The sequence below is a fragment of the Podarcis melisellensis genome (assembly GCF_964234715.1).
Source record: "Podarcis melisellensis genome assembly, chromosome: 14".
Taxonomy (NCBI): Eukaryota; Metazoa; Chordata; class Lepidosauria; order Squamata; family Lacertidae; genus Podarcis; species Podarcis melisellensis.
In genome coordinates this window covers 28,971,345-29,042,478 of record NC_138546.1, presented here as the reverse complement: position 1 = coordinate 29,042,478, position 71,134 = coordinate 28,971,345, and the positions used below count along the sequence as shown (strand labels likewise).

Below are 71,134 nucleotides of genomic sequence, written 5' to 3'. Positions count from 1 at the left end.
TTTGTTTTTTCCCTGGGGAATGGCAGTAAGGAAAAGTCACTTCCTTTTTTTGTTTTTAAAATAATCTTTATTCTTGTTATACATTAATTTACATTAAACTATACACATACCAAACCACATATTACATACATACAAACATTACACACCCAATACATACCCAACATGCCTACAATCTGACGTTTACACCACACAAAGTAGACTTCTGACTTATTCTCCTTGAGCTTTGTTACCAATCATATCTCTATACACATGTCATGTTTGTTCTTCTGCTTTTTCTTAACAATTATCTAAACGAGTGTTACTAAACCTTCTCTTTATTTACAAGGTTTAATCTATGTCTGCCAGGAGGCTTGCGTTGTCAGTATAATTTTTGAGATATTCTTTGAATATTGACCATTCTTCATTGACTTTTTGAACAGTATAGGAAAAGTCACTTCCAATGCAGAGATAAGGAGTCCTGTGACAGCCTCACCTGGACAGTCTCCCGCTGTTTGCACACTTCTAGTGGTAAACTGGACCAAGTGCTGCGCTATGTGGGACTTTGGCCTGATTCCACAAGTCTTTTCTTAGCTTCTCATGCTGAAGCAGACCATTGGTCCATCTAGCTCAATATTGGCTACACTGATTGGCAGCAAGGACTTTCTAGGGCAAAGTTTCCCAAACTTGAATCTCTAGCTGGTTTTGGACTGCAATTCCCACCATCCCTGACTAGCTCAGGATGATGTGATTTGTATTCCAAAAACAACTGGAAAGCCAGTTTTAGGGTTTCAGACAAGGGTGTTTCTCAGGCCCTACCAGAAAGATGCTGGGGATTTAACCTGGGATGTTTTGCCACTGAGCTAAGGCCTTCCTTGCAGTCTCTCTTCTGCTGGTACAGAGGACTAGGGATATCAGAAACTGTGGTAAAAGGATCAGACCATTTGCCTTTGGCTCAGTATTGGAGGTGACTCCCTAGAGTTCTTTCCCACTAACAGCTACCTGGTCCTTCTTAAATGGGAACGATTGGGAATTATATGTATGGTTGTCTGCATTCAAAACATGTCGCCTTCCACACCAAACTATGTTCCCCTGATGCCACATCAGGCTTGCTTGTCTTTGTGGATGTTTTTCTCTCTGCAGGATGCATCTGTGACCAAAGGTTACACTGCTTGCAAATATTTCTGAAAGCCGGTCATGTGTCTTTCCTGAAAAGAGGATTCTGCCTCTCCCAACAGGAATTCCTCTTGCTGGAGGAAAACAATAGTTGGAACTGCCTTTAGTGCTTTGGAGGCAAAAACGAGCAGCAGTTTTTTAAGTACGCAGAGTTAAAACGCCCCTGGCCTGCCAGTGATCGTTGTGTTCCTGGGAACCTGTCTTTCTGGTATGAGTCATTCTCCTGTCATGTTGTCAAAAAGGAGAAGGCGCTGCAGGTGCAGTTGTCATGGAGGGAAAGAGGAAGCTGGGCTCTGAAGGTTACACTTCTGCACACACACACACACACACACACACACACACACACACCCCGGCCCATTGCTAAATGTTTGAAGCTTGTATGATGTTGGTGTCAAAGGCCATAGCTCAGTAGCAGAATAACTGCTTTGCCTGCATAAGATCCCAAGTTCAATCCTTGGTGTCTCCAGGTGGGGCTACGGAAGATCCTGTGCCTAAATCACTCAGAGTAAACACTACTAAGCTAAATGGGTGAATGGTCTGACGTTAAGTGTTTTCAGCTTTGTAAGTGATGGCAGGACCTTTAGGTTGACAATGATTTGTTATATGAGTGCCTTTTTGCAGCATTTGAAATTCGCCAGGCACATTTTGCACCTGGCTATTGGGGACGCGGGTGGCGCTGTGGGTTAAATCACAGAGCCTAGGACTTGCCGATCAGAAGGTTGGCGGTTTGAATCCCCACGACGGGGTGAACTCCCTTTGCTTGGTCCCTGCTCCTGCCAACCTAGCAGTTCAAAAGCACGTCAAAGTACAAGTAGATAAATAGGTACCACTCTGGCAGGAAGGTAAACGGCATTTCCCTGCGCTGCTCTGGTTCACCAGAAGCGGCTTAGTCATGCTGGCCACATGACCCGGAAGCTGTACGCCGGCTCCCTCAGCCAATAAAGCGAGATGAGTGCCGCATCCCCAGAGTCGGTCATGACTGGACCTAATGGTCAGGGGTCCCTTTGGGTGCAAGGATGGTGCCTGACGTCTTCACCATTTGGAAGTGCGTGACATTGGATCTTGCCTGTTTTCACACACTAACAACACATCTTGTAGAATTCTATCCATGATATTTTATCTGCACAATCAGGACAAATTTCAGGAACCAAAATGTCATACTGAAAAATACGGCTTTTGAACTGTCTGGCCCTAAAATGACAGCTAGACATTCAGTTTTGGTGACTGTAACCCTGGTTTAAAGAGCCATTTGGTGGCTAGCTTATATATCTGAGTTTCTAATGCTGCATCTGTGTTAATTTTTTAAACAGTGTATTTTACATTGGATTGTTAACATTTCTAAGTGGCTGCAAGAGTTTTGCTGGAAGCAACTCAGGAATTGAACTAAGAATAACAGCAACAATATAGGAAGCTGTCTTCTTCCAGGACAGATGTAGCTCAGGGTTGTTTGCATGGAATGGCAGTGATTCAGCTTTCCAAAATCTACCTGGAGATATTTGGGGCCAAATTCTGCATGGAAAGCCAGTGCTGTATCATGGAGCTGTGGCCGAGAGATGACTGGTCTGTTAATTTGACTCCTCTAAAGGAAGCCTGCAAATAGCCACTTGCCTGCTCACCTGTGGCACATACGGATTTTCTCCAGGTGATCAAGCAAGGAAGCTTCACCCACAACACACCCATTGTTGCATTGATATATGTGATTGGAACTAGCAGCCTAGTAGAAACTAGGCTAGTGCTCATTTTGTGAAACTGATTGGCAAGGCTAACTTAGGTTGATATAGTATAATGCAGACTTAAACCAGTTTAGCAACCGTTCATTCACCAGGAAACTCTGGAAATAGTTGTTTCATGGAGGGTGCTGAAAGCATGAATGGTACCACTTGAGGTTGTCAGGTGGACAGTCTTGTGACTTACGTCACTGAGACACTTGGAGCTTGCACTTGAGCAAACTGAGCCAAAAGTGTTCGTGTTTTTCTAGCCCTGCTCAGGGATATTCTGCATGCCTAAAGGCTACATGTGATTGTGCAATAATATTGTGCATGACCAGAACTGGATGCAGTATCAAAAGGGTGGATGTGTTGCCCAACCTGTAATGGCCCCGCAGAAATCTTCTGATCGGCCTCAGGCTCTTTGTGACTTGTCAACAGGAATATACTGGGTATGTGGAACATGGAAAGGTAAATTGCTCCCTCCACGATGGGATGGGATCTGTACACTAACTAGCTGATGGCTTTCCAGCAGGGTTACACAAATTAACCCCACTTCAGCACCAGCTGAAGTGAAAGGGCTTAGCGATGTCACAGAAAGAGAACAGTTTTGTAAAAAGCAGTAAAATGTATTGGCAGGGTTCTTCCCCTTGACGTTGCACTCTCAAATTTTGCCCTGCTCAAAAAGTGCCTGGTGTGTTGCCTTTCCTTGGAGTTTGGGTAGGCGAATCATCCTTTCTCCCTGCTCTGTTGACTTTGCCAAGAGGTATGTCGAAGGCATCCCAGTAGTGCTGTATGGAAGTGAGAGCTGGACCATAAAGAAGGCTGAAGAATTGTTGCTTTTGAATTCTGGTGCTGGAGGAGACTCTTGAGAGTCCCATGGACTGCAAGAAGATCAAACCTCTCCATTCTTAAGGAAATCAGCCCTGAGTGCTCACTGGAAGGACAGATCGTGAAGCTGAGGCTCCAATACTTTGGCCACCTCATGAGAAGAGAAGACTCCCTGGAAAAGACCCTGATGTTGGGAAAGATGGAGGGCACAAGGAGAAGGGGATGACAGAGGACAAGATGGTTGGACAGTGTTCTCGAAGCTACCAGCATGAGTTTGACCAAACTGCGGGAGGCAGTGGAAGACAGGAGTGCCTGGCTGCTCTGGTCCATGGGGTCACGAAGAGTCGGACACAATTAAATGACTAAACAACAACATGTCGAAGGCTAGCAATGTGCAGCCTATTCTGAACTGGTGCCAGATTCATCAGGGGCCCTTCCATGATTAATTTGTTTGGGGTGGGGAACCTGCAGCCTTCCAGATTCTGTTGTACTCCAACTTCCACCAGCCCTAGGTGATAGGATCATTAAGAATATAAGAAGACCGTGCTGGATTAGGCCAGTGGCCCATCCAGTCCAGCATCCTGTTCTCACAGTGGCCGGCCAGAAGCCTGTAGGAAACCTGCAAGCAGGACCTGAGCACAAGAGCTCTTTCCACTCCTGTGGTTTCCAGAAACTAGGAAACCAAGTTGGTGGCCATCACTGCCTCCTGTGGGAGAGAGTTCCATAGCTGAACTATTTACATCAGGGGCCAGCAAACTTTTTCAGCAGGGGGCCGGTTCACTGTGCCTCAGACCTTGTGGGGGGCCGGACTATATTTTTTTGGGGGGGAAATGAACAGATTCCTATGCCCCAAAAATAACCCAGAGATGCATTTTAAATAAAAGGACACATTCTACTCCGCCATCCATCGGCCCCCAACCAGTACAGCTGTGTTGGATGGGACTGATGGGAGTTACAGTCCAAAAGATCTGGAGGGCATCAGGTAAGGGACAATGAATGTAGGGTCTCCTCCTTGTTTTAGCCTCATGAATGTATTGACCTGCAGCTGCAAGTATCAAGGACCGTATTTCTTCCTCCAATCTTGCTTCTCAAGAGTGGTGGTGCTGCCGGCTCAGAGTGGGAGGGGGCCACGTCTTGGGATCATGGGGTCAGGAGCGGATCCTTTTAATCCTGATGGCTGCCTGGCTAAAAATAGATGAAAGGCTGAAGAGCAGTCTGAGCAGCGGGCAAGCTGACAGCGAGCGATTGCAGCCTCTGCGTGATGGGGAGCAGCTGTTCTTCATGTGACTGAGTGCTTGGTCAGAATCAGGGCTGGTGAATGGAAAGGGCTGAGTGAGAGTGGCCACAGACTCCACCTTTCTCCCTCTCTCTCTCCTAGCTGTCTTCTTGCTGAGTTCTAAGTTTAAGCACCCAGATTGGGGGGACGGGGGACTTGAAGAGAGAAAGCCAAGGTCATTCTGGGAGGTGGTGAGAAAGATGGCTTATAATAATCGCTTGGCAAGCATCTGTACCAGAGGAGAACCCATGCTCTCCGGGACCTATTCAGCTTACAGCCTTAGTACTGCTATGACTGTTCCTGCTGCTACTACTGCTCTGATTTATATGGCACCGTCAGCATACGTGATGCATCAACAGGACAGGCCATTGCTCTGTGCAGCTTACTGTTATAATACCATTACTAGTTACATGGCACTATCAGTGCACATGGCCCAGGAAGATGATATGTCCCTGCCCCAAGTGGCTTGCAATTTAAAATTCAGTGTAGGGGCAATAGAAAAGGGAGGGAGGTGAAGCTAGGAATAAACAGAGGAATGGTTGTTTACACAGCATGTTATTTGGGTGACCATGTGGCTGGCCTTCTACTTGAAAGTCTGGATAAAGTATTTCCCCTCCTTTTAAAAATTACAAAACCCACCTTCACCATACCTTGCAATAAGGAAGTTTATAATATGCACGAAAGTAAAACCATGTCTGTTGGTTGTAGTTGTTGTTGTTTTTAATCCATATCCCAAGGCAGGGAGGAGTAATTCTGATCAGTGTTAGTGATGGAGCAATCATACCTAGTGGATAGTGTTTGTTCTCGGCTAATTAATTGGGAATAAATAGGGTGATCTTGTGGACACTTCCTAAATGGGCTTGTAAAAGCTATATTGGTTTTTAATGGCTCATTATGTTTGTGGTTCATGGTAGTAATTTCAAAGAAGGTCTTTACAATGGCAGCTGAACAGATTAAGCAGCAGATCTCAAGGGTTGTTCAATCACTGGCAATTACAGTCCTTAAGTGATGCAGCTTAGCAAGCCCCAGATAGGTCTGTGCCCCAGTTGGGGTACAGAGTGATGGTCCCTGCTATGGAAGATGGGCCTTCCTCATTTCTTAGCAGCATTCGTGCCTTTACAACCCAGGCAAATGAAAGCCTGTTCAAGTGTAAACACTGTGCTCCAGATAACCAGAGTCTTAACCATACCGGATTGCAACTCTTGAATCAGAACCAACAAAAGAGGCAAAATATTCTCAACATGAGAAGCTTCATGGGATCTGGCCTGAAGGCATCTAGAGACAAGTTTCGGTTTGAATTTCAACAAGGCCACACAGATGGGAATGAAAGCAGCCTGGAGGCTGCACACAGTTGTTTTAAGGGGTTTGCAAGAGGGTTAGTAGTTGCGCTAACCTGATGCAGGAGGAGCCCATCGGTTCCCACTATGCTCTGTTCATGTACTTGTAAATCAAACATAATTGCAAAAGGTAGTCGAATGAGTAGAGTGTGGTAGTCTGGTGAGCAGAGAATTTGCCTTGACACAGGCAGATCTGGGTTCAAATCCCCACATAGGGTGTTCTCTCTCTCTCCTCCCTCCCCCCCAAGTGTTTTTTCATACAGTCGTCCCTTGGTTCTTGAATGGAATCTGTTCCGGAAGTCTGTTCGACTTTTGAAAATGTTTGAAAACCAAGGCGAAGCTTCCGATTGGCTGCAGGAGCTTCCTGCACTCAAGCAGAAGCTGCGTCAGCTGCATCGGACATTTGGCTTCCAAAAAAAGTTTGCAAACCGGAACACTTCTGGGTTTGCGGCGTTTGGGAGCCAAAATGTTCGAATCACAAGGCGTTCGGGATCCAAGGTACGACTGTATTAGCTGGAGCAACAATGAGAAACCGAGAGTGGCTGGAAAAGTGGCCTGGTAACAGGGGTCTGTTGCCTCTTTTTCTCCACTCCCATTTGGATGGGTTAAAATAAATTCTCAGTGTTTTGTTTCCACAATATTTGTGTACACCTACAATATAATTTTCTTGTTGTTTCAGGTCTGGCAGGAAGATTAAAAAAACCCGCAAGTATGACATCATCACAACTCCAGCAGAACGGGTGGAAATGGCCCCCTTAAATGAAGATGATGAGGATGATGAAGATTCCACAGTGTTTGACATAAAATATAGGTAAGGAGAGGGGGAGGACGGTGTAAACATTATGGGTGAGTGGGTGGAACTTTTTTTAAAGGGGGGTGATATCTATGTTGGTCCATTTAGAAATGAATAAATTGGACAGTACGTCGCTACGAGATCTCCACCTAAGAAGATCAACCATTATTAGCACTTGTGGAATCTGATTAGTACAACCTTCCCCAAGCTCCAGATGTTAATGAGTAGAATTCCCATTAACCCCAGCATCATATGGCTATGCTGTCTGAGGGTTGATGAGGGTTGTAGTCATTAACATCTGGAGAGGGTACCAGCGTGGGAATTTAGGGAAAGGCTGCTTGAATTAGATCAGCTTCTACTAGGTGCAAAGTCTGAGCTTCTGTTCATGCATCCCATCTTCAAGTTTATTTACAAGGTGCAGACTTAGGTGTCTTTCAATATGATGCCCTCCTTTTTTGTTGTTTTTAAAATACAGACCAAAGAAGAGTTCTGGAGAACTTGAAAAGTTGCTCACAACTTTGTGAGGGTTCGGTTGGTCCTAACAAAGGTATTAGCCTACTGCAGATTTTGGATTTGTTGCGGGCAGGGGTGGAAATTAGTGTGTGTTCCCTCCCACTCGCTTTTTCCGCTCCCCTTTACAAACAAGGCCTGGAATGTATTTAGTGGAGTCATTTCCAACTTTCTCTTGTGATGAAGAGCAAAGTAAGAGTAACCCTGTCCAGCTCTGTGGGTCCTTGCAGGTCACTGAGGAAGCAGCTGTTAAGTCTGGATCAAGCACAAAGCATACAGGACCTTGGACAGCTCCGAGGAGCTTCTGGAGATGTTGTCTCTGCAGGGATCCTGAGCCAACTAAAGCTTTATACAGTGGTACCTCGGGTTAAGAACTTAATTCATTCTGGAGGTCCGTTCTTAACCTGAAACTGTTCTTAACCTGAAGCACCACTTTAGCTAATGGGGCCTCCCGCTACCGCCACGCCACCACTGCGCGATTTCTGTTCTCATCCTGAAGCAAAGTTCTTAACCCAAGGTGCTATTTCTGGGTTAGCGGAGTCTGTAACATGAAGCATCTGTAACCCGAGGTAGCACTATACTGGCTAGCAGGGGAAGCAGGCGGGTCCAAGTGGAGAGTAGGCAAGAACAGGACCCTGGCGTACTATGCTAAAGCATCTCCCGAGGTCATCTACAAGAGATGTGGCCTCTGCAGGGAGCTGAACCTCCGTGTAGGCTTACCAGACTTGATGTGTGGTAGGGTCTGTGTTCCCTGGAGGAGCTGCCTGGCTAGTTAGAGGACCCTCACCTTATTTTGTAGCAAGGTTGGGGGTTACAGAGGTACTGCAAGGTATGCAACCTCTGAGTCAGAGGATCCTGGCAAGGCTGTGTTCTTTGGCTGGAAGGGCTGTGAGGTTCTTTCCGCTGCTCTGCCGCCTCCCATAGGAAGTAGCTTGAGCCTCATCACGGTCCTCTGATGTGCATTTCAATGTCCCTGACAAAGGTCCGAGCAGGACTGGTGCAGTTGACAATGGCCAGCGCTTTGCATCAACACAAGCTTGTCTCCCAACAAACCCTCGCCTTGCAAGACGGTAGAACAGTACAAAAGGAGACAGTTGAATTCATCAAAACTTGGGATGCTTTTCCATCATAGCTGGATCTCCAGAGTACCTTTGTTCCTTCTGATAATAAAGGCCCCTTTAGATCAATACCCGTCTATAGAATACCCCCCCTTTCCAATGCACAGATGCCCTTTTGCATACAGACGCCGAGCATTGTGTTGTTCAAGGGTGTGTGTGTGCGTGCTGTTCTCTGGAGGTTGCTTTTAATTGGGTGTCTTGCAAGTGAGAGCTGGAGGGTCTTTTCTGTACACTGCTAGGTGGATTGTGTTGGGGGTGAAGCTGGTTTTTGAACACATTTATCTCTCAAGCAGGCTGACTTGCCTGCTTGGAAGGCAAAATTGTTATTCCAAAATGGGATGTGGTGGCAGGGAGAAGGAAAGAATGACAAGTTTGCTGAGATGCTTAAACTCCAAGATATAATAATAATAATAATAATAATAATAATAATAATAAACAATGACAACTACTCAAGATTGCAACAGCCAGCCTTGAATTTTCCACCATCATTGAACTGTTTCAGCCCAAGGGTGGAGGGAAGGAGGAGAAGCATCAAAAGGCTCTTTCTAAGGCAAGCGTCTTGCCTGGGTGATGTCCCTGGGTGCTATTAGGAGACAGATCCTGGGGCTGTTTCATGTAGTTCCCCAAAGTGTGTTGCAAGAGTCCTGCTAGCACACTTTGGGAGAAAGAAATTGAAACCATTAAAGCCTCTTATTGGCCCCGAAGCCCCTCCCTCGGTTAGGAGGCATCAGCCACGCCTTTGGGTCAGCAGTCATCCCTCCTGAAAGAGAGAGATGGAGCAGGTTCATTCACTGCCCTGTAAGAGAGGTTGCTCACTGAGTCTCTCTGTGAGTTGCCATTCTGGATGTGCCTCCTTCCATTAATATATATGCTCAGTACTGTTTCTCTGGCATTGCCCATCTTGCCTATTTGTGGATAGTGAATGTGTTGCAAAATAACCTCTGTCTTTGGCAAATGTACTTCTGTCTTTCTCTGCCTTTAGTTTTTGAATTATTATTATTATTTATTATTATTATTATTATTATTATTATTATTATTATTTTACATTAAAGTACATAACATTCCTAACACTGTACATATATTAAGAGAGAAGGCAGTCCCGGCATGCAGACTCACCATTTAATAGATTCAGCGTGTTAAGGAAATAAGGATGGGGATGGCAGAGGAAAACAAACATTGGAGAAGCTGCTCCTCTTTTGGCTGATGGTTGGGGCCACCTTGGGCTCCCCTTTGCTATTTTCTTCTTCCTGGGAGGCAAGGGGTGCAGCATCCCAGTAGACACTTAGTCCTTTGGCCAGTGCCAGAATGTGCCTCCCTTTAACTTGGCTGTCTCAGGTAACTGGCAGTGGGAGCAAAGTATTCCCTCCCCCAATGCATGTTGGGGAGCCACAAACTCCCTTCGGCTGCTCCTTCTCTGACTGCTTGACAGAGCCAAGCTGGTTTCCCACTGCCCAAAATGGGTTTGGAGCAAAGAGACTAGGTTGGCCACATACCCAGCTTGTGAGGATGGCCTGCATCTTGTTGAATTTTATGAGACACACTTCTCTGCTGTTGCTAATTATTTCATTTCTCTTCCAGGTGAGGCTGTTGCACAAGGCTCATCAGGATGGAGGTCTCCTGTCAAGAACCTTGCAAGAACCTTGGCAACAGAGGGGAAAAGGAAGACAGAACCTTAGCATCAACAAAACTTACAATTTTCCACTGTTCCAAATATATATACATACATGATTTATGAAGGATTTTGACAGGAGACAGCTGAGCATTGGGCATTGCTACTATGTTCCTGGGTACCAGGTTGGAAGAACTGGAGGTGCTTTTCCTTCTGGACTGCTTTTCAACTGGAAAAAAATCCCTCTCTTTTTGTTTTGTTACAGATCTGGTTACCTGCAACGTTTGTAGGCCAACCCAGAGCCCTAGTTATTAGGAGTGCCAGTTTTGTTCGAAGGCACCCAGGCTAACCAACAAACTCTCTGATCAGAAGTGCTAAACTTAGATGGATGGTTATTCTCCATGGCACCTGAAACGCCTGGCATTGTGTGGTTCTGGGCTGGCAGCAACCTCTGCTCATCTCACGGAAGCTCAGGACTTGTGCAAACTCTGCTGAATTGATTGAACCTGTGTATTGATGTGTGAATGTGTGTGTGTTTTGCTTTTTGTGGGTGTGATGTGGGCCGCTGTGATGACTTGCTACTACTACTGATAACAATTGCACTAATCATCTGCTCTTGCAATAAGGCTCTCTGCCGTCTCTCTAAGGGGATATCTCCACAATCCTCTGGGGAGGGCAAACTCTGAGACGCAGGGGGAGAAAAACCCAGCCAGTTCAGGAGGAAAGGAAAGATCTGTTTTGGCAGCCCCTTGCTCCTCTTTCCTTATTCCTGAGGAAGTCAAACCTTACTGCTGGGCCGGGGGGGGGGGGAGGCCTCACCTGTGACCCTGTGGATGTTGTTTTCACCGTTGGCTGTGCTGGCTGGAGCTAAAGGGAGTTGGGAGTCCAGAAACCTCTGGAGAACTGCAGGTTCCCGATTCCTGCCTTACACCGAGTGCTGTTTTGTGTCTGTGTCTCCCTCTGCCTGTGAGTCGCCTCTCTCTCACCTCCTCTATTGTATTTCACGACAATCTGCAGTGAGGCTATTAAAGAGCAATTAGATAACTTTGCTTTTTTTGCGTTGTCATGTGCTCCTGGTCAAATATTCTTGTTACCAACCAAAATGATTTTTAACATTGTTTTCAACTTTGGTCAATCAGGGTCCAGCTTTTGCAATGCATAACACAAAGCCAAATACAGGGGAACCTCGGAAGTCGAATGTAAGCCATTCCGCAAGGACGTTCGACATCCGAAATGTTTGAATTCTGAGGTGTGGCTTCTGATTGGCTGACAGCTAGGCTTTTTGCAGATGGGAAGCCACATCGGACGTTTGGGTTCCGAGGAACGTTCGAAAACTGGAACACTTTTTGGTTTTCAATGTTTGGGAGCCAGAACGTTCAGGAACGGAGTGGTTCGAGAACTGAGGTTCCACTGTAGCTGGTCTCTTTTCCAGCCCAGATCAAGTTACCTCTTTGCCATTGTTATCACAACTGCATGTTCTACCACGTGTCTCTTTGAAAGACTTCATCTTCTGTGCAAAGCAGCCTGGAGAGAACAGTTCCCCTTTGCAATGGCCCTCCCTCTCTCGGCTACATTTCCCCCAGTCCAGGTTGCAGTCTTCTGTTCCAGCAGCCTCTCATTCACCCTGAGACTATGGTGGTACTATTATCAAAATCTTCTCTGCATCCTCATGGAGGGATGCTGACTTCTTTTGATGTTCTGTTCCCAGAACTGGACATTTAGTAGAGGTCAGCGTTAACAGACCTGCTGCTCTTTGAGAAAGGGATTGTTTTAATCCTCTCTGCATTGCTGCCTTCTGTCCAGTGAACTTAACCTGCCCTTCTTGGGACGTGGGTTGAGAAATATTCAGGGCTGGCCACGGGAGGCCTGCCTTTTGCTTCTTTCCTGTCACACAGAAACCGAAAACCTCTCATCAACTCTTAGGATTTCCTGATAGCTTGGAACTGGGTGGAGTTCTCCATGGGTGGGTGTTATTCTTGGGGCAGATTTCAAATAAAATAGAACTGTTTTGAGAAAACCCTTGATGTCAGCTCCTCCTTGGAGGGACAAGGCTGATGTTCGTCTCCCCCTGGCCTTAAAAATGTGTTTCTGGTTCTGCCAAGTTTTGTCTTTTGAACATACAGAGTGGGATTAAATCCTTGCTCACCAGTGATGGTTAAAGCCTGCTGCATTGGCAGTGACTGTAGACCAGGCATGTCCAAAGTCAGTTTAGGGGTCTAAACCGGGCCCCTGTGGCAGTTTTTCCCCCCGGGGTAAAAGCCTAAAAAAATTCAACAACTTAAATCCTAAAAGGTCAACAACTTTGGTTGGCCCTTTGGTCGGTCCTCATGGATGTTCACTTCATCAAATCTGGCCCTCTTTGAAAAGAGTTTGGACACCCCTGCTGTAGACCCCTCAACCCTACCACAAGCATCAGCTAGGTGAGATTCTGGATTTGATGGTCTTGTAGTAAGCCAATCCTGCTGTGTTTGGGTCCCTATTCTATTGTGTGATTCCCTGAACCTCTGCCCTCAAGTCTTCCCTTGTTCATACTCCCAATTGTTATCTCAGACATGCTGCCCTGAAAGATCTTGGCCCTTGCCCGAGACCTTGCCTTTTCTTCAAGATCTCCCTTCCATATGTGGAAAATGGCAAATATTTACTTGAGATGGTGCTTGTGAGGGCGAATGGGTTCAAGATTGTCAGGCTCATGATTTCTCTATCTCCGTTAGCCTACCTGGCTTTATTTATTCTCATTAGAAAAAGTTACAGGCCGCTTAATCAAAAGGTGGCCTAAGCAGTGGACCTAATAAAACACAGATAAAATCAGTAAAACTTTTGAAAACAAATACACAGAGCTATGTATATGTCTGGGTAGGATTGCTTGAAATTTGAGGAATGTAAGCTTAAAAAGGGACATGGGTGGCGCTGTGGGTTAAACCACAGAGCCTAGGACTTGCCGATCAGAAGGTCGGCGGTTCGAATCCCCGGGACGGGGTGAGCTCCCGTTGCTCAGTCACTGCTCCTGCAAACCTAGCAGTTCGAAAGCATGTCAAAGTGCAAGTAGATAAATAGGTACCGCTCTGGCGGGAAGGTAAATGGTGTTTTCCGTGCACTGCTCTGGTTTTCCAGAAGTGGCTTAGTCATTCTGGCCACATGACCCGGAAGCTATACGCCGGCTCCCTCAGCCAATAAAGCGAGATGAGCGCCGCAACCCCAGAGTCGGCCACAACTGGACCTAATGGTCAGGAGTCCCTTTACCTTTTAAGCTTAAAAAGAAAGCAGATTCCTGGTCTGAGGTACTTGATGACGGTGATTTTATATACCACCCTTAAGCATAAGATCTGAGGGCGGTTCACAGAATAAAATACAGGATAAAAACATATACATGATTAAAACAAAACAGCAAAATGTTAACCCTCCCTTCCCACTTAGAATCTAAACTAAGACACCAGAGGGAGATGAGCAAAACCGAAAGAGGAAGGAGATGGAAAGATCATGATGACTGAGGGATGAAAGCTGATGCATTCAGGCTTTGCTTTAATGGTTGGTGATGACTTGAGGGTTTAAACCACAAGCTTCATGGAAAAGGTGGGTTTTGGAGGGCAACGGGGGTGGCATCATGGAAGCGTGTGTTCTAAATATGACATCAGTGCTCAGTCATAACACTGGAATTCTCCCAACTGGGTTTTGGAGTTAAATGCAAGGATTTGAGCCTGCACACTGTCTTCCCATGACAAAACTGTTTTGACAGCTGGAATAAGCCTTATCTGCCTCAAGTTTCCCTGATTTGTTGCCCTTCCAATCTTTCTGGTTCAGCTCTTTGATCCCAGAGGTGTGTGGTTCTTTCTCCCCCTGCTGTCTCTCATTATCCAGAAAGAAAAAGCTTTTTGCTTTACGGACGCAGGTAATGGCCTTAAAAGAGCTCTGGTCTCTGGGTGAAAATCTACTTTCGCTTGCAAGTTCCCCTGCCTTCTTTTCTGGGCTAGGATTCAGACATCTTAAGAGCTGGAAACTGATGTTTAAGACCCAGTGCCGTTTTCAGGTTTTGGAGGGCCTTGAATAGTTGGAGGGGGTGCTTGCTAGAGTAGGGGTCATATCCCCTCTTGAAAATTCACCAGCATTTTAGTGTAAAGTTCTGATGAACATTTTTGTACGCAATTTTGCATAAGATACACATTTTTGCAAAGCCGTTTCCCTTAATAACATGCCTTTGGTATGGTATTTCTTTTTGCTGATATATACATTTTTAGGCACACACTAGCCTAGTTCATGCATTTTTTTACTTATTACTTGGCTGCAGAACTGCATTGAAAAATGTGTTATTGCATGAATTTCACTGGACGGCTTTTGTTTTTGAAAGGGCAACTTTGGTCGGTTTGCCTCTAAATGCTGTTGGTGGCCACACGGACCTCAGTGTGACAACAGTCTTACTTTTTTGCATGTAGGAAGATGTGTGCATACATATAGCATGCACACACACACACACACAAAGTGAATGCTATCCTAGGCTGCATCAATGGAAGGCTAGTGGTCAAGGGAAGTAATAGGCTCTATTCTGCCTTGGTCAGACCACACACCTGGAGTCCAGTGTCCAGTTCTGGGCACCACAGTTTAAGAAGGATATTGACAATCTGGAAGGTGTTCAGAGGAGGGCAACCAAGGTTAATAAAGGGTCTGCAAGCCAAGCCTTATGAGGAATAATTGAGGCAGCTGAATATAGTCTGGAAAAGAGAAGACTTGAGAGGAGATATGATAGCTGTCTCCAAATATCTGAAGGGCTGTCACATGGACGATGGAGCAGGCTCTTTTGTGTTGCTCCAGAGGGTAGGATCGGAACCAATGGATTCAAATGACAAGAAAGGATATTCCAGCTAAACAGTAGGAAGAACCTGACAGTAAGAGCTGTTTGACAATGGAATGGACCAATTTGGCAGGTGGTAGATCCTCATTCAGGAAATCAGCCCTGAGTGCTCACTGGAAGGACAGATCCTGAAGCTGAGACTCCAATACTTTGGCCACCTCATGAGAAGAGGACTCCCTGGAAAAGACCCTGATGTTGGGAAAGATGGAGGGCACAAGGAGAAGGGGACGACGGAGGACGAGATGGTTGGATAGTGTGCTCGAAGCTACCAGCATGAGTTTGACCAAACTGTGGGAGGCAGGGGAAGACAGGAGTGCCTGGTGTGCTCTGGCCCATGGGGTCACGAAGAGTCGGACACGACTAAATGACTAAACAACAACAGATCCTCATTGGAGGTTTTTAAACGGAGATTGGATGGCTATCTATCAGGGGTTCTTTAGCTGTGATTCTTGTATTGGACTAGATGACAATTGGTGTTCCTTCCCACTCCCATTCTATATATTGAAAGGTTGTTGATTTGGGGACATGGCCCTCAGGCTGAAGAAGCTTCCTGTCCTAACATAACCACAGTTAACTAAGAGTACTGGTGAGTTGCAATGGAGAATTCTTCATTTGTTTCACCTCCCTGCTCATCTATGCATAGCGCTGAGGGTGAGGAATTATCCAGTCACCTCTTTTTATTCATAGCCACTGCATGCTATTTATTAACAAAGCACCACAAAAGAAGAATTTCTTGCCTGGCCATGTTCAAAAGGGAGTTTCTCCTGTCTTGAAATCAGAGGCAGGGCAGATTTGGAACACAGAGCACTCATTTAGCACTTAAAGCGTTTGCTAGACTTGGGAGGATGGGGGAGAAAGAGAAGGAAATCTGTGGCATGATCTCAAGAGGAAATGTTCAAAGGGCACCGTGCTCTTGTGGAGCTCTGACTGATAATCAGCAGGGTGTGCAAAGCAGACTTCCCAGGTGATTGTGCTCAAAGCTGCAAAAACGGCCCATTCTGGACGCGCTATTAAATCTCTGGAGTGCGTTCAGGGCACCTGGAAGCAAGGCACTCGGAAATGGACGTGGCCTTGGCCTGCAAGGACTAATGAAGGGACACATTACACAGGGACACACGCACACCATATGTTTAAAGCACAGTCAATGCATGTTTAAAACAGATGACCTCCCCCAAAGAATCATGGAAAGGGCGAGCGGTGAACTACAATTCCCAGGATTCTTTGGCGTAAGTCATGTGGGTCACTCCCGAGTCAATCCATTGGTCCATCTCTAGCTCAGTATTGTCTATAGTGACTGGCAGAAACTTTGCAGGGTTTCAGGCAGGAGTTGATCCCAGAGATGTCAGGGATTGAATGGGAGATCTTCTGCATGCAAAGTGGGCAAATCTGTCGATTTGATTTGAATTAATTTTATAATGAATGATTTTAGAATGTACTATTTTATTGTTGTTAGCCGCCCTGAGCCTGGCTTCAGCTAGGGAGGGCAGGATATAAATAAAATTTTTTATTATTATTATTATTATTATTATTATTATTATTATTCACTTTCTGTCTCTCATTTTCCCATTCCTAAATTCAGTTCTCTGCATCTATGCATGTTGGTTTTTTAAACAAAACTCCTTATGCAAATCCAGCACCATTTTATTTGAATTTCTCCTAATATACATATGTTTGTAATGTATGGAATTTTGCCCAATATGCACATTTTTGCAAAACACATTCTGCCTGCATTCAGGGTTAGTGCTTCTCCTGCATGGATGTTTCAGCTGCATAAGGATTCTACTCTCAGAGAAGGAATTTGCTGCTGGTATATTATAGGCGGCACTGTTTCTTTTTATTTAAAATCATTGCTAATCTCCTTAACATTTTCAAAATCTCCAAGTAGTACACAACATAAAAACAATAAACAACACCATCAATAAAAAAAACACACCAGCAAAACAAAAACACGGTGTAAAATAGCAGCATAAAAACCTACTAAAAGAAGGATCAGAGAATCCAAACAAAAACAGGGACCAGTCTTACTGGTCACGGAAAGCCTGGGCAGAAAGACATGGCAGAGGGAAGGACATTTCACAATATAGGGGCAATAGCAGAAGCCTCCTTTAAGGGTTACCAGTCTATGGTATTTTGTAAGTAGAATTTCTAGGAAACGTATTCTGAACTATGAAATGCATGTTAGTAGGATACATTAAAATAATGGTGGCCTGGTAAAGGATGGAGGTCTTGATGAGCAGCTGATTCCCCAAATGGAGCATGAACAAAGGTTCTTATCCAGGAGACAAAGGAATATGCACATAAGTAAGTAAACCTGGTTATCAATAGGATACAAAGCATAACTAGCTCTTCCTTTTACTCAGAGAGATGGGATGACAACAATGGGGTCTGAACTATGAAGGATGCAACGTTCACAACCCACCTTAACAAAACGTCCCGTTATAAATGTTACAATCCAATAGCCCAAATATATAATATGGTTCATAGAGGGTAATGAAATGCAAAGCTCTCCCTGCCCTCTGATGAACCAGCGAGCGTTTCCTCCAGTCATTAGTCCAAATTAGCGAAGCTGAAATGAGAAAGAAGACTCGGCAGGCTCTCCTAACGGTTCTGATGCAGAGTTCAATCTGTCTCATTGTGTTGTTGGCAGAAAACAGCTTACTTTGTTCAGATTTTTGGAAGGCAGCAAGGGAACGGTTACATAATGGAGGCCTGGTCCCATTCCGTGGCCTTGGCCATCACAAATTTTGCCTAACACAAGCCTGTAATAAACAAAAATCTGCCCTTATTCTCTTATGGGGGACACAAGAGCCCTTATAGAGTCCTTTGTAGGTTCTCCATTGGTCAGAGAAAATAACAGAGGCCAACCAGAGAATATTGAGAAGCAAAGCAGCTAGTAAGCCTGATCTTTATTGAACTGTTGCAACAGGGTGCTCTCCTCACACGCAGCAGAAGGAGGAGGACCCCGAACAAAGGCGTGCCTGCCCTTATATAAACGAGACCACCCCAGACACATCATATCTACATCACAGAAGGGGTGGTCTACAACAGAAATCTGAGTGCATTGTTTATCTCCTGTCATTGTTTATCTCCTGTCTGGCAGGTTACCTGTTAATGCTTACTTGATTGGCTATCCTGGGGAGCCTGGCCAGTCTTTTGTAGTGACAAATACTTAGTTCCTGAGCCAGGTCACAGGCTCACCCTATTCATACACAGATATACCCCTAAGACAGGTTTTGTGAATGAAAAGACAATGGGGAGGCCTTTCCATTTTCCTTTGACCTTGCAGAGCAAACATTTGGTCAGTTTGGGAGCCAAAATGGCTCCAGGGCTGCCCTCCTGTGCTGCCTCAGACCTGTGGCCCATACATTTATGTACGTGTTTGCCTGGCTCATCCATGAACATTTATTATATATATAAGACCTTAATTTGTTTATTTCAAGCCCCTGAAACGTTTGTCACCAGGAGTCCTTTCCAGCTAAGGAGGCAACAGCCTGACCTCTCAGAAACTCCCCAGCCCATTCTGATGGCACAGTTGCCCCCTGGGCTGCATCTTGAAGGCTGGGATACCTTCCACCTCGGAGCAAAATTGCACACACTTTTGTGCAAGGAACTCAATGCTATGCATGTGGCTCACTCCTTCCATTGTATCCCCGCAACAACTTTGTGAGCATAGGAGCCAACTCCAAGGTGTTGAAGTTACTTTGCACCCCCCAATAAAATATTTGAGTACCCCACCCCAAGTTGATGGACATTGCTATTCTAATGGTGTCTGTGAACTGTGTCATGTGATTGATTATGCAGGGCGGGGCTTAACTGCTCCCCCCAATATTTTATTCAAGTTGGCACCCCTGCCAATAATACTATATTGCAACAAATGTCATATAATAAGCGATAACAGGGGTTCCCAAACTGTGGTCCATGGATTCAGGTGGTTTGTGGCGTGTTTGTAAAAATACAAGTAAACATTGTACATTTAACATGCTGCACTACACTTGCTACAAATGGAAAACCATTAAAGGGTCCACTAAGACCCTCAGAAATTTTCAAGTGGTCTGGGGGGGGGGGAGATTTGGGAACCATTGACCTATAAAACACTCCCCCAAAATAGCTGCAGAAATTTATCAATAGACAGGAAACAGATAGGGTTGTTTGCATCAGAAAATGCACTTCCTTTATCGCTGCTTTGCTGAGACCATTCTAATAGGTTTTTCTCTCCATCCCTTTCCCTTCCACAATCAAAGCGTTCAGGTAGCTTTCAAAGGCCAGCCCCGTGGGGACCTGTTAAAAAGGCCTTCATCAATGCCCATCTCCTCCTGCAGGAGTGACCTTTACCTCCTCTCGGCTGCTGCTGCGACCAGATTCATATCACCTTGGAAGGAAGGTTGCCATAGCGATCAGAGATGAAATTCAAAGCTGTTTCTGCTCCATCCCACCTGTGCAAACTGAAGTGCAGTCGCTTCTGTCGCTGCCTCTGCCTTCTGTGGTTGTGTCTTTCTACTCTGTATATATTTGCTGATGCATGCCCAAATTATTTTTTAAGTATACAACTACAATATGAAGGTACTTGCAAAGGTGAACATTGTGTACGTATCTTCACCTGGAAGCTGAGTTGAGTTGCAGCCTCAATAAGTGCAGTCAGCGGCAAAGCTCTCTGTGTGTGTGTGTGACGCAAAAAAAGGACAGTACTGTGAAGATCTACCTGAAGAAGTACTAACTGGATGAATATTCTGTGGGGTGAAACTTTCCCCACCCCCAACACAACTTTATTTAGTCATCGTTTCATCCTTGGGACTGCGCAGCAAATCTCACTGAATATTAGCAACTAATTTCTTCCAAAACCAGCTGCTTACTCTATCTCTTTTTACAGGAGCGGCTTGGAGTAATCTCTGGGATTTATGAAGTTGATTTTTGCTCCATGGCTCTTTCCAAAGAGAGCAGGGAGCATCATGGAATGTGGGAACAGCTGTGTCTTTTAAAGTAAAGGTAAAGGGTAAAGGGACCCCTGACCATTTGGTCCAGTCATGGCCAACTCTGGCGTTGCAGCGCTCATCTCGCTTTATTGGCTGAGGGAGCCGGCGTACAGCTTCCGGGTCATGTGGCCAGCATGACTAAGCCGCTTCTGGCGAACCAGAGCAGTGCACGGAAATGCCGTTTACCTTCCCACCAGAGTAGTACCTATTTATCTACTTGCACTTTGATGTGCTTTCAAATTGCTAGGTTGGCAGGAGCAGGGACCGAGCAACAGGAGCTCACCCTGTTGCGGGGATTCGAACCGCCGACCTTCTGATCTGCAAGTCCTAGGCTCTGTGGTTTAACCCACAGCACCACCCGCGTCCCTTAAAGTAGCAAGGCTTAATTCCTTGTGGCTATTGAGGAGAGAAGACTCACAACATCCTTCCCCAACTCCATGCCCAAACATCCTTTCTTTTTGCTCTGGAGCTTTTGCTGTGATAACCTGCTCTTTAAAGCTGAACTGGAGCAAATGGAAATCCATGGAACACCTGAATTGCTGTTTGTTGTGCCTTAGGTTTTTGCTGGGAAAACTCCAGGGGAGGAGCAAAGAGCGCTCAGACAATGAGCTTGAAAGCATGGCACTATGCTTGGGAAGAGCAGAGTAAAAGGTAAGTATGGATAAGCCCTCAGACACTTTTTCTGTGAATGAATTTCAGCCTCCCTCTGAAATGAGCATCTTTAAACACCCAACACAAAGCATCCTGCATTGCTATCTTCACTTTAGTTAGTGAAGAAGAGGTCAGTTGAGAAGCATTTTAATTATCTGGAGCCCCATTTCTAACTGCATATTTGTTGGCGACCTCAAGAGAACTGCAAAAAAGAGCAAGAACAAAATCCATACTAGAGAAACTGACGTTACCACGATCTGTTTCACATTAAAAAAAGTATAAATGAAGGCACTGTCTTCCTTCCACCTCCCTGATTATCTCCTTTCCCTCACACAGATAAAAGATAATGAAGGATCCCATGGTGTTAATCTATTCTGTGGCCAAGGAATTGTCTCTCTCTTTCTCATTCTCTCTCTCCATTCCTAATTATGCTTCTTTTCAAATCTGCAATTAGCAAAATGACTTTGTCCAAAAAGAAATTGCAGAGGCTCCCAGGCCCAGAATTACGCTGAATGTCTTTGTCAATTCTTGAGAGTTATAACACTGTTGGCATTTTGCTGACATTTGATATGACAAATGTGTTAAGTATTCTAGGATTTAAACACACCCTCCCCCCCCCCAATTCTTTTGGTTCAGAGAAGGGCTCAATTCACTCAGGGCCAAAGAGAATGGAAAGTGTAAATTAAGGTGCAAATCTCTCTCTTGCTCTCCTTTCCAATGGGTTGGGGATTGTTAATGACAAAGAAGGTGTGAGTGTGACCCTTTCCCAAAACATCTATAGGGAACCAGGTTAAGGAAGATGGTTCTAAAGGAGCAGGTTGAGGGATTCACCACGTGAGAGTCATAGCTGTTAAAAGCTCTGGAGAATGCATCATTGAGTTATTTTAGTGGGGAACTATCCTCCCTTCATGGGATGGGTAATGCTACTGTTCATATAGGACCCAGGTAAGTATCTCCTGGTTGCTATGGGAACATAGAATGCAACCACTTTGAAATCCCTACTTGAACAGTGCAGCGGAAACAGGTCAGGATAATTCCCCAAGTGTCTTTTCAGGTGTGTACAGCCTAGAGTCCTATTTGATGATTTCAGAGTCTTGTGTGGTCCAGGGTCAAGATTCATAGAAACAAAGAAAATTGAAGAGGAAACATGTGCCATATGACAGAGGTTTTCAAAATCATGAAGTCGGTGGAGACAGTGGCTAAGAAAACCTCTCTCATAATACTAGCACCCAGGAGCCTTAGAGGAGCTTGCAGATGGGTACTTATTATGGGATGGACACCCTTCACACAGGCAAGTTAATGATGTTGTTTGTAGGGCTCTGCACACACTCCAATTTTGGGTCTGATCTGGTGCTTCAGAGTAGTCCTGATCTGACCTGAGACGGCTTTGAAGTCAGGAGATGGCAGCTTGTTTGTGGTCTCTCTTGCACTGCTTGCTGTCTGTCAAAGTGACTTTCTCTTGGGGAAAGATGTTGAGTATCTCCCCTCCAACCTGCTGGCTTTCAAAACATCCTCTTGAATCCCAAAAACACTCTGCTCACGATAAAGATAAAAGATAAGAGCGGGGGAATACGCTGAAATTGTGAAACATGTTAGTATATTGCTGTTCATTCAGACAGGGTTCAGAAAAGAACTGCTAGGAAACCAAACACATTTCAGATGCACTGAGCAGCAGATCAAAATATCGTTATACTCTATTTGTAAATTCCAATCTAGGCATCTCCCATTTAGCAAATTAGGCAGAGGTGCTAATTAAGGTGATCGTTAAATGTTCATTTTCCTGAACGCTTTGGTAAAATCAACATCAGAGCAGCTAGATAGCTCGAAAGCACAGGGCGGGGGGGAACCTGCAGCCCTCCAGATGTTATTGGCCTCCTGACTTCCACCAGTCCCAGTCAGCAAGGCTGTTGGTCAGGCATGATGGGAGTTGTACTTCAATAGCCTCTGAAGGGCTGTATGTTCCATGCTCTAAAGTCTCAAGTTCACTTGGAATAACTTAGGTCTGCAGTATCCTATAGTCTTAGTGTAATAGTTATTTTAGGCCAGCTTTTGATGACCTGGTGCCGTCCAAAGGTTTTGGATGCAATTCCCAGCAACCTCAGCCAGTGCACATCGTCATAGACTTACAAATGAACTAGAGAGACCACTGGTGGTAGAAACACCAGCTTCTGGGTTGGCTTCTCCTTTTTGTCTTATTTTGACACATAGTAATAAGTCATGAACCCCTATCCATAGGTGTCTCTTCCAGGAAGGATAATCAGTTGATCCAACTGAAATAGAGGGCGCCAGAATAAAAGAACTCACACCCACACCAGTTACCAAGCTACAGGGGATGCCTAATGCATCCAGCAGTTCCCGGGTTCTAAAAACTCTCCCCAGGGTGGTGTCATAACATACATACATTCAGGCGAAAGGCAAAAGCATTCCTTTTTAGCCAGGCTTTTGGGCTATTTCCTATCTAGGAAAGTGATTGGAAAACGCAGTGGAAAACGTAGGATTGCACTCGCTTCGATGCAAGTTGTGTAACCTCCTGGTACAACAAATGATGAACAGCTTGTCTGGATGTAACCTGATTGTCTGGTAAAATGCTGTCCTTGAGGCTATCATTTGCATCTGCAGCTTGGACAGAGCTGCCTTTTGGAAAAAGATATGGCTTCTGCTTCACTTAGTGCAGTGCTACTCAAAGTGGTTGTCCGTGGACAAGGGCCACAAGCCATTAGTTGCTGGTCTGCAGTGACTCCACACAGCCCAGGTTGTGTAGGCAGCTTCAGGGACCAAATATGGTATCCACCGCTGAAGAGCCAATGCGAAGACAGTGCCAGGTGGCCAAGGAATCCTGCAATGATAGAAGCCATCATGTGATTGTCTCTCAGTTTAATGTTCTCTACAGGTCTCCTCAGGCCTGTAAGCCCCAGTAACTGCAATTAAACTGTGAGCTCACCCATACTTCTGTTTGTGCTGTGATTTATGGGCACAGGCCAATGATTTACAGGCACAGATATGGGCAGGGTTCCCCCACCCTTCCATCCTGTCATTTCCCCCAGGAAAACCTGCTGTTTAATGCTGAATTGGAACAAGCACCAATCAACTTTTCTATAGGTTGCCAATCATTCTAATTCAGTGATAAACGTAATGGTTGGACTCGTGACTGAAAATCATAGACCTGAGACCCCACTCTCAGTTAAGTGTACATAGGATTACAGACACAGACTTGTCTCCAACTAAGTTTTACTCAGAGTAGGCCTATTGAAATTAATGGAACTAAAATAACCATGCCATTGAGTTTAGTGGGCCTGGTCTAAGTTAGTTTGAGAAAATCCTCAGTCTTCTCAACAAGGGAGGGTTTGAACAATTCTCTTGATTCCAGAAGGTTCCTGGTGGTAAAAGGTAATAATTTATCATTACTACTACTTCTACTTGTACTCAGTTGTTGGTCAGGGATTATGAGAAACCAACAAAATCAGTACAGTTTTTAAATGAGTGGGTTAAAATGAGTGCAGTTTTGAAAGGTTCAGTCCACCACCATGGTTGCAATATACTGTATTAAAACGTGTCCAAAAGCATAACTTTCAAAAATATATCTAGATCAACTTTCAAAAATATATCTAGATTAAAGATCCTCCAGGTGTCCCTATTTTTCAGGGACAGTCCTGGATTTACAGAAGATGTCCCAGTTTCTGAATTGATCCCAGAATGTCCCGCTTTCCCCTAGGACATCCCTATTTTCATCGGAGAAATGCTGGAGGGTGTGGAGTTAGGCGACTCCTGAGCCAAGGAGATAACTAACTATACAACCTTTAGAAGACATCTGAAGGCAGCCCTGTATCACAAAGTCTTTTAATGTTTAATAATGTTTTTATGTATGTTGGAAGCCACCCAGAGTATGAGATTATTATTATCCACCTGTCACCAGAAGGTCCCAGGGCAGGTTACAACAATGTAAAACACAACAATTAAAAACAGTATCTGAAGAAGTGTGCATGCATACGAAAGCTCATATCAAGAGCAAACTTAGTTGGTCTCTAAGGTGCTACTAGACAATTTTTAAATATTTTTTAATATATTTCTACTGTGTCAGGCCAACACGGCTACCTACCTGAGTATAAAGCAAAGTACTGTAGTAACTAGGGTGGGTCCTTATATATCAAGTGTCATAGGCCAGTGCATCAAAATAAGTCAATCCATTTGGGCTTTTTGCAAGTCAACTGCATTCAAAATCCTATGATTCGTCATTTGCAGACTAGGCAAGCATGTCAAAGGAACAAGAGTCTGGGGACCACACCCTAGCAAAGCCAGAGAAAGCCCAGGTGGTGAGCCGACTCTTGAAGCAGGCGCCGCCGGGAGAGTTCAACGAGGCCTTCAGCGACCTGCGCATGCTGGTGGACGACGACACCATGATGTGTGAGGAGGTGGCCAGCCTTTGCGCTGTGCACAACAAAGACCATTTCACTCCAGTCAAAAGCAAAAAGTGTGAGGTGTTGCTGACCCGCCACAATGAACTGGAGGAGAACCGCTTCCTGGACCCTCAGAACAGAGTCTCCTTCAAGTACGACCATCTGAAGAGAGTGCCGAGCAATTTCCAGGATCAGCCTGAGGAGGATGAGAAAGGCGAACTGTGGAGGAGAGCACTTCAAGAGGCCTTGAAGGTCTATGTCAGCAACCACTACCCTGAGGGGCTTTGCAGCGTCTTCATCAAGGACACAGCTGTCCGGAAGATCTTTGTGGCTTGCATCGAAAGCCACCAATACAAGCCCTCTTCTTTCTGGAATGGACTGTGGAAGTCGGAATGGACTTTTGCATTGGCACCGGCCTCCACTTCTACCGAGGTGTCTGGCACCATCATGGTCCAAGCCCATTACTTTGAGGATGGCAACACACACCTGACGGTCATCAAGGATGTCGAGGAGACCCTGCTGGTCACGGATGAGACCCAAACAGCACAAGACTTTGCGAAGCTGGTGGAGAAGGCAGAAAATGAGATCCAAGGTGGGCTGATGGAAGAGTATCAGCACATGAACGGCACATACCTGAAGTCCTTTCGGAGACAGCTGCCCATCACCCGCACCAGCCTTGACTGGGAGAAGGTTGTGATGACCAAGATTGTTGCAGCTCGTGCTAGCCAGTGAAGGTCCCACTTCAATGTGGCAGTAGGGATGAGGGAAGGGAGGCAATGCCTGTGGAAATGTGAGATGTTTGGAATAGCATTTTAAAATAAAGTGAGGTCACTTCCAGGCTGTTGCTGGTTTCATGTGGGATTCAGTTAGGTAAAGGTAAAGGTAAAGGACCCCTGACAGTTAAGTCCAGTCGCAGACAACTCTGGGGTTGCGGCGCTCATCTCACTTTACAGGCTGAGGGAGCTGGTGTTTGTCTGCAGACAGTTTTTCCAGGTCATGTGGCCAGCATGACTAAGCCGCTTCTGGCGCAATGGAACACCAAAACCAGAGTAGTGCATGGAAACGCCATTTACCTTCCCACTGGAATGGTACCTATTTATCTACTTGCACTATTTTGGCATGCTTTCGAACTGCTAGGTTGGCAGGAGCTGGGACCGAGCAACGGGAGCTCACCCCATTGTAGGGATTCAAACCGCCAACCTTCTGATCAGCAAGCCCAAGAGGCTCAGTGGTTTAGACCACAGTGCCATCCGCGTCCCAGCAAAGTCAGGTTGTGAGATTGCCTTACCCTAAATAGGTTTGACCACTTCAATCTGTGAAACTGGCACTGTTACAGGTGCCACAAAAGACCTGCTATGCAGTTGTAAGAAAGCAGGTAATTCCTGAGTGTGGGTGCTGCCACACTGAAAGATCCAATTCTTACAAACGTGGCATCTGTATTGTGTGGCACCAATTTCACAGAGGAGATGTTGGCAGAGGCTGCTGTGTGCATACTGAACACTGTAGAAAGAGACAGTGTTCTGTACTCTCACCGTGGCCAACCAGATGCCCCAAAACAAGGCCCAAAAGCCGAACCTGAGCAGGCACACCTGGTTCTACCCAACACTGTGGGTGCCTGGTGTATGTGTGTGATGTCATGTGCAGCAGCCATGGGGAAATGGGGAGGTCATCCAGAGAGAATACACAGAAGCAGCCTGTCCTATTAGAGGGAAGCAAAAGGAAATGGGAGAAAATGAAGAGAGACAAGGCAGTCCAAAATAGACCTAGAGGCAGACATAAAGCGTGAGTGAGCTGAGGCATGTGTGTGTGTGTGTGTGTGTGTGTGTGTGTGTAGTAGCTGGGGAGGGGCAGTCTGTATAGAAAGCTGCTGCTGTCATTTGGGAAGTTATTACGGATGCTCACATGCAGATTCCCATCTGAGGAGCATGAATCCCCTTTCCCTCCCATTCTCTTTGGAAAACGGGCGTTAATTAGCCACAGAGATATTCATCAAGCTGCTGCCTCTTGGAGCAGGTCAGTCCCAGAGACATCTGGCGAGCCCGTTCCACCCTGCTTCCAAAAAAGCAGAGAGTCTGGCTTATGAAGAGCTGCAGTTCTCCCTAGTCCCCGCTCTCTGTCTGCTGGAAAAAGGCAAACTGCAGGTTGTAGCGCTGAAATGGCTTTAACAACACGGGCCGAAAACGTTTCTTTCTCCTCATCCTTGACCCAGAAGAAGGGTTCTGCAATGCTAAGTTCCCTGTGTACCAGGGATGGGGAACCTCAGGTCCAGGAAGGAGGAGAAGGAGGAAGGAAGCAGAACTCCACGTGGTGCTGGCTGGAGGAGGCTACACCAAGGGATTGGGGCCATGACTGGCTGCTGCTTCGGATCCCAGCTTGCCATGAATGTGTCTAATCTACTTTTGAATCGACATTGGTGGGCATCAACAACGGGAGCAAGTTCCACCGTTTACACTGTGTGAAGAGGGACTTTATCTGCCCCGAATCTTCCAACATTCAGCTTCATTGGAAGTCCACAAGTTCTAATATTAGGAGAGAGGGAAAAAACACTTTCCTCTCTACTCTTTCTCCATACCAAGCATAACTGTATAAACATCTATCACAGGCTTCCTCAACCTCAGCCCTCCAGATGTTTTGAGACTACAATTCCCATCATCCCTGACCACTGGTCCTGCTAGCTAGGGATCATGGGAGTTGTAGGCCAAAAACATCTGGAGGGCTGAGGTTGAGGAAGCCTGGTCTATCATGTCACCTCCTCTTCCTTGTTTTTGCTCTAAACGAAAAAGTCCCAAATGCTGCAACTTAAAGGATTTGTTCCCCTTTGCCATGCAGGCCCCTGCATTGACAGACATGGGAGCCAAACAATAAGGGTAGAGACAGAAAGAGCTGGGGAAGATTTAGCTCTTGTTTTATCAGTAACCATGGGAAGCTCATGGTAGCCAGAAGCGCAAACCTGCCCAGCTTATACACTGTGCTTGACTTGGTCTCCCTTGAGCCTGAATGGAGAGAGGGAATGCATTCGCGTTTCCAAAAACAATGAGACACCAGCTGTCCAAACCTTCCTAACCCAGCTCCCAACCAAGTTCTAACTTGGCTTGGCAAGACGCCACAAGTTGCTAGAAATGATAAGGGCATGCTTAGCAATAGGCAACGAGGCTTGGCTTCGATTCATATAACAGCCGAGAATGGTGGGGAATTTTGAACAAAATTCAAAAAGATGTAGCAAGCTTTTCTCTGCTCAGCTTGGAAATGTCCCACTATTGACGACCTTCCTTTGGCAAGTTGTCATGGAGCTTTGTAATGTGATGGCAATTGATGGTGCTTGCGGATTTTTCTTTTCTTTTTCTTTTAATTAAAACTAAACAGAACATTTTTATCCCCGCCCAAAGGCTTCCAGAATGGCTTACCCATGATAAGACAGCCCTTGCCTTCAGATTTACAATCTAATATACATCACACATGGTCCCTGCTCCTGCCAACCTAGCAGTTCGAAATCACCTCAAAGTGCAAGTAGATAAATAGGTACCACTCCAGCAGGAAGGTAAACGGAGTTTCCGTGCACTGCTCTGGTTCACCAGAAGCAGCTTAGTCATGCTGGCCACATGACCCGGAAGCTGTACGCCGGCTCCCTTGGCCAATAAAGCGAGATGAGCGCCGCAACCCGAGTCAGTCATGACTGGACCTAATGGTCAGGGGGTCCCTTTACTATACATCACACACAAACACAATGCCAGGGTGGGAGGAGGAAAAAGAAAAGCCCATGCTCTAATTCTTCGCTACAGAGTTGTACCAGGAAGTACTTTCTGTGGGCAAGATATTTTGACAGTGGAGCAGACTCCCTTGGAAGGTGGTCGACTCTCCTTCCTTGGAGGTTTTTACACAGAGGTTGAGTAGCCATCTGTCATTGATGCTTTAGTTCAGGGGTCAGGAAACTTTTTCAGCAGGGGGCCGGTCCACTGTCCCTCAGACCTTGTGGGGGGCCGGACTATATTTTTTTGGGAAAAATGAACGAATTCCTATGCCCCACAAATAACCCAGAGATGCATTTTCAATAAAAGCACACATTCTACTCATGTAAAAACATGCTGATTCCTTGGACCATCCATGGGCCAGATTTAGAAGGCGACTGGGCTGAATCCGGCCCCCGGGCCTTAGTTTGCCTCCCTATGCTTTAGTGGCAATTCTTCCATAGCAGGGGGCTGGACTAGATGACCCTCGGGGTCACTTCCAACTCTACAATTCTATGATTCTATAAGTTATGCTCTTAAACTCACCACCATCTGGCATCAAACAAAGTTGATTGTGGGGCTGAGTCATGACAACCGCTAAAACCTCTATTTAACCAACCCGTGCCATTTTCTTCTAGTACGCAACAATTGCCGCAACTGAGATTTTTCTTCCTAAGCTTCAGTCTGTGATGTATTATTTTAAACTGTTCACCAATGATTTTGTCATGTCTTCAAAGCTGACATTATTTTTAAAGTCAATAGTGAGTTCTCAGCCACGAAGATCACTGGATGACCTTAGGCCAGTCACTCGCTATTAGTCTAATCTACCTCATAGGGTTGTCCTAAGCAAGCCTTCTTTACTGGATTCCCATTTCCCCCACCAATGGTGGTTCTAAACCCACCCACCACATCCAACGTTTTTCAGCCTTGCACCTTTATGGAAAGAAAAAACTTCAAAGAATAAGAGGAGGTTATCAGCTTGGACCACCCCCTTGCGGCTTAGTAAATAACAGAGATTTAAATAATATGTGCTTGTATGCCAGGCGTGTGTTTTGTGGGTGTTGCGTTGACTTCCCCTCCTGCAGTCACACAAGATTCCCTGAGAATACTCGGCTTTGAAGGCCCGCTAATGAAGTCATTAATTGAACAGAGCCTTTGATAACTGCAAAAAGGCTTTTTGTGTGTGTTCCAGCAGCACTTTCCCCCACTGATGTTTCTCAAAACGTAATCCATCATGTTCTTGTTGTGAAGACTCAAGGTGAATGCAATAAAGTGCCAGTTCACACACACACACAGCAGACACCGGCAAGCGGCTTCACACTGTGGGTTGAAGCAAAAACAACCTGTATCATCTTAAAGAAGACTGGAGACCCTCTCTAGTCTATATAAAAAGGTTTCTTCCATATGCGAAGACCACAGGGGAGTTTGAAGTGTAAGAAAATAGCAGAACATATTAAGAAACACGTTAGAGAGGATGAAATTAGATAAGACAGAATCTTAAAACACAGCTGCATGTCATTTGGGTTATAAACATTGATGCTGGGTGAGCGGGAAGTGACTAGTTTTGTTCAATTGGAATATAATTGTTGAGTAACAAATGTAACTCTCCGCATGGAAAAAGGAACAAAATATTATTATATTTAGAAAGACTTCTGTAGCATCTTAGAGAGTCAGGGTGCATCTAGGCTGTTACTATTTTCATGTGGGATTCAACCACATACCAGAAAATTTAATGAGCATTTAATGTGTGTGTGTGTGTGATGATTTTAGTTCACAGGGAACGTGTTATGTACTGAGCTAGGATCCTAGACCAATAGGCAGGTAGGATCCTAGAATGCAATAACCGGATTGGCCTGCAGGAGCAGCCCAATCAGGCCCCAGGAGGAAGTTAATCAGCCTATTAGGTCAGGAGGATCCTAGAATGCAACAACTGATTGGCCTGCAGGAGCAGCCCAATCAGGCTCCAGGAGGGAAGCAGAGTCAGCCAATCACACGGGACCCATTGTGTAAATAATGTATATAAAGCCTGACTTGATGCAATACAGAGCATGAAATCACTATGCGACTCTGAGTATATTTCCCTCCACCCCTCCATGGTTTCCATTTTTAGTCTTTTTCAACTGCATCTTATATAATATCTTCCATTTTTTCTTAAAACTCTTACCATAGTTCTTGTTACAAGTGTTATAACAATCCTGTCAATGTTTTTAGTTCTTTACAGTGTTCTCCAAGGCAACTTATAAATTTTCCCCATTCCCTATTAAAGTTCTTGTCTTCTTGGTTTCTGATTCTCCCAGTCATTTCCCCCATTTCAGCATAGTCCACCAGCTACTCCAGCAGCCTAGCCCCCTCCGTGTTGGAGGGCTGTGGGATCTCTTCTTCCTGCTCTCCCATTGGCTTCTCATCCACCAGCTCCTCTGATGCCCTTCCATGTTCCACTTGGGTGCTGAGGTCTCCTGGCCAGAGTCCCAAGGACCCCCAGTAGTTGCTGGTGTGACTTCCTCTGGGTTATCCTCTATCTGCCAGAACTGTGGCCCCCACCGCTCCACAACAGGAAGTGGGCTTGCTGTGCAAGGCATCCCAATCAATTGACTATAATGGTTCAATATAAATTTGCTGGTATGTGAGCACCAAGTGTGGCTGAGGGCTCCCATGAAGGAATGCTGTTCCATACAAGCAAAAATCCCGTCTACTAAAAATAAAATGCTGGAGGGAAGTGTTAGCAATTCATTTAAATAATGCTGACAGTGTCCAGAGAGGAAAGTCTGGATATTGCTTTACTGAGGACAGAAAAACAGTGTGTAATTTGTAGAGAAAGGAACGGAGAGGTTTTGTCATTCTTAGTTTAGACCAGTGGTTCCCAACCTTTCTTTTGGCCATGCCCCAAGTAAGCATCTCTAAAATCCTGATTACCCTGCCCCCCATGACATATAATTCTTATTATTCAAAAAGTGAACTCCGATTCACATGGAGGAAGCCTAAAAGACCATTAACTTGGTCTAACTCATTCTCAAATTGCCCCCCTGTGGGGCATGTGCCTCACATTGGGAACCTTGTACATAGGGAGCACTTTTTACTAAACAGAGGGAAGACACCCTCAGAACCACACAGCCAATCAGAACATGTGCTACCTCAGTGAAGATCATGCCACTCTGCTTGGTTGCTAAGCAACACCCCCCTCTTATTTAGCTGATGTACTGGTAACAGAATTAACCCTTAAATTGCAAAGAGAATGATCCCTGCTGTTGGCCTTTCAACAGGGTGGTGTTTCCATCCTACCCTTCTCCCTGATGTGATAGTTTTCTACAAAGGGTTCTTCTTTTTGCTTTGATACGAGGAGAGTTCAGTCAATTCAGACCTCAGCTGCAGTCTGCATTGATGCATCTCACATACAGGATTACCTCCTTAACCTGTCGCCTGTGAAAAGCAGGCCTATATCCAGAGAAAGTGATTGTTGTAAGTGAGGATGGCATACCAACGTTTTAATAAAGAACTACAAGAAGAAACAGAAGGCAACAGTGACTTAAAAATAACTGGTTTAATAACAAATCAGCTAGACCACAGCAAAGCAGTCACTTGGGTGATCTGGAAAATTCAGCTTGTTTTTTGAACTCTGCAGTTTGATTCAGCTAGAGAACTCGGTCATGAGTTCAAATCCACCTCAAGTCTTCTAAAAGCTGGAACTCTTGAAACCAACTGCTTTCGGTAGGCACCTTCTACATACTACATCCCAACGACTTTTGTTAAGAAAGATAGAAAAGGAAAGAAAACCAAGCGGCCTTTCTAAGTCCACCTCAACCGTGTGTGTGTGTGTGTGTGTGTGTGTGTGTGTGTGTGAATTTCGTTTATTTTACATCAGCCACATTACATCTTCTTGAGGCCCTGGCATTTTCTCTTCCTGTAGAAATGTCAACAAACCCAGCCATCTAGTTTCCAAGGATCTTCGGTTCACCTTTCTGCAGCAAAGCGCCGGAGAACTTCTAGCGGTTTCCGGAAACCAAAGGGCACCCCTTCACTTAAGAAATAGCCGCAGATTGAAAGGGAGAAGCTCAGTCGACGTCTCTTGGATTGCTGCCCTTGGAGAACTGGCCGTGGCTGCTAGTCCTCACTCCTCACTCCCCTCCCCTCTTTGCTTTTTCAGGCAGATCTAAGGATTAACCCCCACCCCTATTCCCCCCTTGTTACCACTAAGCCAAGAACACAACACGAGCCAGAAGTCTGGCTTCTTGGCCAAACAGGCCCTACCTACCAACTCACAACACTTGGCCTAACATTTAGTTGTCACGCTAAAGTACCCACACAAACCACAGTGACTTCCCAAGCTTGGTTTTTTTTTTTTTGTGGGGTGGGGGGAGGCTGCTGTTAAGTACCAACCCCCTTCTGCACCCAGCCACTCTCCCCTGCCTGGGTCCGCTTCTCTCACCAGTCCTGTCCCTCACGTTCCACCCGCGAACACCAAACAGCAACACCATCAGAGGTTGAGCACAACCTGTACCCTGGATACAGGTCTCATGCATCCCCCGTTCTGGACGTCAACAAAGAAAACCAATCCCACTACTGCCACCACCATCACCACTTGCTGCTCATCTGTGCCTCCCCCTCCCCCTTCCTCCCATGGGGCATAGCCTCTAGGAAAGTGGGTCCCCCAGAAACCCCATCCTACGTGGCCCCCTCGCACTCCCCCACAGTGAGTTTCAAGGCTCCTTGCTGGTGGAGCGCCTTCAGGGCTTTGAACTCCAAGGGCATGGTGTGAGGGCTGGCCTGCGAGGTGTAGCCATATCTCAGAGTGTCATAGTAGTGATACTTCACGGGGTTCTGGTCTTGATCTTGAGGAAAGGGCCAGAAGCCGTAGAGATGGATCCGGTTGCAGAAGCGAGTGGCCAGGGTGTACATGAGCAGTCCGGTGGTTGGGCGTTTTATGTACACTTTGTTTGTCAGCCAATACCTAGGAGGGAAAAAGAGAAAAGAAGGCTGGAACTCATCGACCAAGGAAAGTGGACTGCGGCGGGTCAAGGACAGACAAAAGGAAAATGCTGGCCACATCCAATGTGTAAAATTAAAGCGCTCGTAGACAACTTCAGCAGTCAAAGATACTCCTGGGAACTTCAGTTTAAGGGTGCTGACCTCACAGAGCTATAAATCTCAGTCCTCCCTCTTCTTTCTTCTCTTCCCTCTGTATTTCCTGGGAACCTGTCTCTTTAAGGCAAGGATGGGGACTCCCAGGCAGGGAAGAAATTTGATTCAAATTGACCTCATTTGCACTTTCTGAAACTCTGTGCGGTCTGAAACACAGCCATTCTTCAAAATGTGCACACCTCCAAATTTTGCAGTTGCAGTTCTTCATGTGTAAATGGGGTAAATGCATCTTTTAGTGAAAATGACATACAAAAATGCATTGTATAGGGTAAATAGTGTGTGTGTGGTGTGTGTGCATGCGTGCATATGAGAAACATTGCAAAAATGTTTATATTAGGCAAAAGTGTGTACAAAATTGTGCTAGGAGGAATTTGCACTAAAATGCTGGAGAATGATCACAAGGGTTTGTTTATTTTTAATCACAAACCTGTGGACCTGTGGAAAACTGAACTCGTTTGGAGAAATGAGAAATTGACAGATTTGCCCCTCCTTAGTGTGTTGCAGGATCTCTTGAGGTTGGTGCAGAGGGAGCACTGAGGGCAGAACGTTTGAATTGGGGAGGGAAAATATCCTGGCTAGACTTCTAAATGAGGAACAAATTGCTGCATTATCTCTTTCTTCACACTCAGGTCAGCTTTGACACTGTCCATGTAGGTGCCAAGCACAGCTCTCCTGTTTTGCAAAACAGCTGAGGACCGTAACAAAAGCTAATTAATTTTGCAAACCCAAACGAAGGTGCCTCAAGTGCACGTGGGATGCCACATTAACGGTGCACCTTTTGCTGCTGGAGACTCCAGGTTTTAATTAGGAAGGGAGGCTGTCTTGAGGAAGACTGTAATTATTTTCCCCCACTGCCGCCAAATTGGCCACACCAATCAGCCTTTCTGTTGAAGCCTGAGATTTGTGTTGACTCAGGAAGCTGGAAAAAGGGCTGAGGACCTGCTGTTTGATACCTCTTTTCAGCAAGCCATAGTGGCAGGGAGTATTTTCTTCCTAAGCCAGAAAAAGAGAATTTGTAAAAATAAATATCTGATAATAGGGACGGGGGTGGCGCTGTGGGTTAAACCACAGAGCCCAGGACTTGCCGATCAGAAGGTTGGCGGTTCAAATCCCCGCAATGGTGTGAGCTCCCGTTGCTTGGTCCCTGCTCCTGCCAACCTAGCAGTTCGAAAGCACGTCAAAGTGCAAGTAGATAAATAGGTACCACTCTGGCGGGAAGGTAAACGGCGTTTCCGTGCGCTGCTCTGGTTCGCCAGAAGTGGCTTAGTCATGCTGGCCACATGACCTGGAAGCTGTACGCCGGCTCCCTTGGCCAATAAAGCGAGATGAGCGTCGCAACCCCAGAGTCGGTCACGACTGGTCCTAATGGTCAGGGGTCCCTTTACCTTTTAAATATCTGATGGGGGGGCTTTAAGGGCCCCCAAGGGGTCCTTTTTATTGTACACCCCTGATGATTTTCTCATGTTGACATAGAAACAAGAGAAGAACCTTCCTTCTCCCCATTTCTGATTCACAGCAACTGTTATTCAGAGACATATTGCCTCCAGCAGTGGAGGTAAGACCCCCCCCTAGCATCACAGTGACTTAGAGACCCCTCCGGACTGCTGTCCCCCCCACTGCCCCATGCATATACTGCAACAAGTCACTGATGCAACACTAGTGCATTAGTGGTAGAATTACACTCAACCACCCACCCACCATTCTGCTTTCTTAGCTCTCCTGCACTGCTTTTCCAGCATCCCTGCATTGTTGCCACAGGGCACTCCTGTGCTAAAGTGCAACAAACGTAGGGTCAACTGGAGTATGAAAAGTTAAAAGGACTTCAGCAGGAGGTTATGGGGCACACACTGATTGCAAATGAAGCAGCAGGTCTGCCCCTAAACCTTTGCGGCAGCTAGACTGGTGACTGGGGGCGGCCGCCAAGACCACATAACATTCGCTCCCAGTATGTTTCCAAGGACAATTCAAAGTGTTGGTGTTGACCTTTAAAGCCCTAAACAGCTTTAGCCCAGTATACCTGAAGGAGCATCTCCACCCCCATCATTCTGCCCAGACGCTGAGGTCCAGCGCCGAGGGCCTTCTGGCGGTTCCCTCATTGCGAGAAGTGAGGCTACAGGGAACCAGGCAGAGGGCCTTCTCAGTAGTGGTGCCCGCCCTGTGGAATGCCCTTCCATCAGATGTCAAAGATATAAACAACTACCTGATATTCAGAAGACATCTGAAGGCAGCCCTGTTCAGGGAAGTTTTTAATGTGTGATATTTTAATTATTTTTAATTTTTGCTGGAAGCCGCCCAGAGTGGCTGGGGAAACCCAAACTTGGATCTCCAGCTGTTTTTGGACGACAACTCCCACCATCCCTAGCTAGCAGTAGCAGTGGCCAGGGATGACGGAAACTGTAGTCCAAAAACAGTGGGAGACCCAGGTTTGGGAAACCCTGTTCTACCTTCACTGTCAGAGGCAAGATTGGAGAGAGATGTGCTGTTGTTCTCAGGTCCTGCTTTTGTGAGCATCTGGTTGGAGAACTGGATGAGAACTGGATGAGAACTGGGCCTTGGCCTGATCCACAAGCTCTTCTTATCTTCTTAGACCCTCACCTGGAGAGTGCACTGGTCAACCGGGTATAGAAGGGATGGGATGATCTCGGGGCCCTTGTTACCTGGGCAGGAGGATGCCATGGCATCTTGGGTGCAAAGGAGCAGCGTTCTGTAGTCATCAACCATCTGTTTGCATCCTTGCCTTGCCTTCCCTCCCCTTTGGAGCAGAGTGACATATTATACATGCTCACAAGACAGCTGGTCATCTTGCTGCCTTTTTGGCTGCAAGCGTGGACCCTGTCCGTGGCTTGGAGCTCTAATTGAATTAGCTCTTCCCAGCCCCAGCTGTTGGCTCTCCTCATCCCGCCTTCCCATCTTATTCATTACAGCGCGGACGTGTCTTTGCAACAGACAAGTCCTCTGTGCTTCTCTCGCCATCTGACCTGCTAGCCTGCGGCACCGTTTCATGGGCGGAAAACCAAACAAGCAGAGAAAAGCAACCCTTTGACGGACAATGTACACAGAAAATTTGTCAGCTGGAATAGCCGGTTCCAAATTTAGATGCAAGAATCTTCCCCGCTGTCACCAATTCCTCCCCCTCCCCTCCCTGTGGCATAGCCCAGGTGGCTTTCATGGCCCCCAAAATCCAACAGCTGTTGAATTTCTGCTAGGCAATGCCTTAAAGGCACATGTCCCCTGCCAGAAACAAAGAGCTGGCAGTCCTATTCAATCCCTACCATGATCTGCACAATTACACTTTGGCCCCATACCTTCCTGGCTCAGGATGAGTCAGAAAAGGAGATCCAAATCTGCTCATCCTCCACCTTGTCTGCCCTGGTGGCGCCTCCAGGGATCCAGGGAGCCTCTCCAAATTGCAGCAAGCCTGGCTGATAGCTTATGGCACGAGGCGACAGATGCAAGCATAGGTTTAGGAACCAGTTGATATGCAAAGCTTCTTTCATGAAACCCACTTAATTACAGCTCGGAAAAGAGCAGATTTGAGTAACAGACCCTTGTTTTCCTTCCGGTCCACCCACCCACCAACCTTCTCCTTGCTGTGGAGATGTAGGATTACGCCAGCGCCAAATTTACATATAAGCTAAACAAGCTATAGCTTAGGGGCACACTCTCTTGGGGGGGGGGGCAAAAAAAAAATAAAGGGGAAAAAACCCTGGATGTACATTTCCAAAATATAAGATAAAAAGCATATAAAATAAAACCTACCTACAGCAACAGTGTTTTGTGTAGGCTCTTATGATGTAAGTAATGGGCCCCACCTGCTAGTCTGCTCCCTAAAATATCACTGGTTTGCTCATTTTTCTATATAGGGTGCCTTCATTCTGCATGTGCAAATGGCTTTAGATACCTATTAGGTCCATAAATTACCATATAGCATATATTCAACACAAAAAACAGCGACAATTTGTTGTTGACAAAGGACAGCTAGACATATAAAGGACCCCATTACCTTCAGTAGCTTAGGGACTCATCAAACCCTGGATTAAGCCTACTGCAAAATGGAATCTCTCTCTCTCGTATGTTTAGCTACTGTTGACAGTGTCATTCCTGTTGGCAGACAGAGCAAAACTTCACCTGTTGTGGGCTAGTCGGTTCTGCTGTGTGTGTTGCTCAGTGGCGTAGCGTGGGGGGTGCAGGGGGGGCCGGCCGCACTGGGCGCAACATCTGGGGGGGGGCGCTCGCTCGCACTCGCAGCTCTCTGCCCCTACTAAAATCCACGGGTTAGGGGGCGCAAATTACTTGCCTTGCCCGGGTGCTGACAACCCACGCTACGCCACTGGTGTTGCTAGAGCCATTCAGGCTTGTGCACCTGCATGCAATGGGCTGTGATTCCTCTTCTGCTTTTCCTTGTGTTGGCAACAAGGAGCAGAACCACACCCAAGGGTCGAAATCCCCACCTATATCTCCTACCATAGATGAGGCAGGGATTAATTCATGCATATATGTGTGCATCAATATTTAGTGCCGATCCACACATTCAGAGTAAACATGCTATTAAGCCTGGTGTAGGAGCCAGGGAACACCATACATTTAAAGCACATCCCTCCCTAATAGTTTGCCAAGGGTGCTGGGAATTGTAGTTCTTTGAGGGGTAAACTACAGCTCCCAGAGTTCTTTAAATGTACGATCTGTATAGAGTTATGTGTGCACATCCCTTCTCTAACCCAACCAACAAACCTCCCTGCACAAAGAAATATAGCTCATGAAGAATTACCCTTGCACTAGTTTTTAGCTCTCCCTTTTTCTTTTTTAAAATGAGCATGGCATTTGAACAGGAAACAAACAATCCCAGAACATGCTGTTTTGCTGAAGGCTCTGAATAGTGTACAGTTTTTAGAAGCCATCACTCAAAACTGAATTTGTGAGCGTCATCCCTGATGGGAGATGTGAGGCAGGCTTGGTTTAACTGGGATGCCTCTGCAGGGGACTTTATCTTTGATCGGTGCCACCAGAGGATGGCCTGGGAAGAGGGGCATTGCTTTCTCCTTGCAGGCTGTTTGTCTGCTGATCAAAAACAAGCAAGCATGCAAGCAAACTGCTTTATCTTCCAGCAGGGGAAAAAGATACGTGGAGCTAGTATATATTCCCCTACGCGTTAAAACAACAACGACACACAGTTGGGTGTTGGTGATTTTGTTCAGTAAAACAGCCCACAAGGAAAGTTAAGCATCCCTTTCTCTCTGCATCTCTGTTCAAATTCAGATAAATATAAGCTAATGCAGGAGTAAGGAACCTTTTTTGGACTGAAGTCTGCATTCCCTTCTCAGCAACCTGTTGAGGGCCACATGCTAGGAGTAGGGCCAGAGCAAAGGAGAGCAGAGCAATGAAGGTGAGTTTTATTCTTGTAAAGCAGGGCCTGTGAGGGGCGTGGCCTAGAGATTAGAGGTGTGGCCTGGGGAATAGAGAGGCTTGGAGGGCTGGATTTGACCCCAGGGCCTGAGGTCCCCCACCCCACATCCCTGCACTAAAGCATTAAAGACGAAGAGCACCAGGAACTGCTCTGCATGTCTCCCAAGAGCCCAATTTTGAGTGCTTTTTTGGCCCAGGGTGCAGAGTTCCTCACCCTCTGACGGCGTGCAGCAGCCGCAAGGATGGATAGGCTGTGCGGACGTTGATGCGGTGCTTGAGGATGAGCTCGTTGACCCACTCCACACGCTCCTTGCCTCCTTTGGCCATGAAGGCTGGGATCCAGAGGATGCTGCCGTTGAGGCTATGCAGGCGCTGGAGCAGCTTCTCCCGCCAGGTGTCGTTCACCAGGTCCTCGAAAGCACGCTGGATGACCGATGGGTTCATGGTCACCAGATCTGTCTTGGTCCCCACGTCCCGGGTGTACTCTTGGACTGGGGCGAGGTTGCACCTGGAAGGGAAATGTCAGGGCACACATCCAGGAAGCGGACATTAGAGCAGGCACCAAAAGAGGGTCTGAAATGATCAGGGAATGGGTCTGTTTTTGGGTGAGGAAAAACCCTTTCTGACCCTTTCCGGGAAACTTCCTATGGGTTTCTTGTCAGGAATGGTGGTGCAAGAGGCCGTGGGCAAAAGAAGGTTGCCCAGCCAAGAACGTGGCACTTGGACAAGGAATCCCACCTCCCTGTGTAGCATGTCAGTAATGGTCACCATCTTATCTTGAAGCACTGGTAATCCACAAGAGGGATGAAGTGCCTCAGCCCCCATTGCTTCATGCTTCCTTTCCCATTGTGTAAAGGTCATGCAGACAACCCACAGAAGTTAAGAACAAGGCAAGAAGAGCCCTGCTGGACCAGACCAAGGGACCTATAGCCCAGCATTCAATTCTCACATTGGCCAACCACATGGCCCAGCTGGGAAGCCCACAAGCAAGACATGAGTACAATAGCATTCTTCTGCTCAGTTTCCCAGCAACTGCTCTGTGATACAGCCTTCATGTAGTGGTCAGGGTACCTGCCCCCGGCATCCTAGAGCTGCCCAGTCAGCATGAAAGGGGAGCTTTTTAGCCACCGTATGCCCTGAAGTGAAGCATTTAGGAACACCCAAAACACAAGGGGCTTCCGTTTCAAGAGAATGGTGCTCAAGTTCTGTTACGTACAATGGAACATCAAGGAAAATGCATATTAATTCACTCTGAAAGAAGATACTGGAGCACTGCAAATCATTTGCCTATGTATGTGCATGGAAAGTTGCTGAAAGGCAACACATGGAGCCCTGCACTGATGCATCTCTACACAATGCATCTCTTATTATTATTAATGTGATTATTGTATAATTACAAGATTACTGTATAATTTTGGCAGGCGGTATCAACTTAGAAAAGGTGTGGCTGTGAGTGGGGAGTGGCTGTGACTGTCATGCACTTCTGAATTTCTCACTAAACTACTGCCTTAAAAGCCTCAAAGCCTCATCCTCCGTGAATTTGTCTACCTTCCTAATCTATTCTGCCTTTGACTAGATGATCCTTGGGGTTCTCTACCAAGTCTACGGTTCGTTTAAATGCAAACAGAATTGGATTTCTCCCCCACCCCTAGTTGAGATGCATGGTTTGGTTGGGGGTTATTTTAAATAGAAGGGCCTTCTTCAAAGCCGTGTGCTGCTTCATGGAAACCACCATTACCTTATCACAAAGTTGTGAGCATCTATCTCCGCTCCACAGCTGCTGTTCAACAGGATGCCTGAGTTGCCCACAATGGCGCATGTCCGAAAGTGTTTGCCTTTCAGTGGTGAAGTCCTGGGCAGGAGGGCGTAGAGGTTTTGGGAAACGTTCATTGTGCTGTCTCTGTCAAACACATAGTGGATAATATCCCCAGGCTTGAGAGTTCCCTTGAGCACTGAGATGTCTTTTTCAGCATCCAGAAATTTCAATATGTGCTTTCTTTTTAAAAGAAAAAAGGAGGGAGGGAGGGAGAGAGGCAATAAGTCTAGTTAGGAACACAGGAAGCTGTCTTCAACTTAGTCAGAATCATTGTCCTTCTAACTCAGCATTGTCTACACCAGGGTTGGTAAACCTTTGGTCCCCCAGCTGTTGCTGGACTAAAAAGGTAAAGGACCTCTGACTGTTAGGTCCAGTCGTGGCCGACTCTGGGGTTGCGGCGCTCATCTCGCTTTACTGGCCGAGGGAGCCGGCATACAGCTTCTGGGTCATGTGGCCAGCATGACTAAGCTGCTTCTGGCGAACCAGAGCAGAGCACGGAAACGCCATTTACCTTCCCGCCCGAGCGGTACCTATTTATCTACTTGCACTTTGACGTGCTTTCGAACTGCTAGGTTCGCAGGAGCAGGGACCGAGCAACAGGAGCTCACACCGTCACAGGGATTCAAACCGCCTACCTTCTGATCGGCAAGTCCTAGGCTCTGTGGTTTAACCCACAGCGCCACCCGCGTCCCACCGTTGCTGGACCGTTGCTAGTCCACCATTGCTGGACTACAACTCTCATAATCCCTGATGATAGTCCATGCTGTCTGGGACTGATGGGAATTGTAGTCCAACAACATCTGGTGGGCCAAAGGTTCCTCAGCCTTGGCCAACACTGATTAGAAGAAGCTCTCCAAGGTTTCAGACATGGGACCTACCCAACTGTGCATGGAGATGTTTGGGATTGAACCAGGGACCTTCTGCAGCTATAACCCTTTCAGAGTCAGGCAGCTAGTTATGTAGCTTGTGGACTCAACAACTAAAGAAGATCAGACGCAAGGACCATCACACTTGAGTAATGCCATTTCTTGCAATGTTGCTGCACTGTATATGTTATTATGTAATCCAGAGTAACCAATGTGATGTTCTCCAGATGTTCCTGGATTGCACCTTCCATAATTCTTGACCACTGGCCTTGCTGGGTGATGGGAGCTGCAGTTCACCTACATCTGGGGGCACCATGTTGGCTACCTCACATGTAAGCTGTGCCTTGATGCTATGGTTGTGCTGTCTTAATGGTATGGTTGCGATGTTGAGGGTCCTCTGTCATGGAGCCATCAGTAGAGTGCATCTAGAAGGTTGCGGGTTCCCCATCCCAGCCTTACATTTTTGGTATGCCAAAAATGTCTTTGGGGCGAAAGGATAGTGTATAAACAAACAAACAAACATTTTTACATATAACTAAAAGGCTGCCACATATGCGGCACAAAAGCATCATTTTCTCGAAGGATCTCTTTACACACACAAACCATATGTGCACAAACCCCATTCATGATGATGACAGGCATTTCACTGTAATAATAGTGAGGCTGCTGTTTGGAATTTATAATGCGAGTGTTCCAAGCAGCTCACATCGAAATTATCTCTGTACTGCTTACCTCAACCACCTTGGTGGCTGCATTGCCTCCAGCTGGGGGGCTGAGATGAAGGGATTTGCTGAAGGCTGCCCACTGAGTTGATAGCAGAGACAACATTTGAACTGGCGGCTTCGTGACTTAGATGCTGCACCAGCAATCCTCAGTCCTCACTTCCCATGTTACTCCTACTTTGGCCCCCAGTTCCCTGCTGCTGCTCTGTCTGGAATTACTAGTAATGCTGCCCAAACTCAAAATAACCTGGCTTGTAGATCTAATGCTTTAGTTGAGATTCCTACATTGCAAGGGGTTGGACTAGAATTATCAGGGGTCAGCAAACTTTTTCAGCAGGGGGCCAGTCCACTGTCCCTCAGACCTTGTGTGGGGCTGGACTATATTTTTGAGCGAGAAAATATGAATGAATTCCTATGCCCCGCAAATAACCCAGAGATGCATTTTAAATAAAAGCACACATTCTACTCATGTAAAAACATGCTGATTCCTGGAGCGTCTGTAGGCCAGAGTTAGATGGCGATTGGGCCGGATCCAGCCCCCGGGCATTAGTTTGCCTACCCATGGACTAGATGATCCCTGGGGTTCCTTCCAGCTCTATAATTCTATGATTCCATGAAATCTGCCAAGTCTGTAAATTCCCAGAGAACGAGCTTTGCTACAACAGAATTTAATATTTTTTGAAATTTTTTTTTTAATGACTGAGATCAATTATGGGTCAACTTATTCTTATCTTGGTGAAGCGGTTGTTTTATGTTGTTGGGTGATATTTGTGGATGAATGCTTTTATTGCTTTTCTGTTATGTTATTAGTGCTTGTCTTCTTTATAAGTATTCTTATATTTTCTCCGTAAATGGCCTCAAGCCTTCTGCTGACTGTGTGAAATGATGCACAAATTGAATAAACTAAACCAAACGAAAAAAATCTGTAGATATGTCAAAATCTCGAAACAAACGCCAAACTTTCATCCAATCTTGTAACACTGGATTTTGATGTGCCCATTCCTAGAAATTAGATAGTACCTGATCTTCAAAGAGAGTGTCTGGTTGTGTTGCCATTTGGGTGGAGCTGGATGGTGCTTAATACTTTCATTGCTTCTGTCAACAACAGCTGGAGATAAGGAGCTATTTATTAACACTTCGGCTCTGGAGAGGAGAAAAAGAGAGAAAGGGAGAGGTGGTGGAGGAGGAAGAACAAGAGCAGGATCCATTAGCACAGATTCCAGCAAGATCTCTCAAGATACCCAAAAGAATTATGGGCGCTGTAGTTCACCCTTCACAGAGTTACAGTTTCCAGCAACCCTGAACGAACTGCATTGCCCAGAATCCTTTTAGGGAAATCACGTGCTTTAATGATATAGTGTGTACACAACCCTTGTGGAACTCAGCAAGGTGAGGGGCAAAGCTAGAATTGTTTGGTGCTGCCTGCCATTGGCTCTGGCGCCACCTACTGTTGATCTCCCTGCTTTCTGCCCAATCAGTCTCAATGACTAAAAGCTGCTGGTGGTAATGAGATAGGAAAGTATTGCGGGAGAGGGGGACGGTTTTGGGTTAACAGAGGGATGATTACGAAAATCTGCAGCAGAACAGGAAAGGAACAGGTATCTACGAGGTGAGTTGAAAGAGCACCATCCCACATAAAAGAGAAAGGAGGGGGGGGGAGAGAATATGCTTGAGAATGTGTGAGCATGAGTGTGTGTATGAGAGAGAGAGAATGAAGCAGATTAATAGCCCTCTTAAAGCAAAACACAAATGAACACAACATCCAATTTACGAACCTATTAGGTTTGCCATGTAAGCTGCTCAGTGCTGATCTGATTGCACCTCTGCTTCCAGAATTCCTACAGGACAAAGGAAATGCATTATTCATCAAACTGGTGCCTTTTCGCAAAGCTTTTGCTCAACCGTCGGTGTGATCTCGTCTTTGGAGTCTGGAGGGCTCCAAAGTTAGAAGCTTTCATTTATATATCATGTGTAGGTTCCAGGGCATAATGTAAAGGCACACTTTGTGACTGGAGGCATTTTCTTGTAATTAAATATCTTCCAAGAATTCTACAGAATTCTATTGGCCACAATAAAATATTTACTCTAGCAGGTGGACTCCAGAAGTGATGAATGGCTAACCGCCATCAGCCCAGCCCGCCCAGCTGTCACCTGGTCACTGGCTTCCTCACTAGGCAGAAATGGATTGTATTTCTATTTAAATTACAGGGTTGTCTCTAAGATAGCACAAAATGAAAGCCACTTATACCTGCCCAGCTGGCGAAATGTTTTGCGCCAGCAGAACTTCATTGTGCAGTTGAATTGTGGAGCAGGTTGCTGGTAACTGTGTTGCATAGTAGATTGTGCAATCTGTTGCACAAGAGGTTTCTGCTAGCACAACAGTTGCATTAGATTACTCTGCTGTGCAACATTAAAGTGCTTCCATTTGTTAGCCTGAGAGTCCTTGCTAGAAGACAGAGAACACTGGATACAGACCATAGTAATTCTTTCTAAGCCTGCATATAAATATATGTTTATTAATATGCACACACACATGCAATTGCATAATTAACATGTGCAATTATATAATATGTATAATCGGTGCTTTTTTTCTAGGGGTAGTCGAGGGTATGCAGTACCAGAACCATTTTTTCCTAGAATAAAAGCACTGTATATAATATAATACACACACACACACACACACACACACACCTGTGTCCTTTTGGGGGGTTGATGCTTATGTGGATACCCTACTAAGGGCCCCTTTACTCCGGTATCCACAGGAAGCGGGTGGCACAGTGGTCTAAACCACTGAGCCTCTTGGGCTTGCTGATCAGAAGGTCGGCAGTTTGATTCCCCACAACGGGCTGCGTTCCTGTTGTTCTGTCCCAGCTCTTGCCAACTAAGCAGTTTGAAAGCATGCCAGTGCAAGTAGATAAATAGATACCGCTGTGGCAGGAAGGTAAATGGCATTTCCGTGCACTCTGGTTTCCGTCACAGTGTTCCATTGCACCAGAAGCAGTTAAGTCATGCTGGCCACATGACCCGGAAAGCTTCCTGTGGACAAACACTGGCTTCCTCGGCCTGAAAGCGAGATGAGTGCCACAACCCCATAGTCACCTTTGACTGGACTTAACTGTCCAGGTTCCTTAACCTTTTACCTTACTCCAGTATCAACAGTGACTGATCGGAGGTTTCAGGGAAGCTGACTAAGGCACTTGGAAGCCACAGCTATCCTCCTATTGTTTGAACACCACCCTGAGCACCTGATATTCAGAGGTCCTCTGCCTCTAAGATCATATCCAGATCATATAGCTAAAGCAGCTGCACACCTCTTAACAGTCATGGCTTCCCACAAATAATCCTTGGAAGGGCTTGTTTGTTACAGGAGAGGGAAGCAACAGTGACCTTACTGTGGGTGTCTGCTGTAGACCTCCAAGCCAGACTGAAGACTTGGATGATGCCTTCCTAGAGCAGATTACCAAACATTCAGAAAGGAGAGCTATAGCAGTCATGGGAAACTTCAGCTACCCAAATATCTGTTGGAAATAAAACTTTGCCAAGAATGTAAGGTCCAACAAATTCCTCAGTTGCCTTGCTGACAATTTCATTTCCCAGAAGCTGGAAGAAGCAACAAGCGAATCAACTATCGTGGACCTGTTCCTCACCAACAGGGAAGAACTACTCAGTGAGGTGGAAGTAGTGGGAAACTTGGGAGGAAGTGATCATGTCCTCTTGAAATTCAGGATGCAGAGGAAAGGGAAAGCTGAGTGTAGTGGAATGTGCACTCTAGACTTTAAGAATGCTGATTTCAAAAAGCTCTGATCCGATGGTCAGAAATGCCCCAAGAGAAGGGAGCTCATGATGGATGGGAGTTTGTTAGAGGTGAAATACTGAAGGCACATTCGCAAACAATTCCAATACGAAATAAAAGTAGGAGGCATCTAAAGAAACCAGTGTGGTTGCATAATGAATTTATGGATGAACCGAGATTTAAGAAGAGATGAATAAGAAAATTGCAAAGGTAGGGTATTCATGACTAGCCAACACTCACAGGGAGAAGGTCAGGTGGGCTAGAGCCCAGGATTGCAAGAGAGGTTAAAAATAATAATAATGAGATTTTTTTGGGGCTATGCTCAGAGCAAGAGGAAGAATAAGGAAGTACTATTTCCTCTGTGTGAGAAAAAAGGAGAAATGCTATTGACCGAGTGAGATAAGGCAGAACTGCTCAACACCTACTTTCCCTCTGCCTTCTCCCAAAAGGAAAACAGTGCCCAACCTGGTGATAGTATAATAAATGATGCAGAGAGGGAGCTGCAGCCCAAGATAGGAAAAGAGGCAGTAAGGAAACACCTAGCTGCTTTGAACTGCATCCAAGGCTATTAGCGGAATGTGCAGATGTAATCTCAGAGCCTCTGTCTATAATCTTTGAGAATCATTGGAGAACAGGTAATGTCCCTGCAGACCGGAGGCAGACAAATGTTGTCCCCATCTTCAGAAATGGGGAAAAGAGAAGCCAGGTAATTAGTGACAGCTTGACATTCAAGCCAGGAAAAGTCCTAGAATAGATAATGAAACAGGTGGCCTGTGAGCTCTTGGAAAAGGAAGTTGTGGTTACTAAGAGCCAGGCTGGGTTTCTGAAAAACAAGTCATGCCAGACTAAACTTATTTCTTTAATTAATATATATATACAGAGAGAAAGAATTACAAGCTTGGTGGATCAGGGGAATGCTGTGACTGTAACGTATTTGGATTCAGTAAGGCTTTAGGCAAAGTCCCCTGTGATATCCTTGTGGAGAAGCTGCTAAAATGTGGGCTATACAATGTTACTGTTAGGTGGATTTGGGTTGGCGGTTGACTGACCAAACCCAGCAAGGGCTAACCAATGAATGGTTCCTTGTCAGCCTGGGGAAAGTGACAAGAGAACTTTCAATGTACATTGTAGCTGTAACCTGCATCTGGAGAGACCTTTTAGGGCAGTCAAGGTTCAGAAAAGGGCAACCAAAATAATGAAAGGGATGGAGTGATTTCCTGATGAGGAAAGGTTGCAGCGTTCAAAATGGTGAGGAAGAAGTGACACGCTAGAAGTTAATTAAATTATACTTTGCATAGAGAAAGTGGATAGGGAAAAGTTTCCTCCCTCTCTTATACTACTGGAAGCCATGAACAGGCAAAGAAGCCAAATGCCAGAAAATTCAGGACAGATGGAGCAAAGTACATCTTCATGCAGCTCATAGTTAAACTCTGGAACTCCCTCCCACAGGAGGCAGCGATGGCTTCCAACATGGATGGGTTTAAAAGAGGATTGGACACATTCATGGAGGGGAAGGCTATTGGAGTTGAAGAACAGCTGGAGGGTCACAGGTTCCCCTTCCTGGTGGACATGTACACTGTACTCCATGTCTTGGCAACCTTGAGGCTGGACTACAGCAATGCACTCTCTGTGGGGCTTTCCTTGGGCCTGGTTTGAAAGCTCCAGCTGGTACAGAACCAGGCAGCCAGACTGTCAGTGGGTGCATCTGGCCGACAACATGTGACGCCGTTGTTAAAACATCTGTACTTGGCTGCCCATCTACTACTGAGCCAGGGTCAAGGTCCTTGAATCAAGTTACAAAGCTCTGAACAACTGAGGCCCAGGATACCTTAGGGAACCCCCTGAACCCTTATATCACTGAGATCATGTGCAGGCGTGTCATTTGCTGCTTCCCAAGTCTGCTTCCCCAAGAAACTGAGCCATTAGTGCTCTGTCAATACAGATCCAGCAGGTGACTTCGAGTTACACCTTTGCTGGGAACTTTTATTTGTTCTCAGGCTTATGCAGACAAGATAAACAGTTTCTGTGTTAGCTAGCTAAAAAAACCCAACCACCTGTGGTTTTTATTGTGTATGTATAATTGTTGTGAACCATTTAGATTTTGTTTTTTAAATCAAATTTCAGGTCCCCAGTATTTTTAAAAGACAAATAAATAAACTAAGTGCCCATGTGTAGCTCCTTTTCTACTTTACTTGACACCTCACATCATTTTCAATCTCTGCCATTCCTCCTTCTGGGAGTTAAGTGTTTGATAAGTACTCTGAGAAACAGTTGGATGCCCATCTTCCCAAGGCTGCAGCCGAATCCACTCTGCTGGTTCATGTGTATCATTTTCCTCAGCAGATTCTTCTTCCCCTTGCCCTCCCCCTGCATCCCCACCCAGACCTTTCATCTTTTTGTGCTCAGCCATTCAGTGGCCTTGGGAAGAGGGAGCTCACTTTCATGTCTCTTTATTGTTCCCAGTCCCAGGGAGAGGAAATCCAGGAGAAAGGGCCCTTTGTTTGCTAAAGAGCAAAGGGTGTGTGTGTGTGTGTGTGCATCCATTTTGGCTTTACAGGTGGCCTAGGGCACCCTTCCCCAACCTGGTGCCCTCCAGATGTTTGGAGTGAAGCCCCAGCCAGCACAGCTGTTTGATCCATGTGTGGTTTAAAGATTCGCAACCTTTATGAAAGGAGTGGAAACCTTTTGCACTTAGCAGCACCTACGGTAGGTAGACTGCTGAGCTCACATCCACACCAAACATTTAAAACACAGGGCTTTCCCTCAAATAATCCTGGGAACTGTAGTTTATCCCCCCAGTGCTACAATTCCCAGCTCCCTTAATAAACTACAGTTCCTGGGATTCTTTGCGGGGGGAGGCATGCTTTAAATATACACTTTAAATATACCAGGCAGAGGGCCTTCTCAGTAGTGGCACCCGCCCTGTAGAACGCCCTCCCACCAGATGTCAAGGAAAGAAACAACTATCTGACTTTTAGAAGACATCTGAAGGCAGCCCTGTTTAGGGAAGTTTTTAATGTTTGATGTTTTATTGTGTTTTTAATATTCTGTTGGAAACCACCCAGAGTGGCTGGGGAGGTCCGGCCAGATGGGCGGGGTATAAGTAATAAATTATTACATTATTTTTATTTTTATAATTATGGATATGATCTGAACAGGTATAATTCACCTGCTCACGATCTGAAAGGTACAATGTGTTGTACTTCTGTCTAAATTATGTTAATTCTTTCCATGGATATGTATGCAAATTGGATGCAGACTGTGCAAAGAAAAACCTGGGTATTTGCAGAAAGGATCACTCTCCCATAAGTCCTATCCTCACATAGCTCCTGGCCTTGAAGCTTCTCTACCCCATGGCTGTGGTAAGCCATCAGAAAGCCCGTTGCATGACATTTTTAGCAAACCTGATCAGCTCTGCTTCCTGGGCTGCCTCTTCCTGGAGCAGCAAAGCCAGTCATGTCCTGTCACACATTTTGTGTTACTAGATGTCATGGGATAGGAGGGTGGAAGATGACTGAAGGTGGTGCAGAGTAGCTGTGTCTCCTTTGAGTGAAGGGATCTCCCATTTGAGCACAGCCTCCCCAGACTTGACCCCCCCTGCCCAGGACAAGGGGAGCCTCATATTCCTGCCTCACCAAGACGACTTGAGACCTTGCACATCAATATTTAAAGGTCTCATCTGCTCACGTTGTCACGCTAGCAACGAGGTGTCTAAAAAAGCTCTCCTCCGAAACAGCTGGTACTCTCTGGGGAGCCAAATAGTTCTTCAAAGCCACGGCAGTGAATTCTAGCAACGTCTCTGCCAATAAAGTCAAGAATTGCCTTTCACTGTAGCTATACAGAACTTCTCCTTCCCTTGGAACCATATAAGGAGGAGGAGGGTCAGGAGGCAGACCCCTGCAGTTCAAATTATGCCCTGAAAGGAAAGATAACTCATAACTTTCAGGTTTAGACAACTGGGGTGGATGGCTTTATAGTGCAAAAATTCATACCCTACCAGGGGGACTCAGAATATTATGCTTGTTTTATGCTTTTCTTCATTCAGGGCTGTGTCCACCACATTCTGTCTGCTAGCACCAAGTCTCTTGCACTATTGGACGGGTGAGTTTTTATGTTGAGCGGCAGAGGAATTCAAAGCAACAGTTGTGCTAGAAGGAACTTGTTGCACAACAGATTGTGAAATTTACTGCACAGCAAAGTCACCAGAAAACCTGCTTATGCATTCTTGTGTGCAACCACGTTTTGCTGATGGCAAACCTTTCACCAGCAGACAAGTATGCTGCTAAGTGACTTTAATTAGCACCACAGCCTTTAGGTTTTACATAATTGTATTCAGAATTGCAAGCATTCATTTTTGTTTCATCTCATTTTAACATTTTATCTTTCTTTTAAAAGGGAAATTTACCAGAGAGAATTGGCATTTTACATCTGTTTGTGTGGCTGTTTATTCAGCTCTGAGTTGTTCTGTGATGACCAGATACAAATACACCAGTCTAATACTACTGCTCAGAAGTAAGGATGGGTAGAAATTTGGTTCACAGGAATTCACATTTTAATGTGAAACTACCTAATCTTCATTCTCTGAAGCAATAAGAGAACTGAAACACAATTATCCCCAGGTTCAATCCTTTGCATCTTCAGGTAAAGCTGGAAAGCCACAAGCCGATCATGGTAGATATTATTGAGTTAGTTAGGCCAGTGGTCTGACTCAGTAAAGAATGCTTTACTCTTGTATATGCATTGTTGTATGCATGAAATACAATTGCAAAATTTGGAGGTACACGAAATTTGGAAAAGGGCTGTGTTTTGGTTTGTGCAGTGCTTCAGAAAGTGCAAAGGCTATGGATTTGGATTGAATTTCTTCACCATCCTTGCCTCTAAAGATCCCCCAGGAAATATGGAGGGAAGAGAAGAAAGAAGATGGGAAAACAAAGAGGGAGAATGTGGAAAGTGGGATCTAAAAGGTCTGCTTGATGAGAATGGGTGGGAGAGGACCGGGGGTGGGGGGTGGGGAGACCAGCATCCTATACATAAATATAGCCTGACATGATTGTCATTACACTGGGACTGCCAGACCAGAACCGGCCACCGGCCCATTTCACATCTCATCCCTGTCTCTTCCAGTGGTTGCTCCTGGTTAATTCAAAGGCAGGTTATTATTCCTCTGATAACCTCTCTCACCTGCACCTCATCATTCATACTGTATCCTGGTGTAGGAGAAGGAAGGAGATGGTGAATTAATTTTTGTTGCTGTTGGGGGGGGTCAGGAATAAAATAACCGCAAGCTCTGTGCCAGGCAGAAACTGGGCACCCTTCCTAAGGCACTCTCTAGTGCCTAATTGATTTCATGATAAAGGGGAGTGATTAGGACACAATGTGATTTTTCTCAGGGTGGGGTGGGGGAGAGGGAGTTCTTCTGTCCTATCCCATTCCAGTTTGGCAAGTACCAAATCTCAGACCCTCCAAGTGTCCCTGTTTTCCAGGGGCGGTCCCGAATTTACAGAAGCCATCTTGGTTTCTGATTTGATCCCAGAATGTCCCGCTTTTCCTTAGGGTGTCCCTATTTTCTTCGGAGAAATGTAAGAGCGCATGAATCTCTCCCTGACGACTGAGACTCTTCCCTTCTGATTTATATCTAGAGGGACTTTTCACAATTGCACCTCTAAAGGTGTACCTTTTAGTTAGGGCAAGTAAGGAGCAGTCCACCTTCTGGATACCTGCACAAGAAACTGCTCTGGTTGTGCTTCCTAATTGGAAGGAAGAAGGTGGGCTTGGAGTGGTGTTTTGTGCCAAAATGCAGCAGACAGTCTGCTGCATCAATGGCTACTCTGGAGTCACAACAGTCTTTAATTACGTGATTGATTTCTCATGGCACAGTCTGAGAACTACATTTTTACACATTGCTCCATCCGTATCTCGACTAGCAGCTTCCCCTTCAACTTGATGGAGTGCTCCTCCCTCCTTGGTCTAATCCGGACCACACGCTCCATCACAGAATAATAGGAAAGTGGAAGAGCTCTCTTCATTTTATCCTCTACTCAGCCTAAGACAAGATTGACAGCAACATCTAAGGCAGAGGTGGAGAGACTCTAACTTCTGTCCTCCCTCCCTGACTATTCGCCAAACCCATTCCTGACCGGGAAGTGCCCACAGCAGATATCCACCCAACCCTTTTCTCCAGAATGGCAGAACATAAGAAAAGCTCTTCTGGCTTAGGGCAGAGAACTGTCTACTCCAGCATCCCTCTTCCACGGTGGCCAACCAGATGCCCCAGTGGGAATCTTGCAAGCAGGACCCGAGCACAACAGCAGCTCTCCCCTTTTGGGATTGCCAGCAACTGGTGTTCAGAAGTCATCTTGAATTAGATTGACAAATGGTCTCAATCAGCACAAGACCGTTTCCTATGTTCCCAACAGCCTTTCCCATGGCAGTACAAGTCCATAAGAACATAAGGCCCACCTATCTAATCCATCCTGCCATTCTCACAATGGCCAACCAGTTGCCCAACTGGAAACCGAGAAGCAGAATCTGAGCATTTAAAGCACATTTGGAGCATGTGGCTTCCCCCGAGGAATGCTGGGAACTGTAATTGATGTGTTGCAGAGCTGCAATTCCCAACATCCTTAGCAGTTCCCAGTGTTTTTTGGAGGAAGCAATGTTCTTTAAATGTATGGTGTGTATGGTGGCACTGTAAAGGCACCATACATTTAATGCACACTTAAAGAACATGGATCTGAAATTATTACTCCGTATTGAGAGAATTGCACTCAGTACCAGCCCCGGGGCACTGGGGAACTCCTCTTACTTAATACATTCCCGTCAAAACAAACACTACAGCTGGGTCCTACAAGTGTGGAGTAGGTACACAGAGAAGGGGAGAACCATTGCAAAAGGGGCTTCTATCCATGTCACAAGCACTAGGGCAGAAAAAGGATAAGTGCAATGAATGGTTATTGCCTCTCTGCTAGATATACCTGAGGGACATTTGTGGCACTGTGGTCTAAACCACTGAGCCTCTTGGACTTGCCAATCGGAAGGTTGGCAGTTCGAATCCATGCAATGGGGTGAGCTCCCATTGCTCTGTCCCAGCTCCTGCCAACCTAGCAGTTCGAAAGCATACCAGTGCGAGTAGAGAAATAGGTACCACTGTGGTGGGAAGGTAAACGGCATTTCCATGGTGTCCCATTGTGCCAGAAGCAGTTTAGTCATGCTGACCACATGACCTGGAAAGCTGTCTGTGGGCAAACGGCGGCTCCCTTGGCCTGAAAAGTGAGATGAGCTCCACAGCCCCAAAATCGCCTTTGACTGGATGTAACTGTCCAGGGGTCATTTACCTTTTACCTACACCTGAGCATGATGCCTAACACTTTCCAGCTTTGCCAACAATGCCATTGCCACTGCCCCTGGTTGTCAGTGGAGTGTGGTGGATCCATGTCTCCCACTTTAAACATTTCTCAAGTGCTAAACCTGGAGCTTTTCAGTACTTCTTGCATTAAACCAGCCCTTCTACAAGTCCCTATCCCAAGATGCAGAGATGTAGCTCAGTGGCAGAGCATCTCCTTTGCACACAGCAGGTCTCAGGTTCAACCCCTGCCTGAAACCCTGGAGAACTACCGCCAGTCAGCGTAGGCAATGCTGAACTAGAGGAGCAACTGTATCTTTCACAGAACCAGAAAACTGTGGAGTTGGAAGGGACCCCAGTCTTCATGTAGTCCAACCTCCTGCAATGGAGGAATCACAGCTAAGAAAACCCTAACAGATGGGCATCCAAGCTGTGTTTAAAAGCCTCCTGTGAAGGAGAGTCTACCACCTTCCCAGCTCATCTGCTCTACTGTTCTTACCATCAGAAATTATTCCTCAAGTTTTGTTGGAATCTCTTTTCCTGTCACATGAATCCATTGGTTTGGATCCTCCCCTCTGGAGCAACACAAAACAAGCTTGCACCTTCTTCCACATGACAGCCCTTCAGATATTTAAAAGACGGCTATTGCGTCATCTCTTAGTCTTCTCTTCTCCAGGCTAGGCATACCTAACTCCCTCAACTGTTCCTCATAAGGCTTGGTTTCCAGACCCTTGATCATCTTGGTTGCCTTCCTCTGCAACCAAGTTCTAGTTTGCCAATATCCTTCTTAAATTGTGGTGCCCAGAACTGAGCACAGTACTCAGCGGGGTCTGATATAAGACAATATAATGGTACTATTTCTTCCCTTAAACTGGACTATTACTTCAGTTGATGCAGCCCAGAATTGCATTAGCATTTCTTGCTGCAGAATCACACTGTTGACTCATCTTAAGCTTGTTGTCTACTAAGACCACCTAGATCAGGGGTAGGCAACCTAAGTCCCAGGGGCCGGATGCAGCCCAATCGCCTTCTAAATCCAGCCTGCAGACAGTCCAGGAATCAGCGTGACATGAGCAGAATGTGTCCTTTTATTTAAAATGCATCTCTGGGTTACTTGTGGGGCATAGGAATTTGTTCATCCCCCCCAAAATAAAAATATAGTCCGGCCCACCACACAGTCTGAGGGACGGTGGACCGGCCCATGGCTGAAAAAGGTTGCTGAACCCTGCTCTAGATCCTTTTCACATATACTACAGGCAAACCAGGTGTCTTCCTTCCTATATTTGGGCATCTGATTATTCCTGCCTTACTGTACAATCTTACACTTGTCCCTATTGAAATGTCATATGTTAGTTTTGGCTCAGTTCTCCAATTTGTTAAAGTCATCTTGAATCTTGATTCTGTCTTCTGAGGTACAGTATTGGCTACCCCTCTCAATTTGGTGTCCTATGCAAATCCTCTTCAGTTCCTTAATCCGAGTCATTTATAAAACTGTTGAACAACACCATGTCCAGGACAGAACCTTGCAGCACCCCACTTGTCAAGTCCCCCCCCCCAGGATGACGGTGAGTCCTTGGTGAGTACTCTTTGGGTTTGGTTAGTCAACTACCTGCAAATCCACCTAACAATAACATTGTTCAGCTTCTCCGCAAGAGTATCATGGGGGACTTGCCAAAAGCCTTATTGAGATAAAGATATGCTACATCTACAGCATCCCCCTGATCCACTAAGCTTGTAACTATCAAAATAAGGCTTGAGGTTCTCCTGTGTCCCAGAGGAGAGACCAGAGCTCAGCGGTGGAGCATCTGCTTTGCACGCAGAAGATCCTAGGTTCAACCCAGGGGCATCTTCAGGTGGGGCTGGGAATTTTCCCTTCTGCCGGTTAGGGCAGACAGCACTGAGCTAGATGGAGGCAGCTTTCTTATTTCCCGTTTCTCTCTCCCCCCCCCCCCAACTTCCAGCCGGTCCACGCCCCCCTCTCCGCTCCCGCTTTCCTGATCTCCCCAAGACCCTCATCGATTGACTCCTTAACCCCCCAAACCCCCCCCACAACTGCAGCTGATAAGCCCGACCCCACCCTCGAACCTCACCCCGCGCTGGCCGGTACAGGGGTTGGGGGCTAGGTCGGCGAGAGGCTAGAGCGAAAGCGCTCCCCCCTCGCTACTGAGAGCTCTAGCAGCCGAGGCAGCGCGCGCGGAGACAAAGAAACTCCGGAGTGCCCCCCCTCGCCAAGCCCACCCACTCCTTCTCTTGCAGCCCCCCTTCCACTCCATCGCTCCCCCTTCCTCATCCTCCTTCCCCAGAGAAAAACCATCCTTTGTAACCGCACTCCCCCCCCCCGCAGAGGTTTTCCTTCTCCTTTGTAAACCCCCCGCCAGCATCATTTCGCATCGATCCCTCTTTTTGGAAAGCCACCCCCGTGCTAAAAGTGTCCCCTACCTTACATGCCCCCCTCCGCCACGCCCCCTGCCCGAACCAAATCAGAGCTTGATTTCCCACCCCACCCCACCCGGCTACTCCAGCCCGGCTCTAAGCCCCCTGCTTCTCCCAAACTGTTTTCCTTTAGCCCCCCCCCAATCGCGCCCCCCACAACAAGAGCCACCTGGATCAGAGCGCAAGGACGCGCGGGGGAATCGAACCCGGCTCCATTGTTTCTTTTTTACCCGATTTCCAGCTCGATCTCGGAGATGTCCGCGAAGATCAGGATCCCCACCAGCAGCGTGAGCAGAGCCAGCGTCCAGCCCCGGCAGGGCAGCGGCGGCGGCGACGGCATGGCTCCGGGGCGCAGGGAGAGAGAGCGAGAGAGACCGGCGGGGCTCGGCTGGGCTGCAGCCGCCGGGGTGCCTCCTCTGCCGGTCCAGAGGCGAAGAAGGTCCCGAGCGCAGGAGTTTGGAGATCTCCCAAAAGAGAGACCCCACTCCCACCCCTTACACACACCGCTGCCTACAAGTTGAGGGCTCCCTCTTCTCTCGGGGGTCACCGCCTACTGCATCCCCAGGCTGGAAAGCTGGGCTTTCATCCTCGCGAAAGGGACCAGCCAGGACAGAGCCGCCGCCTCCTCCTCTCCAAGATTTCTTGACACTGAGAGGGGAGAGAATGAGTGAGAGAAAGAAAGAGAGAGAGAGAGATAAGCCTCCCCTCCTTCCCTCCCTCTCTCCTCCCCCTCTCCAATCCTCCCTCCTCATCTACAGCCTTTGCAAAGTTTCTCTCTCTCTCTCTCTCTCTCTCTCTCTCTCTCTCTCTCTCTCACACACACACACACACACACACACACACACACAGCGGAATCCCCCTCCAGTCCCAAGAAACAAAACACATCTGTAGATAGACATCTCACAATACCAGCAGTAGTAAGAACCATTTAGAGAGCACTTGTCAGAAATCCACTTTGTTGTCACCCTTACAACCCGGTAAGGTAGGCCAGCGTTTTCACCTCTGTCCCTCTCCTTTGAAGAGTGGAGTTTCCATGCCTGGCAGATTGAGGCTTCAAACGTGTGTCTTCTCTAAGGACAGCTGAGTATTTGGGGTGTTCCCTTTTGGGTTCGCATCTAGACCAGAGGTAGCCAATGTGATGCATTTTAGATGACTCCCGTTATTCATGCTGTCTGGAGCTGATGGTAGTCTGGCAGTCAGGGCTCTTCCAGCGATAGGATACAATAATCTTTATTGTCATTGTCCCATACAGAACAACGAAACTGAAAAATCTACACAAGACATTCAAAAACCAACAAGCCTGCTATCCCAGCTATCCCAACTTGGTTAGCCCCCTAAAAACTCTATTTTTAAATACAATATACTCCCATAGAGACTCCTTACACTGTGTTTAAAACCAAAATCGCATTTGGGTAGAAACTGTTTCGCAGGCGGCTAGTCCTAGTCTTTATAACCCTGTACCTTCTTCCAGAAGGCAGAAGCTGAAAGAGATCATTTCCGGGGTGCGCACTATCCTGCACTATCTCTGGCACCTGGAAGCATAGATTTGATCCAAGGTGGGAAGAGTGCACCCAGTTATTCTCTCTGCAGTCTTTACAACCCTGGACAGCATTGTTTTTTCCCTGACTGTGCAGCGGATGTGTTTATTGAGCGTTCATCCTGATTTGTTTGCAAAGCGAGTAGGCAGCCTTAGTTACTTAATGAGCATTCATAGGAAGATAAGAACATAAGAAGAGCCCTCTGGATCAGGCCAATCGCCCATCTAGTCCAGCATCCTGTTCTCACAGTGTCCACCCAGATGCCTGTAGGTAACCCACAAGCAAGACCCAAGCACAAGAGCACTCTCTCCCCCTGTGGTTTCCTGCAACTGCGATTCAGAAGCATTGTTGCTGCTGATTGTGAAGGCAGTGCATAGCCATCCTGGCCAGTAATCATTGATAGGCTTTTCCTCTATTAATTTGTTCAATCCTCCTTTGAGGCCATCCTAATTGGTGGCCATCGCTGCCTCTTGTGGCAGTGAATTCCATAGTTTAAGGATGCGCTGCATGAAGAAGGACTTCCTTTTATTTCATTGACGGAGGGTGGGGTGTTAGTGCTTTGTTGACGCTGTGCCAAAGCAAGTGCTATCCTTATACATTCTCTAGTGCCCTTCCCCTTGTCACTTTCCTTATGGAAGAAAGCTCAGTCTTTGGGGGAGGTCGGTTTGTTTCACCAGAGTTTCAGATTAGCTTTCATTGTGCAGCCTATGTTTGCTTGTGTGTGGCTCAATCCCATCCGAAAATCGTGACAGCTTGGAAGTGCTCTTAGATTAAATCAGTACAAAAAAAGATAGTTTATCACCTTGGATTTTGACTCTCGTAGCCATTATGTTACATCAGTTCTCACTTATTTCATTTCTCTGTGTGGTTATTTCAACGGCATTGTATCATATGTTAATACCTTTTATAACTATCTTTTTTAAAAAACAAACAAACCCCAAAATAAGCACTTTGTTAAAAGGGTGCCAACAGACGAGACAGGAAAGTCAAAGTGTTTTAAAATCCTCCGCAAATTGCACAAGAACACCTGTTCACCCAAGTGCTGTTACGTTTAATAATGAGTTTAACAAGGCAGGTGAAATAGTGCAAATTAACAGATCATTTAAAAAGAAAAAAGGGGGTAAAGAGCTATAATGGCTCAGGCTGGGACAGAAATAGTAAAGATGTGCTGAGATAGGGACTTGTGGGTGACAATAGGTTCAAGTACCTACTATTTCCTTGCACATGAAAACCATGCTTCTCCCAAAAGACGGAAAAGTAACACAATGGCCACCTGCACCATCCATGGCTCAATTCTTTACACATGCGAAAGTTCATTCTTAGCTCAGTCGGTAGAGCATGAGACCCTTAATCTCAGGGTCATGGGTTTGAGCGCCATGGGTGAAAGATTCCTGCGTTGTAGGAGCTTGGACTAAATAATAATAATAATAATAATAATAATAATAATAATAATAATAATAATAATAATAATAATAATTTATACCCCGCCCATTTGGCTGAGTTTCCCCAGCCACCCTGGGCGGCTCCCAATCAAATGTTAAAAACAGTACAGCATTAAATATTAAAAACTTCCCTGAACAGGGCTGCCTTCAGATGTCTTTTAAAGATAGGATAGCTGCTTATTTCCTTCATATCTGAAGGGGGGGGGTGTTCCACAGGGCAGGCGCCACTACCGAGAAGGCCCTCTGTCTGGTTTCCTGTAATCTCACTTCTCGCGGCGAGGGAACCGCCAGTAGGCCCTTGGCGCTGGATCTCAGCGTCCGGGCTGAAGGATGGGGGTGGAGACGCTCCTTCAGGTATGCAGGACCGAGGCCGTTTAGGGCTTAGATGATCCTTATGGTTTATTCCAACTTTACAGATCTATGATTCTGTTATTCTGCAAGTCCGAAAACACGAGGACAAAAGTTTGATGCCAGTGTCATGTGGATGCCCTATAAAAAGTGAGTGGCAATGCCACAGGAAACACACAAGCGTTCCGCGACTTTGGTATAAACATTTTATGTAGTGTTACAAACCTTTGGACTAGGGGTGTGCCCAATTTTTGCCCCACGTTTTTCACGACCATTCCCCATCAACGAATGAGAAAAGAGATCACAATGGAAAATCATCAAAAGGGGGGGGGGGCGCGGAATTGTTCAGTGAAATTCTCATGGGGAAAAGTGCAGGATTTTTGTTAAGAACATTACAAGAGCCCAAATGGATTAGCCAGTCGCTCGTCTAGTCCAGAATCCTGTTCTGACAGTAATCATTGAGATGCCTATGTGAAGCTTACCTTACTTTTGAGGTGACCAAGGAGAGTTTATGAGTGTTTTTCATTCTACAGATACCATATTTTTCGCTCTATAAGATGCACCAGACCACAAGATGCACTTAGTTTTTGGAGAAGGAAAACAAGAAAAAAATTATTCTGAATCTCAGAAGCCAGAACAGCAAGAGAGATTGCTGCGCAGTGAAAGCAATCTGGGATAGCTGTGCAGCCTGCATCCGCTCCATAAGACGCACACACACTTCCCCTTACTTTTTAGGAGGGAAAAAGTGAATCTTATAGAGCCAAAAATACAGTAATTTACCGGTTGTGTGTCTTCCGCAGCCTTCCCGGGTGCTCACACTTTGCAGAATCACAGAATTGTAGAGTTGGGAGGGACAACAAGGTTAATCTATTTTTTTTTAATAATATTTTATTAAGTTTTTTCCATACAAATGCATATTTAACAAACAGAATAGATTTCATAGCATCCTTTCATTCTATTGTGGACTCCCTCACGTCTCCCGCTTCCACTTTCATCGTTACAAACAGATTTTTCCAAGCAAATTATCATCTTGTTTGTGATCTTAAATCCAATATTTAGGTTAAACTCAGATATGAAATTGTAATTTAATGGTAGACAATTATTTCTACTCTGACTTCCTTGTTAAGATTCAACCAAATTACAATACTTTTGTAAATAAATCTTGAATTTCTTCCAGTCTTCTTCAACCCTCTCCTCTCCCAGGTCACGGATTCTGCCCGTCATCTCAGCTAGTTGCATATAGTCCATCAGCTGCATCTGCCATTCTTCCAGTGTGGGTAGATCTTGGGTTTTCCAGTTCTTAGCAATAAGTATCCTTGCCGCCGTTGTAGCATACATAAAAAATGTTCTGTCCTTCTTTAACACGTTCTGGCCGACCATGCCCAGAAGGAAGGCCTCTGGTTTCTTGGTGAAGGTATACTTAAACACCTTTTTTAATTCATTATATATCATTTCCCAGAAGGCCTTCACTCTAGGACAGGTCCACCAGAGGTGAAAGAATGTTCCTTCATTTTCCTTACACTTCCAACATTTATTATCAGACGAATGGTATATTTTGGCCAATTTCACTGGGGTCATGTACCATCTATATATCATTTTCATTACATTTTCCTTCAGAGCATTACATGCTGTGAAGTTCAGCCCAGTGGTCCATAACCTTTCCCAGTCCTCAAACATAATGTTGTGCCCAATATCCTGGGCCCACTTTATCATAGCCGATTTAACCGTTTCGTCTTGTGTGTTCCATTTCAGCAGCAAGTTATACATTTTTGAAAGTACCTTGGTCTTAGGTTCTAACAATTCTGTTTCCAATTTCGATTTCTCCACCTGGAATCCTACCTTTTTATCATTCTTAAACACTTCTTTGATCTGAGCATAGTGTAGCCAGTCTCGCACTTTATCTTTCATTTTCTCTAAACTCTGCAATTTCCAATTGTCTCCATCTCTTTCTAGTATTTCCCAATATTTTGGCCAATTGGCCTCCATATTAGGTCTTTTTCGGGCCTTAGCCTCCAAGGGTGACAGCCACCTCGGTGTTTTGTTCTCTAATAAATCTTTGTATCTTGTCCAGACATTAAATATTGCTTTTCTGACAATATGGTTCTTAAAGACCTTGTTAATCCTAACCTTATCATACCATAAATATGCATGCCATCCAAATGCATTGTTAAAACCTTCCAAATCCAGCACATCCGTGTCCTCAAGAAGTAGCCAATCTTTTAGCCAGCAGAAAGCTGCGGCTTCATAGTACAACTTTAAGTCTGGCAGGGCAAAGCCCCCTCTTTCTTTTGCATCCGTTAATATTTTAAACTTAATTCTGGGCTTTTTGCCCTGCCAGACAAATTTAGAGATATCTTTCTGCCACTTCCGGAAGCACTCCGTTTTGTCTACAATCTGCAATGTCTGAAACAAAAACAACATTTTTGGCAATACATTCATCTTGATAGCAGCTATTCGACCTAACAATGAAAGTTTTAATTTTGACCAGCTATCCAAGTCTCTCTTAATTTCAGACCAACATTTTTCATAGTTATCTTTAAACAGACTCAGATTTTTTGCTGTTATGTTTACCCCTAGGTATTTGACTTTCTTAACCACAGTTAACTCTGTCTCTCTCTGAAACCGTTCCGACTCAATATCTGTCAAGTTCTTTCCCAACACCTTAGTTTTTTGCTTATTTAGTTTAAATCCCACCACCCGACCAAAGTCTTGAATTAGTTGTAGTACTCTTTTCGTACTAGATTCCGGCTCCTGTAATGTCAAAACTAAGTCATCTGCAAACGCTTTAAGTTTGTATTGTTTCGCTCCGACCTGTATCCCTTCCACCAACCTGTCCCCTCTAATCATGTTCAAGAGCACTTCCAGGACCGAAATAAATAATAACGGGGAGATCGGACAGCCTTGTCGTGTTCCTTTTTCAATTTTAAACTCTTCTGTAACCACATTGTTAACTATCAGTTTAGCCTTTTGTTCTGAATATATTGCATCAATCCCATTCTCAAATCCCCGGCCCACTCCCATTTCTTTTAAATTCCCCTTCATAAACTTCCAGGATATGTTGTCAAAGGCCTTCTCCGCATCTATGAAAATTAAAACAGCTTTAGTATTTATGTCTGTTTGCAAAAGCTCCAATATATCTATAATGTTCCTTGTATTAGCAGACATATGTCTACCTGGGAGAAAGCCTGCCTGGTCTTTATGAATTACTTTGTTTAAAACCCTCTTGAATCTACTTGCCAAAACGTCTGCAAATATTTTGTAATCCACATTTAAAAGGGAGATGGGACGGTAGTTCTTAAGCTGTGTCTTCTCAGTTTCCGATTTTGGTATCAATGTGATGAAGGCTTCCTTCCACGATTCTGGCGCCTTCTTCCCCTCTAGAATTTCATTGCTGACCTCCATCAGTGGTTGTATCAAGTAGTCTTTCAGTATCTTATAGTACTTGGAGGTCAGCCCGTCTGGTCCTGGTGATTTGCCCTGTTTCATGTTCTGGATGGCCTGCTCAATCTCTTGTCGTGTTATTTTGCCATTCAAGATTGATCTGTTTTCTTCTGACAATTTTGCCAGTCCATTTGTCTCTAAGAATTGTTTAATCTCAGTTTCATTTTGTGGCCCTTGAGTGTATAATTTTTTGAAATATCTCTGGAAACACTTTCTAATCTCACCGGGGTTCTGGATACATCTTCCTTCAATCTCTAAATTTGTCACTGTATTTAACTTTTGCCTCCTCTTCAACTGCCAAGCTAGCAGTTTTCCACATTTATTAGCCGACTCGAAAGTTTTTTGTTTCATTAGTGTCAGGGAACTGACATCTAAAGCGCCGCAGGTGCAAAGGCTCCCTGAGGTTGAGAGAGCAGTAGCAGCGGAAGAGGGAACCAGTAGAGGGCGAGCAAGAACTCCAAGGGAAAGTGAGTCGGAGGGATGGCTCAGAGACGCTTCAAGCGAAACCAGTGGGGAGGTCTCAGGACCTCCTATAGGGACACCCACACCTCGACGGAAACTGTCACGCCGAGAGGCCAGACGACGTGTTTCCGTTAAGGAGCTTTTATGTTGGAAACGTTTCCGAAAGCAGCCACTTTCGGATTCTACTAGTGATTGACGCAGCCATGCTGGAGGGGCTCCGTCACAGGCAGAGGTTTGAAAACCTGATCAAACTCTGAGGGACTTGCATTTTACGCACAAGCGGCTCATCGTCCCATCACAGCAATCCGAAAGTCACCGAAAGCCAGCTTGTGCAGAGAGAAGCATCATGAGCAACCCAGCCGGAACCGGGGGTGCAGGAGCAGCTGGAGGGGGTCCAAGCCTGGAAGAAAGGTACAGAGCGTTGGAGATCCAGTTGGCGCTGCAAACGGCGAGGCTTGAGGAGAGGAGGGCTCAGGATGCAGAAAAGGGAAAGGAGAAAACCACCCCGCTCGCCAGAAAGGTACCAGGATTGGTGCAGAAATTCGGGGGGGATCCCAGGAACTATCATGCCTTTAGAACAGAGATGCAATACGCTCTAAACTTGCAGTTTGATGACTTCCCCGACGAGGAATCGCGAGTGGCGTATGTGATTGGCCATCTCGAATCCGGGGCGAAAGATTGGGTTAGACCCCTGATGGCAGCGAATAATGAGATCTTAAAGGACACGAGGAAGTTTTTTCGTGCCATGGACCTGATGTTTTCCAGCGATATTGAGCAGGGGGTGGTGCGAAGGCAGTTAATGGCTTGCCAGCAAGGAAGCAGATCTGTCCGTGAGTACTGGACTGAATTTACTATGCTGATTCATAAATTGGGGTGGGACCTATCGGCGGAGCCCATCCAAATGCTTTTCGAAGAGGGGCTTTCTTCAACCGTCAAAGATGAGCTTTCCCGGGGGCCCAGGGCGGAGTCTATGGACCAATTAACCAAATCTGCGCTGGCCATAGGAGCGCGCCAGGAGGCGAGGGCTTTGGAAAGGCGGGAAGGGAAAGGAGACCGTTGGAGGGAGTTCCGCATTCCAGACATTCCAGAGCCATCTTTCCCGCCGGCAGAGCCGATGGAAGTTGGAACAGCGCGGGCGCGCGCAGTTTCAAATCCCAGTGAAGGGCGGAAGAAGGAGGGAAAGAGCGCCAAGAGATGTTATCTCTGCCAACAGCCAGGGCACTTTGCCAGAGTCTGCCCACAAAGAAAGGAATGGCAAGGGATGGCAGGAGCTGTTGGGGGAAAGGAAGAGGAAAGCAAGGAGCAAGTAAAAGCCAACGCCTGGCTGCCACCGTCGGGGCACAGCAGCCAGGCCAAAGAGCAATGAAAGTGCCCATGCCAGAACCTCCCAGACCTGCTTTAGTGATAGAGGTGTTACTAGAACTGCCAAACGGACACCCACTAAAGGTCAAGGCGCTTTTGGATTCAGGCAGCTCCTGTAATTTCATGAGTAAGGAGTTTGCAGCTGAGCACCAGATACAGACCATCCCTTTAAGTAACCCCTTGCAGGTGACTACGATTGACGGCAGAGAGCTGTTGGGGGGAGAAGTTAGCCAACAGACTGTCCCGATGATAATGAGAGTGGCAAGGCACACCGAACAGATAGCGTTTAATGTGGCCATCCTGGGAGGAGCGCCCATCATTTTGGGGATGAGCTGGCTGGCGCTACACGATCCGCTAGTGGGCTGGCATCAGAGGGTGGTCTCCTTTGGGTCAGCGCATTGCCTAGAACACTGCAAGGAGGGGAAGGTCTCGGGAGGAGACAGAGTCACCCTAGCGGGGATGGAAGTGATGGGCAAAGGGAAGGTGCCCCCGCAATACGCAGATCTGAGCAACGTATTCAGCGAAAGGGAAGCAGACAAACTGCCACCGCATAGACCCTTTGACTGTCAAATCAACCTACTCCCAGGGGCCCAACTCCCAGTAGGCAAGCTGTACGCCATGTCAGACAGGGAGATGCAGGAGCTGAGGGAGTTCATTGACAAAAACTTGAAGCGAGGTTTCATCAGAGAGTCCCGAGCGGTGGGGGGCAGCCCAGTGTTTTTTGTGGACAAAAAGAACACAGACAAACCGAGACTGGTGTGTGACTTCAGGGGCCTCAATGCAGTGTCGGAGCCCCTGGCTTTCCCTATGCCCCGAATTGACGACATTTTGACCAGAGTAAGGAAGGGAAAGATTTTTACAAAACTGGACCTGCGGGGGGCGTACAATCTGATACGCATAAGGAAGGGAGATGAATGGAAGACCACCATGTTTACCCCTTTGGGAGCCTTTGAATACCTCGTTATGCCCTTCGGTCTACAAGGGGGCTCCGCCTGTTTTCAAGCTTTTATAAACCACGTTCTGGGACCTTTGCTCTACAAGAACTGTGTGGCCTTTTTAGACGACGTGTTGGTGTATTCGGAAGATGAGGAACAGCATGTGAGGGACGTTCGAGAAGTGTTGGGCAGGCGGCAAGCCAACCAGCTGTGGGTGAAACTGGAGAAGTGCCAGTTTCATACCAAGGAGGTGGAATTCCTGGGGTACCGCTTGTCAGACAAGGGATTGGCCATGGATCCAGGCAAGGTTCAAGCGGTACTGGAATGGAAGACACCGAAGACCAAGAAGGACGTGCAAAGATTCTTGGGGTTTGGGAACTTTTATCGGAAGTTCATCAAGAACTTTGCCCACTTGACGGCGCCCATCACCGACTGCCTCAGCAGCAAGAAGAAATTTGTTTGGACGGTGGAGGCGGATCGAGCCTTTGAAGAACTGAAAAGGGCTTTCGCCTCGGAAGAACAACTTCTGCATGTGGATTTACAAAAACCCATGAGAGTGGAAACAGATGCATCCGACCGGGCTATAGGGGCGGTCCTTCTTCAACCGGGGAGGAGTGCGTCGGAGTGGAGACCGTGTGCATTCTTCTCGCGGAAACTGAATAAGTCCGAGAGGAATTACACGGTGTATGACAGGGAACTACTTGCCATTCACGAAGCATTCCGGAGGTGGAGACATTTATTAATTGGGGCACAACACAAGGTGCAAGTGTGCACCGACCACAAAAATTTAGAGTATTGGAGAACAGCTCGAGTGCTCAACCAACGACAAGTGAGATGGGCACAGGAATTCTCCAAATTTAACTTTGAGATTTGTTATGTGCCAGGCCCAGAAAACGTCAGGGCGGATGCGCTCTCACGCAAACCAGAATATTGGGAAGGGGAGGAGGTGATCGAAGAGAGACATGTCATCCCGGAGGACCGCTGGGTGTGTGGGGCGGCGCTGGTGGGGCAACGGGAACTGGTGGAGGAAACGGAAAATGATGAATATGCCCAGGATAAGCTCAGAGGTCTCAGGGGGGAGGGCGAGAGCCCCGGAGGTTTTGAGGAAAGAAATGGGGCATTGTATTACAAAGGGGCACTGTATATACCCGAAGGTGAATTGAGGGGGAGAGTACTCAAGCAGTTGCATGATAGCCCCACGGCGGGACATTTTGGGCAACACAAAACCATGTGGTTGGTTACCAGGGAATTTTGGTGGCCTAAGGTGAGGGAAGATGTAAGGGAGTATGTAAGAGGGTGTGACCAATGTCAGCGAGCCAAAGGGGAAAGAAGGGCGCCGGCAGGGTTATTAGAACCTTTACCCACACCAGAACGGCCTTGGGAAGCGATATCAATAGATTTTATGACGGATCTGCCAAGGTCCAAGGGGAAAACAGCCATCATGGTAGTAGTAGACCTGTTAACTAAGATGTGCCATTTTGTAGCATGCTCACATGCAGTCACAGCGGAAGAAACGGCGAAGTTGTTTGTGGAACATATCTTTAGGTTGCACGGGGCTCCCTCGAGGGTGATCTCAGATCGAGGCAAACAATTTACTTCCAGGTTCTGGAGGAAGCTCATGAGCTTGCTACACGTGGAAGTTAATTTTTCAACTGCCCGGCACCCTGAAACCAACGGGCAGGCGGAAAGGGCAAATGGCATTCTTCAACAATATCTTAGGTGTTATGTCAATGACAGAGAGAACGATTGGGTCGAAAAGTTGGCGTTGGCAGAATTTGCCTACAATAATGCGGAGAATGTGTCCACAGGGATGAGTCCCTTTTTGGCTAATTACGGGTGTCACCCCAGGGCATTTCCAGGGGAAGGAGGGGAGAGATGGAGCGTTCCAGCGGCTGAACATTTTGTAGAAGAGATGGAAGCCATCCATCAGCAGCTCCAGCTCAACTTAGAAAGGGCCAAGGCACAATATAAGAAGCAGGCAGACAAGAACAGAAGGGAAGGTGAAACCATAAGGGTGGGGGATCAAGTGTGGTTGTCAACCCAAGGGTTGCCGTTCAAAGGGGGTTGTAAGAAACTGAGGCCCAGAAGATTGGGACCCTTTGAGGTGATTCAGCAGGTCAACCCGGTAGCTTTCAAACTCCGATTACCCAACCACATGAAATTGCACCCAGTGTTCCACAGGTCGTTACTGTCACCATACAGGGGGGGACGTGAAGGGGAGCACGTCAGGGGACCAGCCTTGGAAGAGAGGGAACGCCGCAACCATGTAGCGGAAATCCTCGATTCCAGGTGGAAGGGTAATCAGGTGGAGTATTTGGTGGCGTGGGAAGGGGAACCGGAGTCAGAAAACACCTGGGTAAGTGCAGAGGAAGTCAATGACGAGGTTTTAACAGAAACGTTCCACCAAAGGTTCCCGAGGAAACCTCAGCCTATAGCAAGGTTTAGGAGGGAGTATTTCGGCACCACCGATGAGGAAGAGGAAATGGAAGGGTTCGCGGAGTCGGAGTTGGAAGATGGAGTGGACTCTGATGACGAAGAGTACCTAGAGAGTAGGAACAGCAACAAGTGGAAGGAAGTGTTCGCGACGTCGGAAGATGAGGGAGGTTCTTTCAGGGGTTTTACCTCCTCACCGCCAGTAGGAGAGGAGACGGGAGGGGGTGAAGGGGGCCCTGGAGGGGAGGTGGATGTCAGGGAACTGACATCTAAAGCGCCGCAGGTGCAAAGGCTCCCTGAGGTTGAGAGAGCAGTAGCAGCGGAAGAGGGAACCAGTAGAGGGCGAGCAAGAACTCCAAGGGAAAGTGAGTCGGAGGGATGGCTCAGAGACGCTTCAAGCGAAACCAGTGGGGAGGTCTCAGGACCTCCTATAGGGACACCCACACCTCGACGGAAACTGTCACGCCGAGAGGCCAGACGACGTGTTTCCGTTAAGGAGCTTTTATGTTGGAAACGTTTCCGAAAGCAGCCACTTTCGGATTCTACTAGTGATTGACGCAGCCATGCTGGAGGGGCTCCGTCACAGGCAGAGGTTTGAAAACCTGATCAAACTCTGAGGGACTTGCATTTTACGCACAAGCGGCTCATCGTCCCATCACAATTAGTTTAATTTTCCATTCTATTTCCTGATTTATCAATTTAGAATATTGTGCTTGGTAGAGTTTAATTTCTCTCAGAATCGGCTGGGACTTCGGGTTGGATCTTAGCTTCTTCTCTAACTCCTTAATTTTTTCCAAAATTTTATCTTTCCTTTCATTTTGTTTCCTTTTCTTTACCGTGTTCTGTTGTATCAGGAACCCCCTCATCACGGCCTTACTTGCGTCCCAGATAGTTCTTTTTTCCACTGTAGTGTTCATATTGATCTCGAAATAATCCTTTAAAGCTTTTTGGGCCTTCTTGGTAATCTCCTGATCTCTAAACAGGCCATCATTCATCTTCCATCTGAAGGAACCGGTTGGAATCAATGTCATATCCATTCTCAGTGCGTTATGGTCGGAGCATGTCTTTGGGCAGATTTCCACCTTTCTGATCTTAGGTGCCAGACCTCTAGATATCCATATTTGGTCGATTCTTGTCCAAGTCAGTTGGGCTTCAGAGAAAAATGTTCCTTCCCTTCCCAAGGGGTTTCTCACTCTCCAAATATCGATCCAGTCCATATTGTCTGTCATTTCAAAAAAGGTCTTTGGTAGTCTGCCATCTTTGGAAATGTTTTGGTTCTGTGACTTATCCATGTTAGTTGATACAACTCCATTCATATCTCCCAACATAATGATGTTGTTGTAGTCCAGATAATCCAGCATAGTCTCATGCAACTTCTTGTAAAATTCCGATTTTCCTTCATTTGGAGCATAAATTCCTAATATCAAAATTTTTTCTCCTTGATATTGTATTTCTATCGCCAAAATTCTTCCATGCTCATCTTTAAACAGAAATTTAGGTGAAAGGCTCTCTTTTGCATAAATTACCACACCTCTCTTCTTTACTGTGTCCGAAGATATAAATTCCTGGCCAAGTCTTTTATTTATTAACACTTTTCTGTGGAGCCTAATCACATGTGTTTCCTGTAAACAGATAATGTCCAAATGTTCCTTTTTTAAGATGTGAAAGATTTTTTTCCTTTTTCCTGGAATGTTACAGCCATTTATGTTCCAGCTCAAAAGTTGCAGGGACATCCTGGATAAATCTGGTTATTCTTGCTGTGGAGGTATCTTATTCTCAGATTTTTGAGGATCCGAGGGTGCAGGGTCCCCCGGAGGTTCAGGCCCTGGGGGTAATCCAAGTCCTTTGTGAAGATCTTCTCCGTATGCCGCCAAAAACTTGTCTCTGTCCTCCGGCGTTCTAATTTTAGTCTTCCTCCCTCTGAAAGTAAACGATAATCCTTGGGGAAACTCCCACCTGAAGATGATTGAGTTGCTCCTTAGCAATTTTGCTAATTCCGAGTAATCTGATCTAAGATCCAACAGCTGTTTAGGAATATCTTTATAAATTTCAATTCTTCTGTCCAAAATATCCAGTGACTTTCCGTAATGCAGGCCTAAAATCTTGTCCCTTTCCTCCTTTGATCTCAATATTATCAAACAGTCTCTGGGCTTCTCCTTCTTTATAAGTCTTCCAAGCCTAAAAGCCGATAGTATCTTAAAGTCTTTTTCTTCTAGGTTCCAAAACTTGGAGAATTCTTTGGTAAGGAACTCAGTTAAGTTACCTTCTTCCACTTCTGGTATTGAGCGTATCCTTAAATTAGCCTCCCTGTTCCGAAGTTCTGTCATAGAGAAGTAGATCTGATGTTCTCCTACTTGTTTGCTGAGTGGTCTTACTTCTTTCTCAAGCTGTCCCAGTCTTTGGCTAGTGTCCTCAGCCAATTTCCGATTTTCACCTACAGCCTCCTTCAGTTCTCCAATAGATTGAACATTCTGTGCAACTTGTCCAGTTAGTCTATTTAAACTTTCTGTATTTAAGTCAATTTTTGCTGATTGCTGATCTACCTTTCTGTCCAGAGCCTCCAATTTTTCAAAAATTTTCTCCAAAACAGTGCCACTTGCTCCTGAGGCCATATCTTCCAGTTGTAATTCCTCAGTTTCTCCCTCCCCTGATTGTAACAGGGAGGCCGCTTCTGCCTCAGGAGGCAAAGTAGTAGGCAAAGCAGGCACAGATGATCTACGCTGTGAGACTGTCGGTAAAGTTAAAGT

The 71,134-nt window shown here is 46.2% G+C and overlaps 2 protein-coding genes and 1 pseudogene across 4 annotated transcripts in view; 2 read left to right on the top strand and 1 right to left on the bottom strand.

Moving 5' to 3' along the window:
• FAM174B (family with sequence similarity 174 member B) overlaps positions 1-11,372 on the top strand; it is a 14,601-nt gene extending 3,229 nt beyond the window's left edge. The window contains exons 2-4 of the mRNA XM_081888829.1: positions 6,982-7,113; positions 7,571-7,642; positions 10,302-11,372. Coding sequence (XP_081744955.1) covers positions 6,982-7,113; positions 7,571-7,619 — 181 coding nt within the window. The 3' untranslated portion in view covers positions 7,620-7,642; positions 10,302-11,372. The remainder of the gene's footprint in view (positions 1-6,981; positions 7,114-7,570; positions 7,643-10,301) is intronic.
• Positions 11,373-21,746: 10,374 nt separating this feature from the next.
• Positions 21,747-26,027, top strand: LOC309357087 (F-actin-capping protein subunit alpha-1 pseudogene; annotated as a pseudogene). 2 transcript variants are annotated; one of them, XR_014173384.1, is made up of 2 exons: positions 21,747-21,850; positions 25,036-26,027. The product of XR_014173384.1 is annotated as an F-actin-capping protein subunit alpha-1 pseudogene (transcript). The 2 variants fall into 2 exon arrangements; XR_014173385.1 differs by having other exon boundaries at positions 21,765-21,820.
• A 6,407-nt stretch (positions 26,028-32,434) lies between these two features.
• ST8SIA2 (ST8 alpha-N-acetyl-neuraminide alpha-2,8-sialyltransferase 2) lies at positions 32,435-57,115 on the bottom strand. The gene is made up of 6 exons (XM_081888716.1): positions 56,657-57,115; positions 44,634-44,696; positions 43,879-44,001; positions 41,193-41,450; positions 39,669-39,962; positions 32,435-33,860 (listed from the first exon to the last, which is right to left on the bottom strand). The coding sequence occupies exons 1-6, from the start codon at positions 56,764-56,766 to the stop codon at positions 33,575-33,577; spliced, it is 1,134 nt and encodes a 377-aa protein (XP_081744842.1). The 5' UTR covers positions 56,767-57,115; the 3' UTR covers positions 32,435-33,574.
• Positions 57,116-71,134: the final 14,019 nt, after the last annotated feature.

What these genes read in the sequence shown, in the direction of transcription:
- ST8SIA2 (XM_081888716.1), bottom strand. Translation starts at nt 56,766, where the DNA reads ATGCCGTCGCCGCCGCCGCTGCCCTGCCGGGGCTGGACGCTGGCTCTG. An exon ending in GCTCACAACTTTGTGATAAG is followed by an intron (nt 39,963 to 41,192) that starts GTAATGGTGGTT and finishes TTTCCCTTCCAG; the next exon opens with GTGCAACCTCGCCCCAGTCC. An exon ending in CTGCTGCACGCCGTCAGAGG is followed by an intron (nt 33,861 to 39,668) that starts GTGAGGAACTCT and finishes TTTCCCTCCTAG; the next exon opens with GTATTGGCTGACAAACAAAG.